At 36.0% G+C, this 72,089-nt stretch overlaps 1 long non-coding RNA gene across 1 annotated transcript; it reads left to right on the top strand.

Annotated features, from left to right (window-relative positions):
- Positions 1-65,567: 65,567 nt before the first annotated feature.
- LOC133793992 (uncharacterized) lies at positions 65,568-68,699 on the top strand. Its single transcript, XR_009875067.1, has 3 exons — positions 65,568-65,939; positions 67,323-67,389; positions 68,277-68,699. It is a non-coding gene; the product is annotated as an uncharacterized LOC133793992 (long non-coding RNA).
- Positions 68,700-72,089: the final 3,390 nt, after the last annotated feature.

Raw genomic sequence — 72,089 nt, 5'->3', positions numbered from 1 at the left:
CCAGGGTGCTCTTGATTTGGAGAGGATGTCCTGGGTGGGTCGCACATTAGCCCCTTACGTGCAAAGGTATGCTCGAGTTGCCGAGGGTATTCCCGAGACCGAGTGGAGAGGTCTCGAGAATTTTACCATGGCAGAGCTTGGGGAGACCCTTCTACACTCCACAACTTGGGTGAGTTCAAGCGTCTTACATTGGTCTTTTTTGTGTTTTGGGTTCCTTGTTTGCTCACTTTTTGCTTCCTTGTAAGCTTCTCTGGTGGCTCAACACTTCGTAGACTCAACACAGGGCCTTTCTTCCTCCAATGCTAAACGGGATCGTCTAGGTCAGAGTTCAGGAGCTCGAGGGACAACTTGCCGATGTCAACCTCAAGCTAGAGAAAGCCATGGTGAGAGCCTCTTCGTCATCAAAAAAGAAGAAGAAAGTAGAAGCTAAAGGATGAGGTGTTGCGGGAGAGGGTTACTCTCCTGGAGGCTGATTTGGCAGAGGTTGAGTATATGTTCGTAGAGCGCACCCTTTATTGAATGTGGAGGCAGAATCCTAGCTTCGACTTCTTCTTATTTGGTGACCATGTCGTTGCCAAGGTGGTCGAGTGGAATGCTCACGGCGGGAGGCCTTGAGATTTCGTTTCTACAATTTTTATCTTTCACTTCGATTTGGTTGTGTGCTTATTCGAACCTTATTATACCGGAGAGGTTTCTCCTGGTTTTTTTTTTCTTTAGGAATTTTGCCAAGTCCTGTTGTGGTTGATGCCGACTTTATCCTACAACATTATCGCAACTTTCTTCTTTTATATATATTTATGTGATCATTTGTATTCGTTTCTTTATGCTTGAGGTCCTTTTGAGCCCACTCAAAGGGGTTCGATAGGTCTCTCTTTTTTCTTTATGCTTGAGGTCCTTTTGAGCCCGCTCAAACGGGTTTGATAGGTCTATTTTTTTTCAAATAACTCGTCAATACTTTATTTGGAGCGGTAGTGATGGTCTCTTTGGTGCACCTTGATTGTATTTGTAAGGATATGTTGACCCTTTGGGTTCAAGCCATCCTTTTATATATTTTTGCGTGCGCTTGTTATTTCTTGCGAGAAGCGTCCTTCTCATCATTATGCATAGTACTATTTTTACAAGTGTCTCTTTTAGGACCCTTTTTGGCTAGACGGCTTGGTGGTCGCTCTAGGCTTATTGGTGGATGCTCTTCCTGAGGCCTTTCCTCTTCTGGAGGTATCGACCTTTATTGGTGGATGCTCTTCCTGAGGCCTTTCCCCTCTTTTAGGACCCTTTATGGCTAGACGGCTTGGTGGCTGCTCTAGGGTTATTGGTGGATGCTCTTCCTGAGGCCTTTCCTCTCGTGGAGGTATCAACCTTTATTAGGAGTCTTTTCCTGTATGACCTTTTGACCCTGTTGATGTTCATAAGGGTAGCTAATCCTCGTGAACTCAAGAGATGCCTTGCAAGGTTTTCTTCCTTATTTCCTTTTTTTATAATGGTCTCTTTCAGGACCCTTTTTTGTTGTATGTTCTGCCCCTAGTGGTTACCGAGATTTATCTCGTCGGGCACTTTGATCATTTTGCTCATGCACTTTGATAATTCCAATTGGCGATAGGTACACAAGAGTTAGATATGTGCTCACGTAAATGAGGAGTGTGACATGCCAATAAGAAACATATTCATTACAAAATAGTAGAGTACATAGGCATCTATGGCAACATTGTTCTTACTACATATCAGGGCATCTAGATTACCCCTCTAATTCATAACTACTTTTAAGGGGAGGACTCACAACTATGTTTGGGGGATATCTATAGTAACCCTATTGATTATCATACTAAAAGTGGAGCTTTACCCGATGTTCCCTCTCTGGCGCATATGCACAGCCATCGATTCTGATCTCCTCAGTAACTTTGGGGTTGAACTCACGTGGGTTTGTGATCCCATGCACTAGCATCGCCATAGGTTCTACCGGTCTCATGACTGTGCGGAGGGACGTGTTATAACATTCCCTTGCTTCTTTCTGTTCCCCTTTCATGCTCGCTACCCCTGTAGTAGTTGGGAATTTTATGGCCAAGTGGTATACCAAGGTTATCGCCTTCAATTCTCTTAAGGAGGGTCTCCCTAATACCATGTTGAAGGCCGAGGAACAACTTACTACAACAAAGTTCGTCATTACAGTGGTCTGTTTGGGTGGCTCTCCCATAGTGATGGCTAACTCGATTATGCCCAGGGGCTGTATCGAGTCTTTTGTAAACCCATATAGGGAGGTGTTGCAGGGCTTTAGGTTCCTGATGAACAACCTATCTTCTCTAAGGCTTGGCGATATAGGATGTCTACGGAGCTCCCATTGTCTACCAGAACCTGATGCACCTTCATGTTAGCCAGTTGTACACTTAATACCAAGGGGTCATTGTGCGGAAAATGCACACCCCGCACGTCTTCTTTGGTGAAGGTTAATGAGTCGTTTTACCCTTTGAAGTTTTTTGGGGGTCGTTGTTCTAAGCTTAGCATTCACGGGGGTGGACTTCGTCATGCTTCCTTGACGTATCTATTTCGACCCTTTCTCGATTCTCCTCCGAATCCTGGTCCTCTGAAGATTGTCCTCACTTCTTCTTCCACTTCTGGGGATACATCTCATGCTTGTGGCGAGGGTGGTCTACCATTTGGTCTTTCATTTTCTTTTCGGACGTATCTACCCAAGTGCCCCTGCGTATAAGTTCTTCAATTTCAACCTTTAAATGAGTGCATTCCGTCGTGGTGTGGCCAATGTCTTTATGGTATTGAGAGTATTTTCTGGGATCTCTCTTTGACCAATCTCTCTTCATTGGTGGGGGTCTCCTGAAGGGGACCTGATTCTCGTTCGCTATGAAGATATGCTCCCTAGTATGCGTTAGGTCATTGTAGAAGGTGTGGGATGTTTGCCTAGGATTGCCTCAGTGTTTGTGCTTCCTCTGGTGGTCATCTCTTGGCCCTTCATACACTCTTTTATTTTTTGCGTCATTCAATCCTTTAGGAGCTGAGGGATTGACAAGTGATGCGTTTAGGTTCTCATGGTCGTCTTCGACACAAATCTACTTTTGTTCCCATTCATGGAAATTTTCTAAGTCTGTGACCTCCTTCTTTATCATGTTATCCCACAACTTACTACCCGGGCACACACCGGTTGTAACGGCCATTTTTAACTCCCCACGAGTTAGGCTACCTACTTTGGTTGTCTCCATATTGAAACAATGGATATAGCTATTCAGGCTCTCTTCTTCTCCTTATTTCACATTAGCGAGGCTGTTGCCTGGCAAGGTTTAATCATGGACAACGTGATATTGCTGGAGAAACTCGTCGGAAAATTGTTGCCATGACCTAATGGTCCCCAACCTCAGCCTCTTGAACCACTTGTATGTAGGCCCTTTCAGCGTGTTAGCGAAACAGCGACACCTTGCTCTGTTATTGATCCTTCTCAGCTTCATCAAATCGTTCAAGACGTCCAAGTGGTACTTAGGGTCCGAGGTGCGCTCAGATGGGGTCATATTAGGTTCTTTAAAGTTAGCCGGGAGTCGTTCAAACTGGATTTCTTGCATGAAGGGTGACTCGTAGTCAAACTCTTCATTGGTAATGTGCCCCCCAGACGCAGTGACAATCTTGCTCCAAAGGCTCCTCATATCGGTGTCTAGTTCCTGTCGCCTCTTATTCAAGGAGTCCTTCAGCTCGGTAAGGTTGGCCTTTCTCTTCTCTTTACCATTCGGAGGGGCCATGGGAGTTGTATTCCTTACTTCTGACCTCCTCCCATTGAGCTTTTCGCTTAGGTCAGAGGGCGCCTACTTAGAGGTGACTTTGGCTTCGTTCTTAAGATCAGCGTCATCCTTCCGCCATTGGTCCTAGGGGTATTTCGCCAGCCTAGGTCCATCATGGTACTTTGTCTGGTGAGTGTTGCTGGTGGAAGGGGTATGCTCAACTTCCCTTGCAGAAGGTCGTTTAAAACCTCTTGCATGTTCTCTAGTGTGGTTTCCAGCCTTCGATTCTTTTTTTGTAACTCGCAAATCTCGTCCTCATAGAAGCAAGTCCTTGAGTTGGAACTCACCGAGTGCACTAGGGGACTCTTCCCTAGATCATTTGTCGAGGGACCCGGGTCTCGGTGGCTAGAGCATGGTGCTGCCGAGGGCCAAGGGTGTGGGTGTGATGGTGGCTCTGAATGAACGCCTTGGCATTTTTCCTTGCTAGAAGTGATGAAAGAACAGTGGCTTGATACATGTTCTTCCCACAGATGGCGCCAAACTGTTGACGGTGAGAACTCGTCAATGAATTAAGGTCAGAAAATTCAAAGACTTAACCAAGAACCTATATTCATAGGAAAACTTATGGAAACTCAGAGAACAACGACAGGAGAGTAACGAAAGAAAACATGTATATTTCTCTTTGAATAGCCTGGCATTACAAAAAATTCCAACACCTTAGTTTGAGAGGTGAGGGTCTATTTATAGCTTGGCTCTAATGGCCTCTGATACAAGGTGGTCCCAGGGGACAAGAAGGTACTTGGGTACACTGCCATGGTAGTGGCACAGGTCGTGGTGAAGCAGAGGATCGTGGTGTCGATGTTTGTTTGTGTTCAGAGACATGCATGTCATGCCACCACTCCTCATACTTCCACTACTTACCAGGCACAGATGTCAGAGTCACGCTTCTGTCCTCCTTAGGGTTGTACATCCCGTACTCATGGGCATGCCTTGTACCTGATGGTTCTTTTTCCTATTTCAAAAATATGCCTTTTCGCCAGACTTTCTGACATTTTGTTAAGTGCTTTAGAACTTATGGGTTGTCATGGAAGATATGGCGAGGCAAGGCGCCTTTCGCTGGTCTACATCCTGACAAGATGTGGGGTCTTGCATGGAACCTTGAGGGCAAGGTATGGCATCTCGCATAGCGAGGCTTATGGGCCTATGGTGAGGCATGCCTTTGGCCAGGGATTCTTTGGCAAACGGCATATGGCCCTATGCATGAGCGACATCACGGCAGGCAGGCGAGATGGGCCTCGCTAGGCGAGACCCTTGTGTCTAGGTAGATGGGTAAGGCAGGTGTGCGAGACACCTATGGGGCGTGAGATGCAGGGGCATGGCCGAGGTGGTGTCTGCAAGGCCCTGGTGCGAGACGCAGGGGCGTGGCCGAGGCGATGTCTACGAGGCCCTGGCACGAGACGAAGGGACGTGGCTGAGGCAGTGTCCATGAGGCCCTGGCACGAGACGTAGGGGCGTGGCCGAGGTGATGTCTATGAAGCCCTGGCAGAAGATGCAACCCAGGTCCGAGTAAAGCAAAATGGGAAAAACTTCACAACGAGCCTATAATCATATTCAAATATTTCTCATTAGAATCACATGTAAATTCTCGTGCCCAACACATATACCCCAAGTGTGCATGGCACACATGGTGCAAATTGTCCATTAATTCTAAACATGCACATTTTCACATAAAATCACAAAAGAATAATGCAAATTCTACCTATTATCCATTCATGGTTACAAAGTAAAATTTATGTGTTTGAATTATAGGCATATATTTAAACGTAAAAGTGCATTCGCATGCGACATGCATACGTGGGAGCGTTGTTAAAAAGTTACGTTTTAAAACGATAATTTCTACATGCTCATTTCTAACATCTTCAAGTAAAAATTCATCAACATATTTTTTTTACCATTATTTATTTAAGTCTCAAAGTTGATTAGAATAAATCATTTAACCACTATAAATTTCTCATAATATAATATTTTCATTTCTTTTTTTAAATTTGTTAAAAATAATAAAACTTGTAATTATTTAGAAATACTTATAAAATTTCATGTTCCTTTAGAAAATAACATTTTATTCCAAATTAATAAAATTACAAGATTAAGTGTGAGAAGTTAAAATTTAAAGTGTGGGAAAATATATTTTCACTTGTATTATTTAAGACTTAAATTATGTAAGTGTAAAACCCATTACTTTTAAACAAAATAATTATTTTAACTTAATAACATAAACTTTCAGCAACTATTTATTTTGTTTAAAAAAAATCATAAGTGAATTTAAACCCAAATATTTTCTCATCAAAATAAAAAAAACTGCACTTAATAACAATGTGAAAATTCATGGTTACATTTTTAAAATATCAATTTAACATATACATAACTCAGGGTAATAATTTATTCAATATACTCACATTATTTATTTCATTTAAAAGGCATTTTTGATTTTTAATCAAAACTTACAGAAACTATTTAATCACCCAAAAATCACAAACTTGGATTGAAAATATATTTTCTTCATAAAATATACAAAAATAAAAAACTGTCGGTATTAATTGAGTAAAAACACCATTTTAAATATGAAATAAAATACATTTTTATTTACATAAAATCAACATATCATTTGAGACATCACTTATGCATGCAAATCATTCTTTCACCAAATTTAATCACCAATTATAAACAAAATCAGCAAGCATAACTCTTCATAAATTCATCTTTAATTCATGCTTCTCCAAAACTCAAACTATAATCTGCATGTATCACTAATATATCAATTTATAAAAGATTCAAGACAACCCTTCATTTAACCAATTAACCTAGCATGCTCTTAATATGCATAAGTGACACAAAATAAAAACAACAAAACATGCATCAAACCCTATAGGTTGAAACCTCATCATCAACATTTCATGTTTCTTTTTGCATGCTTACAAAAATATTACGGAGAGCACATTAACATAAAATAGATAAAGACCACACTTAAGCCCTAGCATGCATCTATTAACATCTTTAAAGGAACCCATTTAAAATCGTACAAACAACCTATCATGTTTCTAAGATTACATTTGGCATTAAAACATAAGATGAAACTAAGCATGCTTGAGCATCACCCCTAGGCTGAAATTCTCCTAGCCAAAAACAACCAGATTTTTTCATGTCTTAAAACATCATCATATATTAGTAGATCAACAACCAAAACCCTTGCATGCTTTTACATAAAACTTTTAAACCAAACAAAACATAGCATCAAATCATAGGGAAAAATCCTAGGTGTCATAACATAAATATCACCAAATCAAACACATAAAAAGAATAGAAGTGGTTCCATTACCTCTCTTGATTGTAAAATCAATAACCCAAAGTGACCACCACCTTTAATCAAACTCTCCTAGGGATTTCAAAAATCAAAACAAAGAGAAGAAGAGAGTTCTTAGCATCAAGAAAATAATGATTTACCTTAGAGGATTCAAGCCACAAACCCAAAAACACTTACCTAAGACCTTCGAAATCCTCCTCTTCTCTTCTCTCTCTCTCTAGTTCTCGTTCTCTCCCTCTCTCTCTCTCTCTTCCCTCTTGCACGCCAGCCACACAATGAGTACCCAATACTCATTGCTCACCTACTTATTTCCCTAAAGATCTTTCAATCAAAACTAATAAAGGGAAACTAATCAAGCCTCTTCCCAAATCAAGGTAAATGAAATATTGACCCTAATCAAGAGAATTAAATAAGAAAAGAAAAAAACTCCAATTCCCTTTCCTTTTCTTGTGGCTGCTGTCCATACCCTCTCCCCCCTTTCCTTTTCTTTCTTTTTTGTTCCACAATTATTTACTCTCCAAAATAAGCCAACCCATCAAATATACAATAGTTAGTGATTCCTTTCCTTACCCATTTTAGCTAAATCATCCAATCAAATTGATTTAGGACCAAACCAATTAGGAAAAGAACAAATTCCTTTCCCACTAAGCCATACATGCCTATCTCCCATTTATCTTAATTTTATTTTATTTTTAATTATTTTAATTAAATAAAAAAACAATACAGGAAATTAATGTGTAGAAAATCTATTGCATGCACACCATGCAACCATGCGCATGCACACACCCAATTGCTAAAGTGCATCACTACCTACCATGCACCTTTGTGCATTCAATAAAATCTCATTTTATTCACAAATTAAATTAACAAATAAATAAAAAAATTAACAATTATATTTACACAATTTCTACCAAAACATTCAAACAATAATAAAAATAATTTATAACACTTAACAATTAAAAATAAAACAAAGCACAAAATTAATAAAATAAAATAAGATTTGGTATGCTACAATATACCCTCCTTAAAAGGAATTTCGTCTCGAAATTCTTTCTTACCAAATAACTCAGGGTATCGTTCTCTCATGTCTTCCTCCAATTCCCATGCTGCTTCTCGTTCCGTACTATTCTTCCAAAGGACCTTAACTAATGGAATCCTTTTGGATCTCAATTCCTTGATTCCCTTTTAGATAACACACTCGGGTTCTTCATCGTAACTCAGGTCCTGCTTCAGCCGTAACGACTCATTACTCAAAACATGAGAGGGAACTGACACGTACTTACGCAACACCAAGACGTGAAAGACATTATGCATTTCAGATAGTACTGAGGGTAGTGCTAAATGGTACGAAACTTGCCCTACTCTGTCTAAAATCTCAAATGGACATATATATCTTGGGGTCAACTTCCCTTTCTTCCCAAAACGCATAACACCTTTCATTGGTGAGACTCTCAAGAACACAAACTCGCCCACTGGAAACTCGATGTCCCTTCTCTTAAGGTCAGTGTAACTCTTTTGTCTACTTTAAGCGATAAACATCCTTTGGCAAATTTTATCAATTGCCTCGCTGGCTTCCCTAACTGTCTTGGGGCCTAATACCTGCTTCTCCCAAACTTCATCCCAGTGCAAATGGGATCTACACTTGCGCCCATAAAGCATCTCATAGGGAGCCATCCCAATAATGGATTGATAACTATTATTATAGGAGAACTCCATCAGGGGTAGGTATCGACTCCAAGATTCTAAAAAGTCCAAAGCACAACATCTCAACATGTCCTCTAGAATCTGTATAGTCCTCTCAAACTGCCCATTGATCTGGGGATGGAACGTGATACTAAACTTTCACCTTGTTCCCATAGCTTTCTGTAATCCCTTCCAAAATTTTGATGTGAACACTGACCCTCGATCAGATATTATCGACTTTGAAACCCCATGAAGTGTCATTATCTCACTCACATACAATTCTACATATTGGTCCGCCAAGTATGTGGTCTTAACTAGTAGGAAATGGGCAGACTTAGTGAGCCTATCCACTATTACCCAAGCAGAATCATGTTTCTTTGTAGTCTTGGGTAGTCCTACCACAAAATCCATTGCTATATCTTCCCATTTCAATTCCAGAAAGTAAAGGGGTTGAAGTAACCCTGCTGGCCTTTGGTGTTCCACCTTGGACAATCAAGGTGTCTGCATCTTTGGCACTGGCAAGCTTGGCTAAGGCATCAACATTGGCATTCTGCTCCATTGGGACTTGTGTAATTGAGTATCGCTTGAACTGTGTCAACAAGTCCTTCACCTTGTTTAGGTACTGCACCATCCTTAATCCCTTGGCTTGATACTCTCCCAGTACTTGGTACACCACTAGCTGGGAATCACTGAATATCTCTAGGGACTGTGCGTGCACATCCTGAGACAAGCACAATCCTGCAAATAATGCCTCGTACTCAGCCTCATTGTTTGAAGCGTTGAATCCAAATCTGAGAGCGTAGTGGATTCGATGATTCTCTAGAGTAATCAGTATGATTCCTGGGCCTGAATTTTGTTCATTGGATGCTGCATCAACATATAGCTTCCATACGGGAGTATCTCCTTCCTTCTCGGTATCTCCATTCCCCAATTGGCAGGAAAGGTTTTCAAGGTTTGTGCCTATGACAATGAAGTTTGCCAACTCTGGTCCATTTATCACCATCCTCGAATGATAAGTGATATCAAACTGTCTTAGTTCCACTACCCATTTGAGTAATCATCCCGAGACCTCTGGTTTCTGAAGAACTTGTCTCAGTAGTTGATCGGTCAAGACTCGGATCGAGTGAGCTTGGAAGTATGGAAGCAACTTCCGAGAGGCAATTTCTAAACAGTAGGCTAGCTTTTGAAGAGGGGGATACCTAGACTCAGTACCTATTAGCCTTCTGCTAATATAGTACACAGAGTGTTGTACCCTGTTATCTTCTTTCACCAAAACAACGTTGATTTCATGCTCGGTGATTGCCAAATATATGAATAGTACTTCACCATCTATTGGCTCTGCTAGGACGGGCGGTTAACCGAGATGCTCCTTCAAGGCTTGGAAGGCTTTCTTACATTCCTCAGTCCATTGGATCTTCTTACCGCCCCTCTGTAAGTTAAAGAAGGGGACACACTTGTCTGTAGACTTTGATATGAACCTACTGAGGGCAGCTACTCTCCCTGTTAAGCTTTGCACTTCTTTGATTACGGTAGGTGAGTTCATGTCGATCAATGCATTGATGTTCTCGGGGTTAGCCTCAATTCCACGTGAATTGACTATGTATCCGAGAAACTTACACGAACCAACTCCAAACGAGTACTTGAGAGGATTTAACTTCATGCGATACTTTCTAAGTATTGCAAAACATTCCTCCAAGTCTTGAACATGCCCTCCAACTTCTTTGAACTTGACCAACATGTCATCGACATATACCTCCATTCACTAAACGTTGGTAGGTGGCTCCTATGTTCTTCAAGCTGAATGGCATTACCTTATAACAGTACAATCCCTTGTCTATCTGGAAGTTTGCATGTTCCTCGTCGGGAGGGTGCATACTTATTTTATTATACCCAGAATATGCATCCATGAATGAGAGTATTTCATGTCCTGCAGTTTCATCGACCAATTGGTCTATTATGGGTAGTGGGAAGCAGTCTTTGGGGTAGGCCTTGTTCAGATTTATGAAGTACATGCATGTCCTCCAGTTCTTGTTTTTTTGGGACCAGCAACGGGTTTGATACCCAATCTGGGTAGTAGGCCTCGCTTATAAAATTGTTTTCTTTGAGTCGTTCGACCTCTTCCTTCAGGGCTTGAGATCGGTTTTTGTCAAGCAGTCTCCTTTTTTGTTGCACCGGTGGGTAGTTTTTGTCGACATTGAGGACATGGCTTATTATGGACGGAGAAATTCCAACCATGTGCTTATGTGTCTAGGCAAAGACGTCCTGGTTCTTCTTCAAAAATTCTACCAACCGTGCCTTAATTTCCACCTTTAGCTCCTTCACGGCTTTGATTACTCTAGTCGAGTCCTCCTCATCTAGTAGGACTTCGTCAAGATCTTCGACTAGTCCTATCCCCATGAGATCATCCCCAAAGTGAAGATCGATGTCATTTCCCTCGCTTTGGGAAACTTTCTATAATAACAAATCTTCGTAAAAAGGAACCTCTGGCTCTAATAAAGTGTTTATTTCAACATCAACTTCCAAGTTGACAACCTCATTGGTTCCTTCATCCCCTTCACAACAGGTTACTACCATTTTATTTACACATGGTCCTTTCTTTGCCTTGACTACTGACGCAATATAGAATTCCCGTGCCTCCCTTAGGTTACCCTGTACACATCATTGTCTTGCACAGATAGACACTGTTGCATGTAATGCCATCAAGAGGGGTCTACCGAGCACTACATTGTAAGCTGATCAGAAATATACCACCATGAACTCTTTCATCATAGTTTTGTGCGTAGGGGCATCCCTGTACAGTCCCATAATATTTACTTAACTAGCTAGATAGTAGTAGTTATTAGTAATAGTTAGTAGTATGGTTGTTACTGTGGATTTTGGTTCAAGCCGGGACTTAGTTGAACACTCGTAGCAACACTTATAGATTTTATAAGTTTAACCTACAGTTTAAGAATATTAATTATAACATAAGGTTTGATTAATATAGTTGGTTATAAAGATGGCATCTATTATACTATAAGGTTTAGATAGAACTAATAAGGTCATGACACTTGTCGTGTGCATGTTTATTAAAGAATTAAGTATTTTTTACGAATAGTTTTAATAGAACAAAGATCTAGAAGCTCTAGAACCTTCCAGCAGCTTTAAAATTGTATTATGAATCAGTCAAAGCTGTTTATCCAATTCAAAATTTAGCTGATAAAGTGTAATTACGTGTCTAATATTTCAACGTATGCCGATATATCGCAGCTATAGGGGCAATATATCGCCACACGGGAGATACGAAAAAAACTTCAACTTCTCACGATCAAGACCATGAGCCTGTAATATGCTAGTAGGGGTGATATATCGCCTACCCTAGGCGATATATCGGCTCCAGTGGCCTGTTTTCAAATTTCATAGAAACCGAGCTTGATTCATCCCTTAACCTCTTGACTAGCCTCTTAACGTTTTTGACCGAGTCTTAAGCACCTGTTGAATGAATATTCAAATATTTTTCAATTAATATTCATTATTTTTATATAAGCTAAAAGGAGATAGTTCCACTCCTTGAACTCTATAAATAAGATCTAGTACCCAGCCATTTTTCTCATTCTTCAAGTTGTGTTCAGAGCCTTCAAGCTGGTAGGGTTACTATAGAGTTATAAACACTTGGGTTTGGGATAAAATCTTTATCATCTTAAACTTTATAAACACTTGGGAAGTAAGACATAGTGTGTTTTCAATATCGAGGTGTAGTTCGGTTCTAGTACATCCAATTGTATTCTTATTGTTAAGTTCATTTCTATTTAATTCCTTAGTTTTCTTTAGTTTTCATTCAGACCCTAACTCGTTGTTTTCAATTATTGGTTAGGTATTTAAGTTCCTTGAACTTAACGTTTCTTTTCGATAAGTTTCTTCTTGTTGGTTTAGTTCTCTTCTTTATCATCTCTTTTCTTTAGAAATACTCACATTCTTATTGTTGGTTTTAGGAGTGTTCCAAATCCTGTCCTTGTTCTCAAATATCCTGGTTTTGGTAAGGAAAATAGGATAGATTTTATGTGCTTATATGTTATATTATGATATGTTCATGTTTTGATATATTTATGTTATGATATGTTTGTGTAATGATATGTGTATTTTATGATATGTATAGAATTCTTTGGGCATATGACTTGTTTAGATAACAAGCATATCATTTGTTCAGATAACAAGCCCCAAAAATTTATATGACTTGTTTATATAATAAGCCCCGTAAATTTATGGGCATATGATTGCCTAGCTAGCAAGCCCGAAGAAGTATGATGGCCATTGTAATAGATGTTTTTTTTAGAGTTATATGTTTTATAGTACATGTTCATGATATAGTCTTTTGTTTATGATTTATGTTTATATGGTCAGTAGGTTTTCCTTGCTGGGCATTAAGCTCATTCCTTAATTTTTAGTGTGATGCAGGAAACTAGATACGGAGGCGGAATGATTCTTGGAAGTTTGGCATGTGTGTTGAGGATGAACGGACTTAGTGGACTGCGTGTCGATCAAGGATGACATTTATTTTAGTCTTTTAGATTATGTGTTGATGTAATTCCGCAACGAGTATTTAGAGTTTATGTTTTATCAAACCATGTTTTTATGTTTTATGAAACAATGGGTACCCATACCACATTTTATATTTTACTTTGTAGTTTGCACAATATTTATTTGGATTTCTAATAAAGTTATTCCTTATGTATGTTTTCTTCAAAGTAGTAGCTATGTCTAGTAGATTTAATCGTCTAAGTCTTAGAATTAGTTGGGTCATTACAGTTGGTATCAGAGCAACAGTTCATCTACATAAAGTTCTCCTTGATACACATGCTCAAGCTCCTAATCTAACCGCCAATGTAAGTGTTTATGTTATAGTTATTATGTTTATATGTATAGCTAACATTTTAGCCTTATATTTTCAGTTAAGAAGGAATGGAGCATTAACTTATGAGGATATCCGAGCCATTAAGGCCTTGAAAAGAATTAGAGAGCCAAGAAATACCGTAGGAGTGCTAGAAAGAATCACACGGAGACTACTCTTATTCCACAAGGAGAAAGGCAATCTTCAGATTGCTATGCAAATCATGATGAGAGCTGCAGAGCAATATGTCCTAGTAATTAGGCTTTTAAAATATTTTCCTTCTGTAGTTTCAACTTTAAAAGAAAGATGGGAGACTATAGATGATGATGATGATGATTTACCAGTAGCCCTAAGATATTATTCTCTCATACTTTAGTTAACCTCTAAGTTGGAGTTTCAATTCACTAATGAGCAAAAATATAGAATCTTTTTTAATCTTCCCCGAGGAAATTTTGAGGCTCAAGATAATGATGATTATGAGGATATAGATGATGATATGTTAGATGAAGGGTCAGATGTAGAAGATCCCGATTTTTAGATTTAACTTAGTTATGTTAGTTTATTTGTTTGTTTATTTATTTCTTTGCATTTATGATTGTACTTAGTGAAAACCTTTTTCCAAATAAATATCATTGTTATTTTGATGACATGTATGAGGTTGATTTTCTTCTACAATCATAATAAATAAATTTGATAAATAATGACCAAGTTCGGTGAGGGTGGACACAAATCAATGGACTGGGTTTCTATATTGAGAGTTAGGGGGCCATAGTAGTGGGAACGATTTTACAGATCCCAGCCCTCCCTCAATATGGTTAACTTTGGAACAATGATGAGTTTCGAGCCTGAGAATTAAGTCATATAGGATGATTAGAAACAGACTTAGAAAATAATAAAGATGGCTTATTCTTCTAAGTATAGAAACCCACTCTAATGATAAAGAAGGCTTATATAATTTTCATAAGAAATCATAATTAATAGGTCCAAGTTATGTTTGCTTAGATTAAGTTTTGCCTTAGAGCCTATTAGGGAAAGTTCTAATATGTTTTCTCGACAATTAGAACTTTTCTGAAGATGTCACTCAGAAAGTTTGCACACACCAATGTCGATGCCTCCAGCGCAGCTCTTGAGACTAGCGAAGCCCCTCCAGTTTGTAGAAGAGGAGCGCATGATACCACGACTGTTACTAACAAAAACGTGCCGCCGCCAGTTGATATCACCGCATAAATTGTCTGGCTACGACAATAAGTGGAAAAGTTGCTACAACAACAATGACAACAGACTCAGCCGCAACCGCATCCTCAACATAGCAACAATAATGGGCAGAAGAGAAAGCATCCTAATAGTAAGCAGGCCAATGGTGACAAAAGAATGTGAGCAAGTGATAGGTGGGTTTTGTTGAATATTTGTAGTGCTCCAAATGCCAAAAGAAACATCTTGAGGAATGACGTTCAAACACCAAGTGATGCTTCAACTATGGTAAGGAAGATCATCAAAGGAGGCAGTGTCCTCAGCTCAAGCAAGAGGAGAAAATGGATAATACGATGGTTCTAGACCAAAGTCTTTGCCTTGACCCAGGGAGGAGCCCATGCTAGTAACAAAGCAGTTACAGGTCAGATTTCTATCCTTAATAGTATATGTTCTAGTATTGTTTGATTCGAGAACAACATACTCATATATCTCGTTAGGAATGATAAAGAAATTAGACAAACCTTGTAGAACTAGGTTTGGGACATAGTTGCCTTCGGGTGAAGTAGTCCTATCATCACGGATAGTACGAGGCGTACCGATCAAAATAGAGGACATAGAACTAGAAGGAGACCTGATAGAACTAGAGATCAAAGACTTCGATGTGATACTAGGCATGGACTGGCTAGCAAGGCATGGCGTAACCATCGACTGCAAATGCAAGAAAGTGACGTTCGAGACTCCTAACAGTCAGAGACTATGCTTTATGGGACAAGTTTTAGGACTACGCACATCGCTATTTCTTCTCTCAAAGTTCAGAGGATGATAGAAAAAGGATGTCAAGCATTCTTAGCCAGCATCACGGATGTGGTAAAGGAAACACCACTAAAGGTTGGAAACGTCCGTATTGTAAAGGAAATTCCAGAAATATTTCCTGACGGATTACCAAGGCTACCGCCGACTCGGGAAATTGACTTCACAATCGAGCTAGTACTGAGCACCAAGCCTATCTCCAAGGAACAATACCAAATGGCACCTACCGAACTTAAGGAGTTAAAGACGCAGCTACAAGAACTCTTAGACTTAGGTTTCATTAGACTGAGCCATTCGCCACGGCGAGCACCAGTTTTATTTGTGAAGAAAAAGGACAGAAGCATACAGATGTGCATACATTACTGCGAGCTGAATAAGGTGACGATTAAGAATAAGTACCCTCTACCCCAGATTGACGACTTGTTTGATCAACTTCGAGGAGCAACTGTATTCTCAAAGATTGATCTACGGTCCTGGTATCATTAACTCAAAGTGCGGGAAGAGGATATTCCTAAGACAACTTTTAGAATTTGTTATGGGCATTATGAGTTTTTCTTTCGATCTTACCAACGCTCCTGCCGTGTTTGTGGATTTAATGAATAAGGTCTTTAAGGACTGCTTGGATAAATTCGTCATAGTATTCATCGACAATATATTGGTGTACTCAAAGGACGAAGTCGAGCACGAAGAACATTTAAGGTTGATCTTGTTACGACTAAAGGAGCATCAACTTTCCGCCAAGTTCAAGAAGTGCAAATTTTGGCTATCGCAAGTCGCGTTCCTCAGCCATATTGTATCCAAGGACGGAGTTGCAGTAGACCCATCTAAAGTAAAGGTTGAAAAGGATTGGCCAAGACCAAAAACCATGTCACAAGTAAGAAGTTTTATGGGATTAGCAGGTTATTATCAGAGTTTTGTAGAGGGTTTTTCTAAGATAGCTACTCCGCTCACCATCCTGACCCGGAAGCAACAAAGGTTCACCTGGACTGGTAAGTGTGAAGAGAGCTTCCAATTGCTTAAAGATAAGTTGTGCTTAGCACCAGTAATTTGTGTACCGACACCCAACAACAAGTTTGTAGTCTACTGCGATGCGTCGAAGCAAGGATTGGGTTGTGTGCTAATGCAGAATGACAAGGTGATAGCTACGCCTCAAGGTAGCTGAAGGAGTACGAGCAACGCTATCCAACATATGATATGGAGTTGGCAGCGGTGGTCTTTGCATTGAAAATCTGGCGCCATTATCTTTATGGAGAACGGTGTGAGATCTATACGGACCACAAAAGCTTAAAGTATTTCTTCACACAAAAGGAGCTCAACATGAGGCAGCGCAGGTGGTTAGAGCTAATAAAGGATTATGATTGCGAAATCATATACCACCCAGGAAAGGAAAACATAGTTACTAATGCGCTAAGTAGAAAGAGTTATGGAAGTCTAGCAGCGGTATCTGGAATAGAAAATCCGCTGCAGCAGGAGCTGATCAGTGCCAGAATAAAAGTAGTCATTGGTAAGCTGGCTAACTTGTCCATCCAGTAAAGTCTGTTAAAAGAGATATGGATTTGGCAAGGGCATGATGACACATTAGTAGCATATTTGGATGAAGTTAAAGAAGGAAAGGCCACATATTTCTCAATATCAGGACAGGTGTTATTGAGATATAAGGATCAGGTATGCATGCAAAATGATCAAGGGATTAAGATAACGATTTTAGAAGAAGCGCACAATAACCCATACTCAGTTCACCCAGGGTCAACCAAGATGGCTCACGATCTTAAAGCACTGTATTAGTGGCCAGGAATGAAGAAAGATGTAGCAAAATATGTGTCTAAATGTTTAGTATGCCAGCAAGTGAAAGCAGAACATCAGTGGCTTGCAGGCTTATTATAACCACTTAGCATTCCAGAATGGAAATGGGATGACATAGCCATGGATTTTGTGATGGATTTTCCACGAACAAATAAGCAGCATGACTCGGCTTGGGTGGTAATAGATAGACTAACAAAGCTAGCTCATTTCCTGCCTGTCAAGACTATGTATACAGCATATCAGTATGCAGACATTTATGTTCAAGAAATAGTAAGACTGCATGGAATTCCTAAGAAAATAGAATCCGATAGAGGATCAGTGTTTACATCGAGATTTTGGGGAAGTTTGCAGCAAGCCATGGGTACCAAGTGGAGTCTTAGCAGGACATTTCATCCTCCGACTGATGGACATTTCGAGCGTACCATACAGATTTTAGAAGATATGTTGCACACTTGTGTACTTGATTTCAGAGGAGCATGGAGTAAGTACTTGCCACTGATAGAATTCTCCTACAACAATAGCTACCAGTCAACAATCGGGATGGTGCCTTATGAGTTACTTTATGAAACAAGGTGTCGATCGCCGCTATATTGGGACGAGGTAGGAGAAAGGAAACTTCTTGGACTCGAAGATGTTAGAGAAGCTCAGGATGCAGTAGCACTGATTAGAAAGCGTATGCTCGCTGCTCAGAGCCGTCAAGAAAAGTTATGCGAATGCCAAGCAGCGTGATGTGGAATTCAAAGTCGGAGATCAAGTCTTCTGAAAAGATATCTCCTATGAAAGGTGTGAAGCGGTTCGGGAAGAAAGGTAAGCTTAGTCCTAGGTTTATAGGTCCTTTTGAGATATTGGACAAAGTGGGAGCAGATGCATATAGATTAGCCCTACCGCCAGCTCTAGCAGATAGCCATAATGTGTTCCACATCTCGATGTTGTGTAGATATGTGTCAGACCCATCTCACGTCCTCAAGTATGATATGATAGCACTCCAAAAAGACTTAAGTTACGAGGAATGATCGTTTAGCATCCTAGATAAAGGGATGAAGGAATTATGTTCTAAGAGTATTCCGATAGTCAAGGTCCTATGGAGTAATAGTTCTCAAAGGGAGTTATAGGAAGACACGTTGGCCGGTATCCAGAATTGTTTGATAAGTAAATTTCAAGGACGAAATTCTTTTAAGTAGGGGATAATTGTAGAGTCCCAGAATATTTACATAACTAGCTAGATAGTAGTAGTTGTTAGTATTAGTTAGTAGTATGTTTGTTACTGTGGATTTTTGTTCAAGCTGGGACATAGTTGAACACTCGTAGCAACACTTAGAGATTTTATAAGTTTAACCTATAGTTTAAGAATATTAATTATAACATAAGGTTTGATTAATACTGGTTATAAAGATGTCATTTATTATACTATAAGGTTTAGATAGAACTAATAAGGTCATGACACTTGTCGTGTGCATGTTTATTAAGGAATTGAGTATTTTTTATGAATAGTTTTAATAGAAGAAAGATCTAGAAGCTCTAGAACTTTCTAGCAGCTTTAAAATTGTATTATGACTCAGTCAAAGCTATTTATCCAATTCAAAATTTAGCTGATAAAGTGCAATTACGTGTCTAATATTTCAACGTATGCCGATATATCGCCACACGAGAGATACGAAAAACATGTCAACTTCGCACGATCGAAACCACGAGCTTGTAATATGCTGGTAGGGGTGATATATCGCCTATTGTAGGCGATATATCGGCTCCAGTGGTCTGTTTTCAAATTTCGTAGAAACCGAGCTTGATTCCTCCCTTAACCTCTTGACTAGCCTCTTAACGTTTTTGACTGAGTCTTAAGCACCTGTTGAATGAATATTCAAATATTTTTCAATTAATATTCATTATTTTTATTCAAGCTAAAAGGATATAGTTTCACTCCTTGAACTCTATAAATAGGACCTAGTACCCAGCCATTTTTCTCATTCTTCAAGTTGTGTTCAGAGCCTTCAAGCTGGTAGGGTTACTATAGAGTTATAAACACTTGGGTTTAGGATAAAGGCTTTATCATCTTAAGATTTATAAACACTTGGGAAGTAAGATATAGTGTGTTTTCAATATCGAGGTGTAGTTCGGTTCTAGTACATCCAATTGTATTCTTATTCTTAAGTTCATTTCTGTTTAATTCCTTAGTTTTCTTTTGTTTTCATTCAGATCATAACTCTTTGTTTTAAATTCTTGGTTAGGTGTTTTTGTTCCTTGAACTTAAGGTTTCTTTTCGGTAAGTTTTTTCTTGGTGGTTTAGTTCTCTTCTTTATCATCTCTTTTCTTTAGAAATACTCACATTCTTATTGTTGGTCTTAGGAGTGTTCCAAATCCCGTCCTTGTTCTCAAATATCCCAGTTTTGGTAAGGAAAATAGGATAGATTTTATGTGCTTATATGTTATATTATGATATGTTCATGTCTTGATATATTTGTGTAATGATATGTGTATTTTATGATATGTATAGAATTATTTGGGCATATGACTTGTTTAGATAACAAGCATATGATTTGTTCAGATAACAAGCCCCAAGAATATAGTCCTTGGGCATATGATTTGTTAAGATAACAAGCCCCACAAATTTATATTGCTTGTTCATATAACAAGCCCCGTAAATTTATGGGCATATGATTGCCTAGCTAGCAAGCCCCAAGAAGTATGATGGCCATTGTAATACGTGTTTCTTTTAGAGTTATATGTTTTATAGTACATGTTTATGATATAGTCTTTTGTTTATGATTTATGTTTTATGTGATTAGTAGGTTTTTCTTGCTGGGCATTAGGCTCATTCCTTTATTTTTAGAGTGATGCAGGAAACTGGATACGGAGGCAGAAGGATTCTTGGAAGCATGGCATGTGTGTTGAGGATGAACGGACTGAGTGGACTACGTGTCGAGCGAGGATGACGTTTATTTTAGTCTTTTAAATTATGTTTTGATGTAATTCCGCAACGAGTATTTAGATTTTATGTTTTATCAAACCATGTTTTTATGTTTTATGAAACAATGGGTTCCCATTCCACGTTTTATATTTTATTTTGTAGTTTTCACAATATTTATTTGGAGTTCTAATAAAGTTATTCCTTATGTATGTTTTCCTCAAAGTAGTAGCTATGTCTTGTAGATTTAATGGTCTAAGTCTTAGAATTAGTTGGGTCATTACAATCCCCCACTGTGACTAGTATTCTAATAGTTCCTAGTGGTGCTAGGCATTCTCCCACGAACCCAAATATCACTTGGGAACAAGGTGTCAGGTCCTTGACCATGAGCTTCATCTTCTCGAGGGATGATTTATAGATGATATCTACTGAACTTCCCGTATCCAACAAGCATCTCTTCACTCAGGCATTGGCGATTTGAATGGTAAGGACCAGAGGGTCATTGTGGGGGTATCTCACGTTCCTGGCGTCAACCTCCATAAAAGTGAGAGCTTCGCTTTCATACATCGGATTTTTGGGAGACCACTCCTCGACTGCCATGCACAGGGAAGACTCCCCTACCCCATGTCTTAGGGTCTGTGCACATCTCTTACGAGCATTATTACTATTGCCTACTTGTGGGGCCCCCCATATATGGTATCCAATGTGAAGACCATGGCCGCTGGCTCTAGTGGTTAACTCCTTTGCCTTCGGAACTCAGGATTCCTACTTGGGGTTTCAGTCTTGACTCAGTACCTTGCGAGTTTTCCTAATTGGAGGAGAAACTCTATCTCATCCTTCAACTTTTTGCACTCGTTTGTGTCGTGCCTGTAGTCATTATGGAAACGACAAAACTTGTTCTTGTCCCTCTTTCCTTCTGAGCGTAAGGTTGATGGCTTTCGGTATGGTACCTCCCGGTATGTTGCCAAGTAAATCTCGACCTTTGACGTAGTCAAGACAGTATAGTTGGTGATCCTAGAATGGTAGGGCTGATTCTTAGGCTGTTTGTCGGTTGGTGCTGACATAGCCTTCTTTTCTCCACCCTACTCGGCCCCTGAGGTACTCCTCTTTTTACCATTGCCCCCATTGCTGCTCTGAGTTTTGCACCGTTCTTGCTTGCATTGATAGTGGTTGGATGGTTCATGCATTTTTCTTCCTTCATGATAATGTCATCTAGCTTCATGTATTTGTCTGCTTGGTTCAGGTACTCTTGCAAGGTGTTGATGGGGTTCCTATGTATGCCATCCCATAAGGGACTATGATAAATTATTCCTACCGAGATGGCAACGAACTTCTCTTCATCTCCTACTGTGGATGCTCGGTTTGCCTCCCTCATGAATCTTTGGATGTATTCCTTCAGGGATTAATATTTCCCTTGCTTGATGTCAGCTAACTGATTAGCATAAACTGGTTGAATCCATCCGGTACTGAAGACCTTGCAAAATTCCTACCTGAACTGCTTCTAGGATGTGATGGATCCAGGTTTGAATTTCCAATACAATTCTTGAGCTGAGTCAGAGATAGTGGTAGGGAATACCCTGCACCTATAATGATGTTCCACACCGAGTAACTCCATCTGATCTTCAAACTTTCCAATATGTCGTACTTGGTCCTCCTTCCTAGTGTATGTTGGATGTTTCAGGGTGTTGTATTTCGGTGATGGTTGAGCTGCTTGGATCTTGGTACTAAAAGAACTCTCACTTCAATGAGCTAGCTCAATATCAGAAGGTTTCTTTGTCAGGCCCTGAACAACCATGGTGAGTGCATCTATTTGAGCCTGCACTATTAGTGGGATCGCTGCTCTAGGTGGGGCAGACGTCCCTGGTACCCCCTCTTGAGCGTTGGTCCTCCAGTTGATGAGCTCCCTCAGATCTTGAGGTTGTGCATCTTTTCTGAGCCTATTGAACACGGTATTGGTGTTGTTCATCGGTTCTTTTCCCTTGCGAAACTGAGGGTTTAGGGGCGGTAGGTCTACCTTGCCCTTGCCGGTGCGATTTTTCCCTCGAGCCTCTCCTCCTACATGACTTTGAGACTTTGAGCAACCGTTTCCATTCCCGTCACTCCTCTCAGATGTCTAACCTTCCTCTCCTATGATGTTTTGTCTGTCCCCCTGGGAGGGGGGCCTTCAGGTTGGTAACACTCTTACTCCGAGATGAAGTGTTATTCTTCATAGTCATGGAGGAGGTAGTCTTAGACTGTGCCTCTTAATCTTGTCTCTGGGAAAGTGGCTTTGAGAGCGTCCTTGGGGTTCAACTCCTCCCCTGGGACTCCTTGTTACTACTGTCTCGCATCTCTGCTGCTTTGGCTTGAGCCTCCCTCACCACCTAAGCAGCAGCCTCAGCGTTAGCTCGGGCTAACTGGGTAGCCGCCTCTAGGCCCACAGTAGCCTCCTGGTGCCTCCGGTCAACTTTCTGCTCTCTCTAGATAATCCTCTGGACCTGCTCATCTATCTCCCGTCGTTGTCGTTCCATAGTCGCCCTCTAGAGGGAAATTTCTCCAGCATAGGCCTCCTGCCTCGCCAGAAATTGTGCCATCTCCTCCTGGTGAGCATCTTGTGGATCTTCCACATCAGGTTGATCTCCAACCTCACCTGAGGTTTGTTAACGGGATCGATGGGAACCTGAGTGGTGGAATCCCTGGAAGCTGTCTTCTTTGTCTGACTGGGTTTTGGTGGAATTGTAAAACTGATGAAAGTGTGTTTCTTGATGTCATACTCTCAATGAAAGCACCAAAATGTTGACTTGTGAAATTGGCCAACAGTCGTATGTACAATATACGACACCTTTTGAACGAAATAAATATAATATACGACAGAGTACAAATATTGTAAACAAACACACATAAATTTATAGTGGATCAACCCTATCCTGATGAATAGTAATAACCTAATCCACTCAGTCTTTAGTATTGAATCACTTGATAGACAATTACATAAATGAACTGAAAAATTTACTCGTCCCCAATTTCGACAAAGTTTCTCTCCAGAAAATATCTCTCTGAAAATCGTTCCCAGCCCCCGATCTAAAGAAAAAGCCCTCCTTTTTGAAACCCTGGGTCCTTTATTTATAGTACCCAGGGGCTGTTACATGATCAGTAATACTGGGATTGGTACACGATTGTAGGGTAGTGGGGATACGTGTCCACCTCTCCATGATTATGGGATCGTGGGTCTTTTCGTTGTTTCTCTAGATCATGGTTGACGATGCACGATTAAAACCTTTAGGAAAAAGCTAAGTCTTGGTTGGTCTATGAGACTTAGGTGCTAGGCCCGATGAACTTCTGGGTGCTAGGCCTGTTGACCTTCTGGGTGCTAGGCCTGTTGATTTCAGCTTGAACGAGCGTGAAATTTATCCAGCGAAGTGTATTAGGGAGTTTAGGCCAGCCACCCTATGAAGAATAGGGTGGGCTGAACACCCATGTGCCTTTTGAACATGTCAGACTGACCACCCCTAGGGGGCTAGGGCCAGGCCGACCCCTTAGGGGGTTTAGGCCTGGTCAACTTCCCTATAGGTCATGTACCTTATTTTTTTTATCATTGGTCTATTTTCAATACTTCGTCATTTTTCGCTGATTTGTGATGCCACGTGCCACTTTCTCATTCGCCACGTCATCCCTGGATTATTGGGGGGATAACACATAAGATTGCATAGGATTGGCTTGATACCATGCACAAACACTAACACTATAACTTATGATTCTTTTGACAACAGATTCACTGTTGGAGGGTGATGTTTTTATCTAGATCCTCAGGGTCTGGTCATAATCTTCCTCTGGTCATGTCAAGCTAGCATGTTGCTGGTAGCCTCCCGATTAATATTTGTTGCATTGTTACCTTGGTCAGAGGTGTTGGCTGCTGCCCCCGACTGAGCTCGACCTGGGTCCTCACTTAGACTGCTCTGAGAACGGTGTCTATGCACCAATGACGTGACCTCCGCTACAATGCTCAGGGCTCTCTTGTTAGGATTTATGCCCTAAGAGCATGTAAATAAGTTTTATTGATTTAACGTATAATTTTATTATATTTGAATGTTATAATTATTATTTGAATAATTTATATAAATATAAAGAAAATTTGATAGCCATTTATGATGATATGATATTGTATTAGTACGAGAGAATTAAGATCATATTCAATGAATAAAATAGTCAATAACATATTAAAGTAAGGAATATTCAATGAATGGTTACTATTACGGCTTACTAAGCATACAAGATGCAAGTAATCTAGATTAGGATTACTGATGTGGATAGACATCTTGGTAAGGGTATTGTATATAATAGAGATTATATATGACAGGACCGATATGAATTAACTATCTTTGTAAGCTTGCTGTTTGCCATAAAGATTTAATTCTTATCATAATAGATGATTATTTGTAGATCAGTCTAAATCCTGAGTAGTCATGAACTCATGTGTTGTGCTTATTGGATCTTTTGATTCACTCGTTAAGGTTTCTTAATATAATGAGGCTAAGGACTTTTATTTTGGAGATTCAATATCATGAATGGCTGTGAACATGATTTACAATAATGGAATCCGTACTTTCCTAACAGATCGAATATTGGTTCCCTTAAGGGGTAATTCTTGAACTGAATAGTTATTGAGCCCAAATCTATAATTTGATTATAGATTAATTATTCGCTAGTGAATTAATGGTACTTAAGGAACAAGAGGTAATTAGGAGGGTAAAATGGTAATTTTGACCAGTTATAATTAATGAACCAAAAAATGGGGGACAGAACTACATTAATTGATTATATCGATGATATCAAAGAAAACTCTATAAATATATTTCTATAAATACTTAGAGTGCAATTCCATATTTATAGTAGAGTAATCATCGAATTAATAAATTAGATTATTAGATTAAAGAATTTGATTAATAATCTGGTTTATTGGAGCTTTGTATTATGGTCCATGGTCCCAGATCACCTCTGTCCTACACTTTCAAGGGTAAAGATGTCATACAAAAGATTTGTAGAGAGACAGACTAAATTGCAAAGGAAATAATTTTCTGGGACAAGGAAATAATTATGTAACAATTATGTGTAATTGATTAATTGTGAATTAATTAATTATTTAACTATATAGTTTTTATTTTGAAAAACTATATGTTAAAATAAATACTAATCATGTTTGGATTAATATAGAGAGAGATTAATAATTATCTTTGTTTCCCAAAAATTTAGCATGATGACGTTGCACAAACATAAGGCATGTGAAGGACACATGACGAGACATTTATAGAGGACTGGTCGACTCATGACCAAATAGGAGAAGAAAACATGCTATCAAGTAAATTCAGAACTTATACTGAGCAACAGGAAAAGAAGTTGACAAATGACATGCAACCAGAGTTACTCGGTAAAATACCATTAAAGCTCATAGTTAGTTTAATATACAGATATTGTGAGAAATATTCTATTTATAAATTGTATTATTTACCTATTATTTTATGTTTGCTTGTTGCACAAGTTCGCACGCCCCATGTCCCATCTATCTACATTCTTGAGTCTATAAATAGAGGACTCAAGAATTAATTTTGTTTTTACGCTGTAATTCCTTACTTTTAGAAGAATTCAAAGAATCTAGTTGTATTATCTATGTTTCTGTATCATCTCTCTTAGCTTGTGAAACTTGGCTGACTCTAGTCATTTGATCGAGGGTTTTGAGAACTTACATAAATACGAATTTAAAGTGGAAGTAGGTCATTACCGATTAGTGGGCCGAATCACTATAAATCTGTGTGTTGTTTGTTATTCTTAAGTTCAAATCTTATTTTATATCGTAAATTTGACTCAGTGTTGTTGACCAAATATCAAACACAGGGTTTGCAGGCAGGTCAGATGTCTGAGAATCCTTAGAACCCACCCCCTCAGCCGGGAGTTGCTAAAGAGGAGCATCAAGTGGAACTAGATGAAGAAAGTCAATAATTGGATATTGAAACCTTGTGAGTAGCCATGGCAATGTTACAGGATGAGTTGGCCACATTGAAGCCTAACCAGGAGAATGTTGCTGAGACCATGACCATGCAACAAATGGAAATTGATAGACAAAGGCGAAAGCTCAATGATAGGCAAGTCAAGATGGATCAGCTTCAGAGGGATGCAATTGTGGCTTGAAGGCGGCCATACAACTAGCACAAGGAGTTTGACCTACACAGAACCCTCAATTAGAACCATCACGACATCCTCAACAGCTAGAGCAGCACCGGGCTGTTCAACCTGACAAGCAGCCCCAGAATTCTGGCATACATACCGAGCAGCGTCAGTCTCCTCAGTTCGGTCGAGTTAGCGAACAACCACCTCTATAGAGTAGGTACAAGCAATGTCCCTGAAGCCTAAGACGTCCTATAAGTGAAGAGCATGTCTTACCTCAAAGTAGACCGGAGAATGTTCCCTTAGGAAATAGGAGGCAGCTATCTACAGTCAGGGATTCCCCACGACAAAATAATGTTTTGGGACCTAGCAACCAATGCAAACCTCATAGGCCCCCTCCGGTATATCGAGACAGTTTTGGACGAAGAGAAGGTGATAGTGCATAGAGTAGGTTGCAGTTTAGAGATGGGCATGATTACAATGAAGGGGAATCCGGATACAACAAAATCCAAGAAGAAACGCTGGTCGACCTGATGAGCAAAGGTTTGAGAAGCAAGACACTCCACCTCCTCCACCAATGAACCCCACATCATTGTAATCACTTGGCCTACACAGTCTATCAACTATCCTACTAGAACCAAAAGAGTGTGTAGCACTAAAATCAATCAAAACAATATAAGAGGTTCTAGCACTAGAAATGTAAAGTCCCAGAATGTTTACTTAGCCTAGCTAGATGATAGTTAGTAGTAGGTTGTAGTATTTTAGATTTCGTGGATTTTGGTTCAAACCGGGACTTAGTAGGACACTCGTAGTAATAGTTATGGATTTTATAAGTTTAACCTATAGTTTAGAAATATTAATTATAACATAAGGTTTGATTAATATTTTTGGTCATAGAAATATTTTAATTATAACCTAAGGTTTAGATAGTATTTTAAGAGCATGAAACTTGTCACAATCTTGTGTATATGAGGATTTAAGCATTTTAAATGGATAATTCAAAAATAGAAGTATCTAGAAGCTCTAGAACCTTCCAAAACCTTCTAGAACCTACTAGAACCATGTATTACTCAGTCAAAGTTGATTAATCAACTCTAATTATCCTAATTTTGTGCAAAAACGCGTTTAAAATATCTACATATGCCGACATATCGCAACTTTAGAGGCGATATATCGCCAAACGAGAGATACGGAAAACACGTTGACTTCGCACGAAAAAAACCACGAACACTTAGGATATAGGGTCAGGCTATATATCGCCTAGGGTGCGCGATATATCGACCCTATGTGTAGTTTTTCAAACTTCGAGGAATCTGAGCTTGATTAATCCCTTAACCTCTTGCTTGCCTCTGAACGTTTTTGACCGAGTCCTAAGCATCTGTTGACTGAATATTCAAATATTTTTCATTTAATATTCATTATTTTATTCAAGCCAAAAAGAAGATATTTTCATTCCTTGAACTCTATAAATAGGACCTAGTACGTAGCCATTTTCTTCATTCTTCAAGCTGTGTTCAAAGCCTTCAAGCTGCTAGGATATCAATAAAGAGATACACTTGGGTTTTGGGGATATAAGCTTTATCATCTTAAGCTTTATAAAAACTTGGGTAGTGAGATAAAGTGTGATTTTGAAATTGAGGTGTAGATCGGTTCTAGTTCATCCAAGGTAATATTTTTCATAAGTTCTATTCTTTATGATTCCTTAGTTTTCCTTAAGTTTCTTTCAGATCCTAACTTCTGTGTATGGTTTTGTGGTTAGGTGTTTAAGGTTCTTCTCGGCAAGTTTCTTCTTTGATGGTTTAGTTTTCTTTTCATCTCTTTTCTTTAGAAACTCATCATTCTTACTTTTGGTTTTAGGAGTGTTCTAATCCCGCTCTAGTTCTCAAATATCCCAGTTTTGGTAAGGAAAATAGGATAGCTTTTATATGCTTATATCTTATGATATGTTTATGTTATGATATATATATATATATATGAATATGTCTTGTAGTCCTTGGGGCTTATAGTTGCTTAGCTAGCAAACCTTAATGCTTTTATGTCGCTTGAGGCTTATAGTTGCTTAGCTAGCAAACCCCAATGTTTTTATATTGCTTGGGGGCTTATAGTTGCTTAGATAGAAAACCCCAAGATTACCATGATCATAGGTTAGAGTCATGATATATTTTTTATAGTGTTTACAATATGGTCTTATGTTTATGATTTATGTTATATGTTGTTAGTAGATTTTCCTTGTTGGCCATTAGGCTCACTCCTTTATTTTTAGTGTGGCGCAGGAAAATAGGTACGGAAAATTCTTGGTGGCTTGGCTTGTGTGTTGAGGACGAATGGAATGAATGGGCTGCGTGTCGATCGAGGATGACGTTTATTTTAGTCTTTTGAATTATGTTACCTTTGTAATTCCGCATTTAGTTTTTGAACGATTGATTTAAAGCTATGTTCTTATGTGTGGGCACCCATACCACATTTTATATTTTATTTTGTAATTTTCACAACATTTATTTTGGAGTTTTAATAAAGTTATGATTATTTCTTATGTATGTTTTCTTCAAAGTCGTAGCTATGTCTAGTAGTTTTAATGGTCCAAGGTCTTAGAAATAGTTGGGTCATTACAAGAAAGTTAATCTGTCCTTAGTGAGGGACTAGCCTCTGCCTTTGCCTGCGTCAATGTGAACACTCAAGATGAAGTTACGTTGTTCGCCTTCCTGTTAGGGCTTTATGCCCTAATTAAAACCCAATTTCTTTGTAATCTCATTTTATTATCAATAAAAGAATAGAGAATATTTTTGACTTGGTTAATCACTTTTCACACATGTTTTATTTTCATGATTATTAGTTTAATATAAACTTTTATTAAATCCCGACCATTTAGCTAATCATATTTATAGTGACGTAATCATAGTGGAATATAAATATGATTATATGTTCAAACTTAAGTTAGTCCTAAGATTTGTTAGTGCACAGGATTTACACTGACTTGCTAATCTACGATATGATCTACTTACACATTGTAGTGATATGTTCTTTCCAGAACATTAGCAAAGTAGATAAGATCGGATGTATTTGTTACATCAAACTGGACTGATATTTATAGTAGACATGATAAGTAAACATACCATTTTTATCTATTCTAGTCATATCATATAGTTGACCATAGGTCAATTCAATCTCAATTCTGAGTGGTTAGTATTCTAACTGAATGTATTATTTTAGTTATTTTACTTGTTTGTTACTAGCTTACCCTACGGACTAGCCCATACTTACATCTGGGAAACTCGGTAGTATAATTGAGTGGGAGTGTTAATCATAGATGTTACACCCAGATTTCGAGATGAGAAGTTATGACCCCGAAAACTGGGCTCGTCAGGTGTGAGCTCGAAATACATGCGGTTATCATATGGTCCAACTGTTGAACGTCTCTGATGAAAACAATGATCTCGAGGATGTGTAGCCTCAAGATTTCTCTGAGCTCGCAATGGCGTGACACTTACATGTATTGTTCACCGATTGCCTTCAGGCGAGATAGCTCGAGCTCGGATGCGACAGCCTCGTCAGCATCTACTTTTCCTAAGCATAGCGTGAAGTTGGATGGCGAGCTCGTGATTGACTCAATTTTGACATACTCAATGCCAATTGCTGATCTCGAAGATTTGATGAATCATCTGGGATAACCCATTACTTGTGAACATGTTTATTGTTGTGCAAATCCCAATATTTAATGGATATCATTTAATCTGTTAACTGTTCCCGATCTTCATGGGATGTTTTCATGTATGTAGGAGATAATTCATTTAATATCATTATTTCAATTAATTTACAGAATATATTCCCGAAATATGTGGGAATGAATTCTGCAACATTCTCTATAAATAGAGAAGGAATCACCATTTGTAAGGGACCGAATTCTGATTTCTTGAGAGAAAACTCTGGGCAACTCTTCTCTGAAAAGTTTCCAGAAAACTCCCAAGTCTTAATAACACAGACTCGTGGACTAGGCAAAGTTAACTGTTGAACCACGTAAAAATCCTCTTGTTTTCTTTGTGGTTCATTTGCACCAATATTTCACTTGTTTAATTGCTCTACTATTTAGGTTGACGAAAAATGGCGTCAACAATAGATAGGAATATTTATAGCTTCTGATGATGAAGTAAAACAATGGTTTCCTTTTAGTTTAGTTCGAGGTGCTAAATGATAGATAACTCATTTCAGTAGTTAATATTAGTTTACTGAAATATCATTTACAAGGAACTAAGTGTTTTAAGGTTAAAATACAATTAGGGGTAAAACAATATTATAGTCCCATCTCATTGTAGACCGTCTATAGAGGATTGAGTGATAATTATGGTTGTAATAATGGATAACTAATAACGTATTTATATTTCTTATAGAGCATTCTATGAATTCAAGAGTGCAATTCCGAGTCTTTAGTGGAGTCATGAGGAATTAATAAGTTAGTAAAGTTATTTGTTAAATTTATCATTACTACAAAAATTGCATGAGAAGTCGGTTAAAAACCGACCTATAAACATTCAGAAGTCGGTTTGGAACCGACCTCCCATGCAATGACTTACCATGTAAACACATTGTAAGTCGGTTGGCGCCAAACCGACTTATGATGTACAACATGGTAGGTCGGTTGTACAACCGACTTATGTGTACAACAAGGTAGGTCAGTTGTACAACCGACTGACTTATGGTGTACAACATGGAAGGTCGATTGTACAACCGACTTATAGTGTACAGCATGGTAGATCGGTTGTTCAGCTGATTTGTGGCATTTTGCATCACAACTCAGTTTATGTACAACCGACTTATGGTGTTCTGTTTTTTTTTTCATATTAACTTGCATGTTTTTCACATTAACTTTTAGGACAATCACACTATTGAAATCAAGCACCATATAAAATAGAACCAATATAAAATTATTAAAATTACAAATAAAAAAATACACTTAATATCACCAATATATATCAATAATTTACAATCTTTAAATCTGTGAAAAATCAAACTCAAATATGTACAAATTTACAATATATATACAAATATAGAACACTCATACCTATACAAATTTTGTTAGAGAATATATATTATTGCTCAATGGAATTATGGAAAAACCAAATACAACTCTATGCAAAAATACAATGGACAAGATAATATTGATTTAATAAATATTACAACTCAATTCCTCAAAATACAAGTAAATAGAAAGATGTAGAAGAAGAAGATTACAAACTCAATGCTATAATAATACAAGTAAATATGAAGAACAAAAGAATGAAAACACAAACAAACTCTCACACTCAACCAAAGTGTAGAGTAGTGGGGATCACCAACTTGAACAAGGTTCAAGACCTTTGTCCAAAAGCTTATTTCCCCCTATTCTCTAAGCACTAAGGGATCTCTCAAGGAAATAGCTCTCTGGAATTATCAAGGCTTTTGGTGTATTTTTCAGCCAAGTGCTTTGTGGATGAAAAATGGTGTTGTCTTACAAGTGAGCATTAGGCTCCTATTTATAGAGTTTGAGATACCCCTTTGAATTTCAAATTCCACCAACCCTCATGGCTGTTACCAATGTTTAATTGGATGTTTATGGAATTAAAATGGAGATTTGGGAGTTATTTGGGATGTTAGAACCGTTCAATTTGGAAAAAACTGAAAATTCACATAGGTTGTTAGCCTCACTGTCCACGGCCAGGACTTTTCAGTGGCCGCGGCCACTGGCTTCTGTCCCCCAGGCCGCGGCCACAGGCCATTTTTAGCACAAAAAAGTCATTTTTCCAAAACGTTCCAAAACGTCCCAAATCCTTTCCTACATGATTTTGTAACCTCCAAACACCTATTGGGAGTTAAAAACATGTCTCCAACAGTCATATATCATCATGACTTTATGAAATCCAATCTCAAATGTGTAACATATAATATACACATTATTGGGTAATATTTGGGAGTTACAAATTTGTAACTGATTTTGTAACTCCAAAATATGTCACATTTGGGCACACACATTAGTCCAATTTTGTGACTCTCAATAATATGTTACAAGGTGTGACAAATCACATTTGTGTGACAAATCACATTTTGTCACATTATTTAATCTAATATTATATTATATGAAATAATATAACAAATTTGCATACATAATACATTGTACAAATATATAAAACTTAGATTAAAAGATTGATGGCCATAATAAATACTCAAACTCCAACCATAAAAAGCAAAGCAATGAACTTCATGACCACCACAGGCAGTCCCATAGACACCACAGATGCCAACATCATTCATTATTATGCCATTGACAACTCTCATACCTAAAAAAACAGAAAAATTAATGATCAATACACAATGCAGTAGTCTTGTCACTTAAATTTCATAAAGATCTAAACTTAAGCAAAACACATTGCACAGAAATAGAAAAATCCCAAGTAGTTAGTACCTTCTAAGAACCACATATCTCCATTTATTATAGATACTTTAACAATTTAGCATTGAGAACCAAAGACAACTAACAAAAAACACTACCAAATTAAGTGTTTTTTTTTAAACGAATATCCATTTTGAGACTTAGTTCATCTCTAAACCAAAACTGTGAAACTAGAAAACTAAAAGCATTCACATATTATTGAAGGTTAGAACATTATTAATAATGGCATAGTAGATATTCAATATATTTATATTAAGTGCATTTGCTACCTAAAAGACTATAGCAAATAGACTTCCTTGCATGGGTCTTTAATAGTTTCATGGACTATGGCACAAACTACAATAAAATCATATTATATATGACATATCTACATGCATTATCATTATTTACAAGATGTAAAAATAATTGATCATCAACTAAAACACTTGCTTGAATTTTTTGCAATAACAAATTAATACAAGGACATATCATATATGGCATCAAATAAAAGTGTCACATATTCAAATAAAGTTCATCATATGCCTCAAATTATTGGTTAATAAAGTTATTTCTTCTAATCAATAATTTATAGATCTGATACTGAATGTGAGCGATTTATTTATTCTAAAAAAAGAAGACATATTATTTAAATTAAGCTATGTCACAAGATTAAGAGCTGCAACAAATTTAATCACAACATTATAGCAATTTAATAATCCCTGCAATACTTAATGGATAAATGAATCAATCAATCAAATGTATATACATCAGGCCTTCATATGATTATATATATGAATCAAGTGTACTAGCTTAAGTGTTTTCTTCTATATATGCAGGTTTTTTTATATGAAATTATGAAATTAAGGTTTACTACCATATGAAATTGCTTTGCATAAATCCACTCTCTTAACAAATTCTAGAACCCAGCGAAAGCACATAGAGCAGAGACACTTTGGTCATGGTGAGGCATAAGTAAATTTCCTAAAGGGATTTTTCATTTCTTAAATCTTAGAGAAGACCATAAACAATGGTAATACATAAAAACATAAATAGAGGGAGGGAGGGAGAAGAAAACCCCGCATCGAGTGTATTGAATTTCTCAACTTAACTATATTACACTAATTTAAGTGAATAATAATACTCGACTTTCAAAATATACATATACAGATATTTATATGTAATGACATTGTTTCAAGAGGTTCTTCCATTCATAAATCGCAAAAAAAAAAAAAAACAATAAAAAAATGGTAGTACATATGAATATAAACACAAATATATACAGAGAGAGAAATATGAAGACCTCACTAGTGTAAACAACGTAGCTATTGAGGTAGTTTTCGTCGACTCAATACTGCAAATCCCCAATCCAAGGGTTCTGAAAGTCATTGTTATCACCATTAGAGAAACCTATGATGCGATTTTTTTTAAAACCTAGATACACCTGCTAATACCCAAAACCCAGAACAACCCATTACTCAAAATCATAGATAAACCATAGTCAAACAAAAATAGAAACTTTATCAATAAAAAAATATTCAAAAACTAATTTGCATTAGATTGCTTCGTAACCCAAACCCACCATCACCTGTGAAAAGCTCGAACCATCGCTGCTAAGAAGTCGAGACACCGTTGCCAGTCTCGCACCCATGCTTTGTACCACAATTTCGTTGTCGCTGGAGAGCAAAAGGAGAAGAGAGAAGTCATAAGGTAGCAGAGAGAGATAGAGAATCAAAGAGAAGAGGTTGAGGGGAATCGGGAAACAAAGAAAAAGGAGAAAAACTGAGAGAAAAAGAAGGATTCTCTCTCTTTTGGCGCTTCATGTTTGCCCTCCGCGCCTCTTTTTTTCATTTGGTTTAATCACATTTTTTTAATAATGTATTAATAAATTATATATATACATGTATTGCTTAATATATTTTAAAATTCCAATAATGTAAAAACAAATTAGAGTATCTTTAATAATATATTTTTATAATGACATGATAGGTCTGTTACTACACAACTGACCTACCATGTCACATGAGAAATCATTTCTCATACAACCAACCTACCATGTCATTTAAAAAATTATGAAATAGATACTGTAAATTATTTTATAAAGTTTTTTTATTTTAAATTATAAATACTATTAAATTCAAATATTTTCTTATTTATAAAAATTAAATTAAATTTTTTTAATTTTAATAACTAATTCATTTATTTACATTTCAAAATTTTGAATATATGTAATATTAATAAGTATATATTTTTTACACTAATTTCATACCCAAATAAATTATATATACATATATATTGTTTAAATAAATTAATATACATTAAAATTCCAATAATGTAAAACAAATTAGAGTATCTTTAATAGTATATTTTTATAATGACATGGTAGGTCTGTTCCTACATAACTGACCTATCATGCCACATGAGAAGTCATTTCCCACAACTGACCTACCATGTCATATGAGAAGTCATTTCTCACAACCGACTTACCATGTCACATGAGAAATCATTTCCTACACAACCGACCTACCATGTCATATAGAAAATTATTAAATAGATACTCTAAATTAGTTTATAAAGCTTTTTATTTAAATTATTAATACTATTTAATTAAAATATTTTATTAATTTATAAAATTAAATTAAAATTTTTAATTACAAAAAATTATTTAATTTATTCATTTATTTATATTTAAAAAAAATTAAATATTTAATATTGATAAATTTATAATTTTTTTATATACTTATTTCATACCTAAAATAAATTATATGTATTGTTTATATAAATTAATATATTTTAAAATTCAAATAACGTAAAAACAAATTAGAATATCTTTAATAATATATTTATATAATGACAGGTAGGTCGGTTCTCATAAAACCAACCTACCATGTAATTTGAAAAATTATTTAAGAAACTTTTTATCAAGTTTTATTTATTTATTTTGAATTGTAAATACTATTAAATTAAAATATTCTTTTATTTATAAAATATAATTATAATGTAATATTAATAAATTTAAATTTTATGAATATATATTTTAAAATTCAAATAATGAAAAATAAATAATAATGTGACATGATAACTTGGTTCATATAGTACCGACCTACCATGTCATCAAGGTAGGACATGGTAGGTCGGTCTACATAAGACTGACCTACCATGACAACATGGTAGGTCGGTTTTGCATGAACCGACCTATTATGTCTTCTACAAGCATGGGAGGTCGGTTCTCACGCAACCGACCTCCAATGCTTACCTTGGACATACATGATAGGTCAGTTCTGTGTAAACTGACTTATGAACATGTGTTAAGTCAGTTTAAGGAGAACCGACCTCTCATGTCCGATGGCTGATGTCCAAATTGTAGTAGTGTATGATACATTATTAGAGCTTGATTCCATAGGTCCGTAGTACCCACTGTACCTAGATAAAATCATCTAGATAGTGTAAATTAATTGATTTAATTATCAATTAGAATTGTCAAAGTTGACCAGATCAATTTTGGATAGTTTCACAGAGTTATGCAATTTAGAGAAGAAAATAAATTTTAGGGCAGATTTATTAATTAAGACAAATTGGTGTCTAAATTAATAAATAAGTTTAAATCAAGGTTCAAATTATAAATAATTAATTTAAAAAATTATTTAAAAAATTATTTAATTAATTAATCAATTGAAAAATAACAGGGGGCTTGATTTTATGTCCAACGAGCTTATAATAGAATGGGAAATTTCACGGGCCTAAAGCTTATGATAATTTTGACCTAATGGCTGATATTACCTATTATTTTATTGATTTTTTAATTAAAAAGTAAACTAATTGAGCCTATAAAATGAATGCTAAGTGAGAGTTGAGAACAGATGATTAGAAGATCTAGATTTGATACTTTAGGGTTTTAGACTCTCTATACAACAAAAGTCCTTTTCTAAGACTCTATATTAGTTTTTCTTATTTTCTCTTTGTATCTATCTCATGTGTTGAGAATTGCCCACTCTAGTCTAGGTGATTCTAAGGATACTTTAGAAAGCTGTGAAGAAATTTGAAGATCGATTCAGTTTCTTGGTGATACCCTGCGACAGAAAGGATACAGGGGTTAAGGAAATTGAAGAAAAGATTTATTCATTTCGCTGCATATAATGTAAGTGTTCTTATCATTATCTTTGTTTAAATTCAATTATAGAAACATGTTCTAGGTTTTCTTATATTAATTTGTTTAATATATGATTTACATAAAAATAAATAAGATCATGTATAAGTATTTCCAACACTTCATTGGTTCTTCCTTTCTTACTCTTGGGCAATCTTTCTTTAAGTGTACCACTATCCCACACAGGATGAGGGTCTTTGACCGACACTCTCCCACATGACGCTTCTTACATCCGGCGCACTCTAGGTAAGTCCTCCAGCCCTCACTGTCGTCCTGGCGGCCTATCTTTATTCCACATGGCCTCCTGTTGGGGCGTGGAGCTAAAAAGTCATCATGGGCCTTCCTTTTTTGGTCACTGGGGCCTCCGCCCCTACCCGAACACATAAATGGAGGTCCCATCCTCCTGGTATCTCTCCTATCTGCGTTCTCGCACCAGATTTTGTTCTCTATGCCCTCTATAGTAAGGGCTTTCTTTACCACCTATGCATATGTTGTCACTCCCAGCACGATGGTAATGCGAACATCCCAGGCTATCATAGGTTGTAGCCCCTGAAGGAATATTTCTTTCCTTGTCCCATTAGTGGGTACCAAGTCTATAGTGAACTTGGCTAATCTATCAAACCTTAGAGCATACTTTGTCAGTGACATGTTTCCCTGCAGAAGCTTACTGAATTCCTCTACCTTTGCAGCCATAACTGAATCATTGTAGTACTTTTCATTGAATACCGTTCTGAACTCCTGAAACATGTATCACTTCCCACCAAGTTCCTGGTCCGGGATATTACTTCCCACCAAATTCGGGTATTCTCTCGAAACATGTATGTGGCACAGGCCACCCACTCATTACCAACTACCCTTATGAAATCCAGGATAGCAGTGACCATACTCATCCACTGTTCGGCCTTGGCCACATCTACCCTGCCCCCAAGAACTAGAAGGTGTTGCATTCTGAACCTTTCATAGAGAAGTTCCCATCTATTCCCAGCATGTAACTATTGTACTACTGTTGGCACCCACACAAGTGGCGCCTCTGGCTGAACATTCCCTGTAGGAACTTGTTGCTATCTCAGGAGGCGGATCTCTTCTTCCTACCTCTATAATCTGGCTTGCATATCAGCAAGCAATTGCTGCCAATTCTACGGAGTTGGCAGAGGGGTTTTACCCTGATTATCATTCTCTACCTGAATTCCTTGGTCGGCTTGCAGATCTGACTGCCCCGAAAGCATACTTCCAAGCTTATACCTTGCTGCAATAGTCAATTTGGCCAGTTAGGTAGTAATAATTATACCTCTTGCCGTCCTAAGGTCCAAGACCAAACAAACAAGCATTCACACTCAACAATCATGCTGATAAGCATATTAGTTCATATTCATACTCAAACATGGTGCTAATAAGCACTTTTTGACATTGATGAGCAGACAAGGATGCTAATAAGCATTTTCTGGCATTTATAAACAAATAACAATGTTAATAAGCATTTCTTTAACATTTCACAGTATTAACAGTGCTAATAAGTATGTCCTGGACTGCATATACATATAACAACGCTAATAAGTGTTTCTTTAACATTCACAAGCAATATCAGTGCTAATAAGCATGTCTTTATCAATCATTCAACTGTCAATGGCCAGACCTTATCATAATATCTCATGCTCCCTAATAAGGCAGGCAGATAAGGAATTTATATCCTATTTAAGCGCTTAAACACATAACCACATAAATAGTTACCAAACCCTGAGTCGAGCATGTCTTTAGTGGCGAGTGTACATGCCCAGCCAGTCTTAAGGAACACTTAACCTTGGCATGCTTTGATACCCAGTTGTAAAGCCCTGGATAACCAAGATTGTTACATTGTATGTTTTAAATAGTGTAAGACTCTCTAAACGAGTCTATTTTCCATAAACATGTAACTAAACGTGATTAATAGTGTTGGGTTACAATTTTGGTCAAAAGGAATAACCATTTCATTAAAATGTTTATGTTCATACATGGGATCCCAAAATTACATTTAATAAGCTAATTACAATTCAAAAGTTACAACCAGCTGACCTATGCGAAAAAATAGGGTTTCACCCAAGTTCCTCTGAGAAACCCCGGACGTGGTGGTCAATCTGCCACATATGTACATGTCGCGACCGAAGCTCTCCAAATTATGTCTGGTCCAACTTCCCTTTTCCCTTACCTGCACTACAAAGCACCCGTGAGTCGAGGCTCAGCAAGAAAACTTAAACATGCTCATAAGCAGTTAACAACATATCATAATAAGCATGCCTAGCAGTGATAACCTTACTCATGCATGCATTCTATTCAAATAAGTGACTAGAGTGTCACACCGGGGCCTGTTTCCCTAAATATGTGACCATAGAGTCACCCAGGGCCGTTGCCCTAAATAAATGACATATAAGTCACACTGGGGCCCACCGCTATATCCTCTGTATAACCAACCTTAGAACTGGCCCAGCGTACCTGGCGCTTTATATAACGTCCCTAAGGTAGGGTACGTCTGCCACATACTCGTAATTCTAGGGTTTACGAGTATGTAAGGCACTTGACCAAAAGAATTAAATAAAATGATACGAAGAAATACAAAAAAATTTAAAACTTTTTTATAAACTTATTAGTAGAAATTATTACACGTATGAATACTTTAAATTTAAGGCAGCCATATGAAAACTCTAAACTATTATTGCATTGCTACTGAGTCTGTGCTCCACAAGTTGCTCAACAGCTAAAGCCACACCTGGAAAAATGTTGGAAAATAACATAATGAGCTAACGCTCAGTAAGAAAATCTCATGCATACACATACACATGAATGTCGTGAGTTTGAAGTGCACGCATACTAATATGCTGACTTATATACTTATGCATTTCATTTATTGCTCATGCACTTTCAAACTTTACTTTTATGCTCTTTCTTTTAGTTTCACATTTTTATGGGCCCGATTTCACTTGTGCACACTATTTGATTCAGCCAATGCCTGCAGGGCTTGTTACACATATCATATAGAATCCCATGGGTTCTCCTCCGGCTAGCCATCATCGCAGCTAGGCTCATCATAACACTCATTTCATCGTTGCCATAGCTGCCATACTTATTACACATATGGAGGAGAAAGACGGAAACATGGCAAACATATCTGAATGGTCAACTCTGACCTAGCCCACACTAGTGGGCAGCCACTATAAGTCTTATAGACCTCCGTCTTCTTCATTACACTTACTTAATTGCTTCATCGAAACAGTGGCACCCTTTTTAACATCTTATTATCACTTTGCTTAAGCCTTGTGTCATTAAAATGTTTAACTTTACATAAGACTTTTCAAGGCATTTCATAAGTTTTCTCATATTCATATGCATGGTCTTATATCACATAATAATGTATCATATAACTGTACATGCCACGCATACATGCTGATGCTGAAATGCCAATGTTCATGTTCATGATTCATGTTGATGGTATTCAATCAAGGCATTGTATCACATCTCATATAACTCAAAACATCTTTAGTCATAATACATGAAGCTTTGGGTTGGTGGCGTTGTTATACCTTAACGTAGAGCTATGGCTCAGGTCTAAGGTTTCCAGCCTAAAAACTTAAACGCTTCATATATCATAACATATAACAAATCATGAACATAGAGTAATCCACATATCCATCAACATAAGAACACATACTTGCACATAATTCATATCATTCTTAACCAAGTAAGACATCTTTCACATATCACAGAATTCATCAATTACATATCACACAACACCCTTATGGTGTTCATATAACCATTCTTCACATACTTATCATATGCATCATCATCATACCATACTTAACTCATCAGATGTACACAATCAATGTAGTCATGCATCTTACACTTAAGCACAAAAGGTGAGATTTACTTACCTTAGGTCCTTAGCTTATTTTAAAACGGCTCACCAAGAGTCAATCAATCAAATCCATACAAATCCTATTCAAGGCACATAATTTATTAAATTCTATCAAATCCGTAAATATACACTATTGATAGTGTATATTAGCAATACCAGAAACTATATAAATGATAATAATAATTATAATCCTAACAACAATAATAATTATCGTCTATAAATAAACTTATTTCAATATTGATAACAAAATACTTCAATAACAATACGTATATGAATGTATATATTCCAATAGTCATTTTATAAAAGAAATCATATTTTTAACATAAAATTGTAATAATCAATATAATGATAATAATATAAATATTCATATTATTATTAATTAGTCATAATATCAATTCCAGTGATATAATAAATATACTTTCTCCAAAATTCACTGGTCTTACAAATATCAATAACTGTAAGAAACTAATATTTGATATTATTTTAATATTCAAATATTAACATATAAGAATAATTGTTAAATAATACGTTTACTATAAATCACACTTTTCATAGATATATATATATACACATGAAACTGTATTCTTGATTAACTTAACAAAACAATAACAATAATAATTAAAATTAATTAATCATAATAATTTCCATATTAATGGAAAATCAATTAAATGTGTATTTTTATAATTTATTTATTATCTAATATTTTCTATAAAATTGGACAGCACAACGGCTATAAAGTGGACAATTCCAAAATCAAAACCTGTATAAAAAATATATATAATCCCAGACAGCCAGTATAATTACAGAAAAATATTCCATATATCAATAATATATAATTATATACTATAAATACACATAATAACAATTACTCTAATCAATCACAATTAAATCACAATATATAGGTCAAAGAAATTATACCAAAGTGATCGGGTTCCACAACAAGTCAAACGATGATTTTCTGAGACTCAAAACGTACTTCAAAACCTCGAACACTAAGTTTCGACCGTCGGTCTACGGTGGATCGCGGTGGCTCGTGGTGGGCCCACCACCCAACTATGGTAGATGTAGGAACAAGTTATTGGGTTTTGAAGCCCACAACACGAGGAACACGATGGTGGTGACGGATCGGCGAACGGATGCCCGAGGTGGCCGAATTGCAACTTTGAAGTCGCGGGGTGGCCGAACTTAAATCGACCAGTTGAGGTGTTTAATCGGCGAGTGAGCTCTAGATTCCCGCGTAGGTCGATAGTTCGGAGGCCTCTAAATCCAACGGTCCGGCGCGTGGCTAAAAGTGGTGGCCGGAAAGTACTCCTGCGTCGTCGGCAACAGTAACACGCAGAGAGAGAGAAAGAGAGAGAGAGAGAGAGAGAGTTTCTGAGGAGAGAGAGAGAGGGGCTCGGGTAAAAAGAAAGGCTGAAGCCTTTTCTTTTCTTTTCTTTTTTTTTTTAATTTATTTTTAAAAATTACACTTGGACCCAAAATACTAAAATTCTTTTCAAATAAGCCCTTTAGCAAAACTTTCTTAATTTTATAAAAATCCCCAATTAAAATTATATGACATTTGGGTCCAATACTTGACTACTCAAGTTTCTCTCTCTTTAATCTCATTAAAAACATAAAATCATATTTTAAACACTATTTTTCCATTACTATTTCTTAAATTTGTAAACTTGTACATTTTATGTATTAAAACTCTGATTTATAATAAAAAATGTATAATGAAAATGTTGGATATTACACTTTAGCTTTCCAATGACCATAGGGTTGGTCAATCGTATATCACGCTCCTGATTAGGCCTAACCATATCAACCAGTGCTCAGTGTGCCATCGTCATCCTTGACTTATAAGTCAATGCTTTTCAATCCAATAATGCAAACAACCATACATCATTTAAAATTAAACATATACAAAGTATTCACGCATGATTAATCAAGTAATCACATGCATAATCATAATCATGCTCATTTATAGGGGCCCGAGACCTAATCAATTATATACTTAACAACCGAGCCAAGCCCTAATCACATATATCAGGTATTGGATGCAGTTTTCTTACCTCTGGTATAAGCGTAAGCCAATTAACAATGACCCTCGAGCATGATCACTTCCCGAGCCCTAGTGGTACCCTAGTAGCAACCATAATTAGCGATATTCATCAATATCAAATAAATATAGACTTCCAGGCCGAGTTCTAGTCTCCGGGACCTCGAATTCTACTAAACCGGGTAGTAGAACACTTCCCGAGCACTTAGGTTTGAGTTCCTGCCATCAAAAACCTACTTTGATCAATTATCCAAATTTGATCTACAACGAACCTCACTGCACGTTGCGGCTCCCCACAAGTCATAGAGCCTAGCCCTCAATTTCACTAGACATGGGCCACGGTGCAGTCCATGAAGTGCTGCGGCGCGATGGCATTTCAAGGAACCGCCTTGGCCTCTGGGTTCAAGAGGGCCGCAGTGCCCAAAGAATAGGACTGCGCTGCTACCCCACGAGCCCTATTTTTTAAACACCTTCGCCGAGCCAATTCCCTCATAATTTACCCCAAAGCAATACCAAACCCATAATTGAGTCCCAAAACCTCAACACTACACTCAGAGTAGCACATATACCCAAGAACTTAACCAAAAACCTCTTCACAAGTCAAACTTAAATCCTTGAGTTCAAAACTCAAAACACTCTTAAAAACCATACCATAATTTAATTAAACAAGGTTTTAGAGCTTACCTCAACTATGAATTATGACGTCCTAGCTTTACCTAATCTAGTCCTAGCCTTAAGCCTTCAATTCAATGTTAATTCCTCCCAAAATTCTACGACTTGAACAAAGCAAGTGGAAAAGGAAGCGGAAACCAGGAGAGAGATAGAGAGAGAAAGAGCTAAGTGTTCAATGTGTTTTCTGGTTACTTCTAGGGTTCTAGTTACCAAGTCTATCCCAGGGCATGAAAAGACTATAATGCCCCTAGGTCCAAACTTTCCTCTCAAAGCCCACTAAGGGCAAATTCATCTCTTACCACACTTCTCGCTAATCACACTTAACCCATCATAATTCCTGTTACTTCCAATATCCTTAATAATTATGAAATAATTTCCCATTACTCGATATATCCCACTAATGTACTAAATTACCGAAATACCCCTAGGCTCACCCCGAGATGGTATTTGACCCCGTTATGACTACACCGCTAACTTGCTCCCTAGTATCGCCTCATGCCGAATAACCCAACTATATCCACATAATAATTTGGTCTTAATCATATAGCACATATATATATATATCTATTCATGTATGCCCTCAACGGGCCAAAATTACAAAAATGCCCTTCTAATAAGAAACAGACCCACATGCATGCTTAATACACCTAAACATGCCATTATAGTCATATTATAATATATCTCACATAATTCATGTACTCATGAACATAATCACGTAATACACAATGAAATCAATTATTGCCCTCCTGACCCCCTAATCGAGGCACTAAGCCTTATTAGGGAAAATGGGACGTTACAGAAGCGATACTTTATATAAGTCTTTTCAGAAGTTTAATTAAGCAGTAAACTATAAGACTTTATCAAGAAAGAAATAATCTCATGTGCTGAGTACATCTAGAGAGTTCTAAATCAACCTTTGAATCCTACATGCCCACACACATCCTTTTCTGTTTGAGGATTGGCTTGGAAGGATAAGGTGTGAGCTTTCAAAACGGATTGGAAGATCGTTGATTTAACGAAAAGATTCAAGGACACTTGATAGGGTACGAGAGGTAATATTTATTCCTTTTATGTGTTATTTAATATATCTTTATATGTATGATCTTGGTTGGTATTAATAATTTAATAAATGATCTTATTCTGTTGCGTATTCTTATTTTTCTAATTTAATACCAACACCACTTTCTAGGAGGACCCTGAGGTTGGAGTACCAAACATTGGCCATCCCCAATCAGCTTACATGCCAACAGGTTGGCGTCAGTTATTATCACTCACTAGTCTTTTTCCTCAGCATGGACGAAGGAGAGCTTCAGGTATTGGTCCCTATGGATGATAGAAGCTTTAGATCTCTTACAGATATCTGAACAAAAAAATAATGCAATTAGAATGGAGAATATTGTGAAGTAGACATATATCTATAAAATCCTTAAGGAAAAGACACTTACGAGGTTGTTTGAAGTAACGATAGTCGCAGGTCGCTAACTCGTTCGACATGAATATAAGTCCATGTTGTCGCTTAGGTGTTTGGGGAGATCGATGATGCTGGAAATCATGGGAAACTAGGTGAGGTAGTAGAACCCATCATTTTTCGTGTCAGGATTGGCCTTGAGGTAGAAAAAAGAGGATATCCTCTGGGGTGGGGTCTTCTCACTCATTTTTAAGAAATAAATATTTTAGCCCTGCAAGGAGGCAGTGTGTGTTACGGGGGGGGGGGGGGGGGGGGCTAGAATAGAGCTATTTTTACGTAGTTTAGAAACTCAAAAAAGCACGAGATCAGTGGAATGAAGGGCCCCACCTTCAGATGTTCAGCACTCGAGGCCACAAATGTAACGACCTAACTAATTCTAAGACCTCGGACCATTAAAAGCTACTAAGACATAGCTACTATTTTGGAATACATACATAAAATATTTAGCTTTATTAAACATCCAAAATGCGGTACAGAATAGAAAATATTGTATGAGATCCCATTGTTAAAAAAACATAAAGAAAACATAATTTTCAATTAATTGTTTAAAAATTAAGTGCGGAAATACATAAGAACATAAATTAAAAGACTTGAAACAACGTCATCCTCGATCTTCAAACAGTCCATTCAATCAATTCATCCCCAATACACATGCCAAGCTACCATGAATCCATCCCGCCTTCCAAGTTTATTTTCCTGCACCATCTAAAATAAAAGGAATGAGCCTAATGCCCAGCAAGGAAAATCTACTAAAAACATATATCATAAATCATAAGACTATATCATAAAACACATACTATAAAACATATGACGTAAAATCGTATACCATATAGGACTACAATATTAATGGCCATTAACTCATTACAGTAGCATGTGATAAAACAATCTAGGTCCTCAGTCTACTAATCAAGGTAGGTTAGATCACAAATAGTATATGATAACCCATCTAGGTCCTCAGTCTACTAATCGAGGTAGGGTAAATCATAATTCTAAACCACGATAATGATAAAAATCTTGGGGTTTGCTATCTAAGCAACTATAAGCCCCAAGTGACTAAAAACATAATCATACATATATACATAGCACATAACATGTCATAGCATATAAACATATCATAACACATATAATCTAACCTATTTTCCTTACAAAAAACTGGGATATTGGAGACAAGAATGAGATTGGAAAACTCCTAAAATCAACAATAAGAACCATGTGTTTCTAAAGAAATGGAGATGAAAAAGAGATCTAAACCATCAAGATAGAAACTTATCAAAGAACCTTAAGTTTCAAGAACTTAAATACCTAACCAAGAAGACATAAAATCAAGTTAGGATCTGAAAGAAAATAAAAGAACTATGATGGACTAAATCTAAGGATAGGAATACCTTGAATAGACTAGAAATTTGATCTACACCTCGATACCGAAATGTCACTCTATCTTACTTCCCAATTGTTTATAAAACTTAGATTGAAAAGCTTTTAAATCCCAAACCCTAGTGTTTTCTCTATAGAATAAACTTAGCATCTTGGAACCTCTGAAGAATGCTTGAATAATGAATGAAATGGCTGAGTACTAGGTCTTATTTATATAGTTCAATGAGTGAAACAAACCCATTTTAAAATGAATATATTTGAATTTTTGGTTCAACAGATGCCCAGAACTCGGTCAAAAATGTTCATGAGCAAGTCCAAGTGGTTGAGGGTTGTTTCTAATTTAAATCCACAATGTTTCAAAAAAATGGCTCTAGGAGCCGATATATCGCCTACCATAGGCGATATATCGCCCTTACCTATGCCCTGAGCTTCCGTGGTTTCGTTCGTATGAAGTCGACGTGTTTTTCGTATCTTCCGTAGGCGACATATCGACCCCTATAGCTGCGATATATCGGCATTTGATGATATTTTAAACACGTTTTTACACACTTTCAGCATATTTGAAGTTTGTTATAACAACTTTGACTAAGTAAAATGTGATCCTAACAGCTGCTGGAAGGTTCTAGAGCTTCTAGATCTATCTTTTATTAAATTATTCATCTAAAAATTCTTAAATCCTCAATAGACATGCTTGTGACAAGTGTCACGATCTTAATTATTCTATCTAAACCTTAGGTTATAATAAATAATTTTTCTAGGACCAGCAATATTAATGAAACCTTATGTTAAAATTAATATTTCTAAACTAAATCTGTAACTATTTTTATGAGTTTCCAACTAAATCCTGGCTTGAACCAATAACCACAAAAACTAAAATACTACTGCTACTATTGTTGTTGCTGCTGCTGCTCCTACTGCTACTGCTACTACTGCTTGGCCTCGTAGAAGCTATTTGTGGTTACCTCGACCTCCCTTTCCACCACTGGCCTGGAGTGGGAAATAGAAGTCTCTACAGCCTTGTGACCCTAAGAAGATGAAGCAGCTACGTTCATTAGACTTATTTGAATGCTAATGTGATTTAGCTCGCCTGGGCATAAAATAATAGTAACTATTAGTAGGTGACCTATGGATATAGCTTTGGGATAACAGTTAAAAGTATCAAGTGAATTTGTCTTACTTAATAACCAGAGGAGGGTCTCTGGAAAACTAGACCTAACATTTGAATGAATCCAATCCTACGAGTTGGAAATCCGATAAGGAAGAAGTCTACGAACAAGAAATCCTACGAACTGATTCAGGTGTGGAACCTGTGTACGTGGATCCACGTGATGCATGTCGTATGTCGTACCAAATTTAATTATGTTTATTTTTTATTACTCACTAAATTATTAGTAAAGTGGTAGTAAGGATCGAACCCACGTGGACTACTATTCAATGTATTATTTAAATGACAAAAAGTAATTAAAAAATAAGGGGTTTTTGAAAACAAATATAAAAATGGCAATAAAAATAATTAAGAATAAAGTTAATAGTTAAAATAGTTAAGAGGTCATTCTCCACCACTAAATACATATATAAGCATTTTAATAATAACATTGATCTATATTCTCAATTAAACTAGTAATCCCACATATCACACTTAAGCAGTCAATTATCTCAATTTCCCTATTATAATTAATTAAAGCTAAGCACTCTTAAGTAACCATTTTACAAAGAAATAAACTCAATAAGCATGTGATCTATTTAACCCAAGAAAAGCATTACATTATGTGGAAACAGGTTAATCTAGGCAATAAATTCATTAAGCATGCAATTCATAACCTAGGTTCTATTCTTCATCACAATTAAAATACCTGTCACAATACCTTAATTGCAATTTATCACTCTATTTAGAATCCTAAACTATTATATGAATACAATCCTAAGATGATAGTAGAATAATGAAAAACTCTAATTAGTTGGCCACCAAACAAAATCTCACAAGATTCATAGCATTCAATTAGAAAAATAGAAGCAATTTAATACAAGGGAATATAAGATCAATGAAAATTATTAAAACTAAGAAATCATATTTAGAGCTTTCGAATCACCCTTAAAAATAATCACAACAATACATAAGAACTAAATTTACTAAAAGAAAAAGAGTTGAAGAGAATGTCTCTCTAAGAGAGAGAGAATGTACAGACCTCTATTAATAATAGTCTCATAATAACTAAAACTATTGAGAATAATATTTCAATTTCCCATAAAGTTTCAGCTCCAACTCTAACTCAAACTCAGATTTCAGTATTTTATTTTCTTCATAAAAATATTAAATTTCCTATAAAACCAAATAAATTAAATATTTCCAAATAAAAAATATATTAAATTAAAGCCATAGAAATATTAATTCAAACTAAGCTTATTTTTATATTAATAAATGTTTATTTTTACTCTTAAAATTCTTTTTTACCCAAAAATCACAAAATACCAAAACCAAAATCAAAATGAAAATCATTAAAATAACAAAAACTAACAATTTCTAAGCCTAAGGAAATAAAAAATTTATGATCAAAATTTAACTTATCACCACACGTTCACCTAATTCACGCGCCCTAATCTCGGAAAGGTACTTTCACCTCATAAATCACGTGTTAGATGTCTGGTTTTGGAAAGTGGTTTAAATAAAAAACAATCCAAGAAACATGGCCTCTAAGCTACCCAATTTTTGGGGTTAGAAACCAAGAAATTTAGCCTAAATTTTTCTTGATTGATACCCTAAAATCCCAGAAAATATGCCTATTTAGTTACTTTCTCAGTATCCTTATCTTACCAAAACCTAAACCCTCCTTGTAAAACTCTAAAATACAAGCGTAAACCCTTGATAGAACCAATACGTAAAAAAATAACGTTTCAAAATCATTAGAAAAAACATATATCGCAAAAATATATATGAAAATTTGAAGCAAAGGATGAAAAGTTACTTACGGTTTTGATCGAGAGGTCAAAATCAATAGATTGAAGGGATTGGAACGATGAAACCAGAAAGAAATTGCCACAAAATTTATAAAAAAGCTCTAGAGAAATGAGAGAGAATAGGAAATTTTGGAAAAGGATGCAAATGTGGTAAGGATTGACTAAGAATTCTTATATATAGGCTAAGCCCCAGGGTGATCTGGAGTCGTTTGATCGAGGAAATTTTAGATCAAAAGGCTGAATTTAAATAGATGAAACAGGGGAAAAAAGGTGACAATATAACTATCACTGTACTCGAAACCCAAACAAACACCTATAGAAATTAGACACGTGTCTCATACTTGAGAGGGAAGGTGGGCACATTTCCCATGATGAAATTAGAATATCCTATACTGTATTTTTCAAAAGTAGGAGTGACATCACACACGAGCAGAGGCTTGGGGGACAAATGTTGTACCTAAAAACACGAGTTGAAGTGTCTTGCTTGTGGTACAGCTGGCAAGCAGCTAATAAAGATTCTTCAGTTCTGAGAACACAATACAAGTTCCCATATGAGTAGCTCGAGTAAGACCTAGCAAAGATTAGATATCAAGGAGATCCCCTACCCGAGTCGACTAGATATTAAAGAGGTCTCCTAGCAAAATCCTTAGATCGCATAAAATCACATCTCGAGCATCTCAGTGTTCAGGTCGTTGTAGACTATAAACCTCTAGCTCATAAGAGGTGCATTCAGCTCACTATACTTGCTTGAATCCTTAAAGACACTGGGACGTTATATGCATTATTAACATGTTCTAACTGTCATAAACCTTGCCTGATAAACGTATAATATCATGCAGTTAATGTCTTTATTGCATTTATTGGTATGTTTGAGAAGTTACTCAAGCTTGTACGTTACTCAAGTGTAAAACGGTCAGCTAAAGTTGTCCATTGAACCCCTATAAATAGATGGGGAATGGACTGGAAAAGGGACCAAACTTTTGTATGCCAAAACTCTACTAAAATTTTCAAAAACAATTTTCTCATAGATCAAGCAATAATATAGACTCGAGGACTAGGTGGATTTTAACCACTAAACCACGTAAATTCATTGTGTTTTTCTTATGCAGTTTATATTGAGCCTAATGCCTTATTGTCAAACTTCTTAGTTAACTGTTGGCAAAAAATTGCGTTAACAACAAGCAATTTCTAGTAACAGCCTAATAGATTCTAAATGGGCAATTTGAGGAAATGGTTCATCAAAGTTTGTCCCCTCAATTTGTGTGTACCCCTGAGCAATAATTCTAGCTTCGTTTCTTATAGTGGTTGCAAATTCATCGGACTTATTTTTTAAAATCCACTTTGTGCCTATTACATTGGTGTGGTAAGGCCAAGAAACTAAGGCCCATACTTCATTCATGGTGAACTACTCTATTTCCTTTTGCATAGCCTTAATCCAGTATTTGTCTTTTAAGGCTTCCTTAATATTCTTTAGTTCAAACAAAGAAGTAAAACACACAAACAAAACCAAATTAACATATCTTATTCTGGTAACAATCCCTTCATCAACCTTACCTAGAATAAGAACTGATGGATGATTTTTCTTCACCTTTGAGGAGGGCCCCTTACAAATAAGGTCAGTATCATTGGCTGTGGATTGAGATTGTCCCTATACTTCTGTTTTCTCTTCAGTTGTGGGAGAAACATCATCAGTTGCAGAGGCAACTTTTTCAGATGCAGGGACACTCTCTGCGGTTTCTAGAACACTTTCCTCACTTGATTCATCACTATCACTAAAAAGAAGATCAAATTCATCATCAATAAGTCGAACAATTTCTGAAACATTTGATAGATCTTCATGATCTTTTAAATCATCAACAACAACATTAATTGACTCCTTTATAGTTTCAGTTCTTGTGTTATACACACGATAAACTCTATTATTCATCGAGTATCCAAGAAAAATACCAATGTCACTTTTAGCATTAAGCTTCCCAAGGTTCTCAAGATTCTTGAGAATGTAGCATAAACAACCAAATACAGGGAAATGACTTACATTGGGTTTCTTACCTTTCCAAATCTCTTATGGAGTTTTGGAAGTACCTGGCCGAAGGTAAACTCAATTGATGGTGTAGTACGCTATATTAACAGCTTCAACCCATAACCACTTGAAAAACTTCTTACCATTGAGCATTACTCTTTCCATTTCTTCAAGTGTATGATTCTTTTTTTCAACAACCCCATTCTATTAAGGAGCTCTTGGAGCTAAAAATTCATGGTTAATTCCAAGAGTTTTAAAAAAATCATCATAAGAAGCATTCTCAAATTCTTTACCATGATCACTCCTTATTCTCACTATTTTTCCAGTGTTATAATTTTTCTCAACTGTTAATTTAAAACACAAATCTTAAAAGGCATTGAAGGTATTAGATTTTTCTCTTAAAAAATCAATCCAAGTAAGCCAAGAAAAATCATCAACACACACGTACAAAAAAATATTTTTTTTTCCACTAATGCTTTCAACCTGTATTGGACCCATAAGATCTATATACCACAATTCAAGAACTTTGGAAGTTTGAACATTTGTCACACTTCTGTGGGATTTTCTTAATTTCTTTCCCAACTTACATGTTTCACATTTATTCTTAGCATTTCTACCCAACTTTGGTAGACCAAGAACTAGACACGCACTAGAAGTTTCTCTCAGATTTTTGTAATTGATATGACCTAGTATTTTATGCCATAGATTAGTGGAATTTTGAACAACAAAAATTACAAGTTTATTTTTGAATTATTAGGCTATATCAGTTAATCAAGAAATCTAACCCTCTCAAAACACAATTTCCACTAGAGTCATTTACAACACATTCATCATGAGAAAAATTAACGATGAGCTCTTGTTCACAAATCTGACTTACACTAATTATAATAAAATTATACTTTAAAAAATTCTAAACCTCATAAAGTCATACCTTCACCCTAGAACCAAAACATGAAATCTCGAACCTTCACTCTAATGCCTTTCTCCAACAACGACACCAAGAGTTTTCATACTTGAGTAGATTTCGGCTATATATTGTCTTGGTACGGTTTAGTGTTTCGGCTATGGGGTGTATAATGGCTATATTATTTTGAGGCTTAATAGAAAAATAGAAGAATAAATGAATTCCCAAGCACTATAAAGACTATAGTGGTTCGGCTATGGTGTGTATATGGGAAAAAATATGAGAGATTTTGGGAGCTATGGATTTTAAAAATGGAGAGGATTCTTGAAAGCTTGGAGTGTGTGAAAAATGAAGAACTCTAATGCTCTATTTTTAGGCTCTAGGTCTCAACTCCTGTAGAGTCCAAGAACTTTACTTAGCTAGTTAGATAGTAGTAGCAATAGTAATAGTTGTAGTATTTTTATGACTGTGGATTTTGGTTCAGACCGGGATTTAGTTGGACACTCGTAGTAACACTTGTAGATTTTATAAGTTTAACCTATAGTTTAAGAATATTAATTATAACCTAAGGTCTAATTAATATAATTGATTATGAAGGTGATATTTATAATATAAGGTTTAGATAAACCCAACAAGGAAATGACACTTGTCAGGTGTATGTTTAATGAATAATTAAGTATTTTGAGGAATAAATTTATTAAGAGTAATATTTGAATATCCTACGGTCTGTCAGCAGCTTTGAAATTGTTAGAGGACTTAGTCAAGGTTGTTTACTCAATTCAAATTAGGCGGAAAAAGTGAAATTACGTGTATAATATTTCAGCGTATGCCGATATATCGCAGCACTAGGGGGTGATATATCGCCATACGGGGATATGAAAAACACGTAACTTCGCACGACCACCTTGACGAGCCTCGGGCATATTAGCCCAAGCGATATATCGCCTACTAGGGGCGATATATCAGCTGTAGTGCCAGATATTTGAACGTTTTTTAAACTGAGCTTATTTTATTCCTTAACCTCTTGATAAGTCCAGAATCTTTTTGACCGAGGCATTATTTTATTCAAGCCAAATAAAGATCTTTTCATTCTTGAACTCTATAAATAGGACCTAGTGCCTAGCCATTTCTTCATTCACCAAGCTGAGTTCAGAGCCTACAAGCTGCTAGGAGTACTTTAGAGTGTAAACACTCGGGAAGTAAGGTTCACAGTATATTTCGATTCGAGGTGTAGTTCGGTTATAGAATCATTCGAGGTATTAATTATTCTAGTTCCTTTCTGTGTTATTCTTATAGTTTTTCTACTCAAAATCCTAACTCGTATTCTTTATTCTTGGTTAGGAATCTAAGATCTTGAACGTAAGATTGTTGTTGGTAAGTATCCTTTCGATGGTGTAGTTCATTCTTTTCATCCTTTTTCTTTAGTATACTGACCTTTCTATTATGGTTTTTAGGAGTGTTCCAAAGTCCCGATACTGTTCTCATATCCCGGTATATTGGTAAGGAAAATAGGACAGGATTTCAAATGTTATATGATATGTTATATGTTATCTTATGTTATGTTGTGTTATGAAATGTTATATTGTGTATGTTGATAGACTTGGGCATATGACTTGTATAGCTAACAAGCTCCAATAAATTTATGGGCATATGACTTGTATAGCTAACAAGCCCCAATAAATTTATGGGCATATGACTTGCTTAGCTAGCAAGCCCCACAAATCTAATGGGCATATGACTTGATTAGTTAACAAGCCCCAAGTAGTATAATGGTCATTGTAGTAGTATATGACATATGTTTATGATATGTTTTTCGCATATGTTATGATATAATTTTATGTATATGATTTATGTTGTAGTAGATTTTCCTTGCTGGGCATTAGGCTCACTCCTTTATGTTTTATATATGCAGGAAAATAGATTGGCGGCAGAAAAAGGTTTTTGGCAGTTTGGGGATGTGTATTGAGGCAGGATGGAATCGATGGACTGAGCGTTCGATTTGAGGATGAATTCTTTAAGTCTTTAAATTATGATTTCTATGTATTATTTTCTGCATTTGATTTTGCAACCCATTTATTTAAGTTATGTTTTGCTTTATTTTCAAAACAATGGGATCCCATATCTAAGTAAAATCTTTATGTATTCAAACATTTTCTTTTCAAAATAAAGTTATGATGTTTTCGCATGTACGTTTTCTTATGATTAGTATAGTAGTTATTAATGGTCCAAGTTCTAGAATAGTTGGGTCGTTACAGTTGGTATCAGAGAAACGGTTCATCCGCATGAAGTTCTCCTTGATACACACACTTAAAGCTCCAAATCTGACTGCCAAGTAAGTGTTTAAGTTATAGTTATTATGTTTATATGTATAGATAGCGATTTTAGTCTTTATGTTTCAGTTAAGAATGAATGGAGCATTAATCTATGAGGATATCTGAGCCATTAAGGCTTTGAAGAGAATTAGAGAACTAAGAAACACCATAGGAGTGCTAGAAAGAATCACTCGGAGGCTGGTTTTGTTCCACAGAGAAATAGATCATCTCTAAGAATCTAAGAAAATCATGATGAGAGCAACAGAGCAATATGTTTTAGTAATTAGATTATTTAGAGACTATCATACTGTAATAGCAGCCTTAGAGGAAATATGGTAAACAATGGATGATGAAGATGAACTGCTAGTAGCAATGAGATATTATTTTCTCTTAATTAGGTTCACTTCAAAAATGGAGTTTCAGTTTACAAATGAGCAAAAGCATAGGATTTTTATGAACCTTCCTCGAGGGCATTTTGAGGCACATGATAATGAAGACTATGAAGAGTTATATGATGATATGCTAGATGAAGGATCGGATATAGAAGATCCCGATTTTTAGAATAGTTAATTTCATTGTTTGTTTTATTTATTATTTGTTTTATGGTTGTAATTAGTGAAAACTCTTTTCCAAATTAATATCATGTTATTTTGTTATCATGTATGAGTTTGATTTTTTTTTCGCAATCATAATAAATAATAAATAAAATAAATAATGACTAAGTTTGGTGAGGGTGGATACAAATCAATGAACCAAGTTTCTATATTGAGAGTTAGGGGGCCATAGTAATAGGAATGATTTTACTGATCCCAGCCCTCTCTCAATATGGTTAACTTTGGAACAAAGATGAGTTTCGAGCCTGAGAATTAAGTCATATAGGGTGATTAGAAACAGACTTAGGAAATGAAGATGGCTTGTTTTTCTAAGTATAGAAACCCACTCTAATAATGAAGAAGACTTATATAATTTTCATAAGAAGTCATAATCAATAGGTCCGAGTTTTGTCTGTTTAGTATAAGTTTTTGCCTTAGAGCCTATTAGGTAAAGTTCTAACATGTTTCTTTCAACTGTTAGAACTCTAATACGATGTCACTCCGAAGATCTGCACGCACCAATGGAAACACCTCCAACGCTGCTCCAGTGAACAATGAAGCCCCTCCAGTTCACAGAAGGGGAGTGCATGCTACTGCCAGCTGCAACACGCCGACATCGCCAGCTAACAACACCACGGACATCGCCAGACTGCGACAACAAGTCGAGGAACATTTGCAGCAACAGCGACAACAAGCTCAGCCCCAGACTCAGCCTCCACCGCAGACTCAGCCTCCACCGCAGCCACAACAAATGGCCATAGCACCCCAACAAGTTAGTCCATATGGGGGGATGGCCAGTGGCAAACTATGCGCCATATCCAATACAACACTTGGAGCCAGTTTATGAGAGGTTTCGCAAGCAGCATGCTCCAAAATTCAAAGGGACTACAGACCCCTTTGAGGTAGAAGAATGGATAAGGAATGTAGAGCCAATTCCGATGCACATGAATCTCAGTAACGCGGACCGTATATCCTGCGTCTCGTCTTTGCTCAAGAAGGATGCCAGAATATGGTGGGACTTGGTCCAGCAATCGCATGATGTTGCCACCATGACATGGACTCGATTTGTGGAGCTGTTCCACAAAAAGTACTACAATTCAGTTGTCATTACTTCAAAGGTCGAGGAATTCGCTAGTCTAAAGCAAGGCAATTTGACGGTAGCAGAGTATGCTCGGTAGTTCGACCGCCTAGATAAGTTCGCACCGGAAATGGTTCCAACCAACTATCTGAGGGTGTCTAAGTTTGTTAGAGGACTTCGATTGAAGATCGAGATAGGGGTTAAGCTAGCAAACCCGGGGAATACTACGTATGCCGACGTTCTAGAGACGACAATAGAAGTAGAGAGGCTGCAGGCTAATGTAAATAAAGAAGAAGCCACTAAGCTCGAGCCTAAACAGCAGGGTCAACCTCAGACCAGTCGGAACAACAACCATAATAGCAACAATAAGTCCGACAACAACAGTAACGGTCAGAAAAGAAGGCATCCTGATAATAAGCATTCTGACAGCGATAAGAGGGCATAGACAAATAATGGGGGAAATAAGCCGGGTTATGTGGAATACCAGCCATGTGCTAAGTGTCAGAAGAAACATCCTGGTGAATGCCGTGCAAACACCAAGGAATGTTATAACTGTGGTCAGGAAGGACACCGGAAAAGAGATTGTCCTCAGCACAAGCCAGAAGGGAAGAAAGACGACAAGATGGTTCCTCCTAGGGTTTTTGCCTTAACCCAAGGAGAGGCTGATGCTAGCAATAAGGTGGTCATAGGTTAGGTTTCTATCCTCAATAATATATGCTCTGTATTATTTGATTTGGGAGCCACTCATTCGTATATCTCGTTAGGAATGATAGAAAAACTAGACAAACCTTGTGAAAGATTTAGAACTAGGTTTGTAACCGAGTTGCCTTCAGGCAAAGTATTTCTATCATCACGGATAGTACGAGGCGTACCAATCAAGATTGAGGACGTAGAACTAGAAGGAGACCTGCTAGAACTGGAGATCAAGGACTTTGACGTGACACTAGGCATGGACTGGCTAGCACGGCATGGCGCAACCATCGATCGCAAACGCAAAAAGGTGATATTCGAGAATCCTGACGGCCAGAGATTATGTTTCATGGGACAATTTTCAGGATTACGCACCCTACTAATATCATCTCTCAAGGCTCAAAGAATGATAGAAAAAGGGTGTCAAGCATTTTTAGTCAGCATCACAGATATAGTAAAGGAAGCACCACTTAAGATTAGAGATGCCTGCATTGTACGAAAATTCCCAGAAGTATTTCCTAATGACTTGCAAGGATTTCCGCCGACTAGGGAAATTGACTACACGATAGAATTAGTACCGGGCACCGAGCCTATCTCCAAGGCACCGTACCGGATGGCACCTACAGAACTCAAGGAGTTAAAGACGCAGCTACAAGAACTCCTAGACTTCGGTTTTATTAGGTCGAGCTATTCGCCATGGGGAGCACCAGTGCTATTCGTGAAGAAAAAAGACAGAAGCATGCGGATGTGTATAGACTATCGCGAGCTGAACAAGGTAACGATTAAGAATAAGTACCCGCTACCTCGAATTGACGACTTGTTTGATCAACTCTGAGGCGCAACTGTATTCTCAAAGATTGATTTATGATCCAGGTATCATCAACTCAAGGTGAGGGGAGAAGATATTCCTAAGACAGCCTTTAGAACTCGTTATGGACATTACGAGCTCTTAGTTATGTCTTTTGGTCTTACCAACGCACCAGCCGCGTTTATGGACTTGATGAATAGGGTCTTCAAGGACTACTTAGATAAATTCGTCATAGTGTTCATCGACGACATCTTAGTATACTCTAAGGATGAAGTAGAGTACGACGAACATTTGAGGTTGATTTTGTCACGACTGAAGGAGCATCAACTCTACGCCAAGTTCAAGAAATGCGAGTTTTGGCTTTCGCAAGTGGCGTTCCTCGGGCACATTATATCAGAAGATGGAGTAGCAGTAGACCCATGAAAGGTAGAGGCTGTGAAGGAGTGGCCAAGACCAAAGAACGCATCTGAAGTAAGAAGCTTTCTGGGGTTAGCAGGTTATTATAGAAGGTTCGTAGAGGGCTTTTCTATGATAGCCACTCCACTCACCAACCTTACCCGGAAACAACAAAGATTCAACTGGAATGATAGATGTGAAGAAAGTTTCCAGTTGCTTAAGGATAAACTTTGCTCAGCACCAGTACTTTGTGTACCGACACCCAACGATAAGTTTGTAGTCTACTGGGATGCATCGAAGCAAGGGTTGGGTTGCGTGCTGATGTATAATGACAAGGTGATAGCCTACGCCTCACGAAAGTTTAAGGAGTACGAGCAACGCTATCCAACACATGATATGGAGTTGGCAGCGGTGGTCTTTGCATTGAAAATCTGGCGCCTTTATCTTTACGAAGAACGGTGCGAGGTTTATACAGACCACAAAAGTTTAAAGTACTTTTTCACTCAAAAGGAGCTCAATATGAGGCAGCGTAGGTGGTTAGAGCTAGTAAAGGATTACGACTGCAAAATCCTATACCACCCAGGAAAGGCAAATGTAGTTGCCGATGCGCTAAGTAGGAAGAATTATGGAAGTTTAGCAGCCCTAGTAGATAGTCACAACGTGTTCCACATCTCGATGCTACGCAAGTATGTGTCAGACTCATCTCACATCCTCAAGTACGATGCAATAGCACTCCAGAAAGACTTAAGTTACAAGGAACGACCAATTAGCATCCTGGATAGAGGGGTGAAGCAGTTACGGTCCAAGAGTATTCCTATAGTTAAAGTCCTATGGAGTAATAGTTTGGAACAGGAGGCAACGTGGAAGTTGGAGGAGGACATGCAAGGCCGATATCCAGAGTTATTTGGTAAGTAAATTTCGAGGAAGAAATTCTTTTAAGTAGGGGAGAATTGTAGAGTCCAAAGACTTTACTTAGCTAGTTAGATAGTAGTAGCAATAGTAATGGTTGTAGTATTTTTATGACTATGGATTTTGGTTCAGACCGGGATTTAGTTGGACACTCGTAGTAACACTTGTAGATTTTATAAGTTTAACCTATAGTTTAAGAATTTAATTATAACCTAAGGTCTAATTAATATAACTGATTATGAAGGTGAAATTTATAATATAAGGTTTAGATAAACCCAATAAGGAAATGACACTTGTCATGTGTATGTTTAATGAATAATTAAGTATTTTGAGGAATAAATTTACTAAGAGTAATATTTGAATATCCTAGGGTCCGCCAGCAGCTTTGAAATCGTTAGAGGACTTAGTCAAGGCTGCTTACTCAATTCAAATTAGGCTGAAAAAGTGCAATTACATGTATAATATTTCAACGTATGCCGATATATCGCCATACGGGGATACGAAAAACACGTAACTTCGCACGGCCACCTCGACGAGCCTCGGGCATATTAGCCCAAGAAATATATCGCCTACTAGGGGTGATATATCGGCTGTAGTGCTAGATATTTGAACATTTTTGAAACCGAGCTTATTTTATTCCTTAACCTCTTGATAAGTCCAGAATCTTTTTGACCGAGTCTTCAGCCTCTGCTGAACGATTATTCAAAGATTTTTCAATTAAAAAGCCATTATTTTATTCAAGCTAAATAAAGATCTTTTCATTCTTGAACTCTATAATTAGGACCTAGTACCTAGCCATTTCTTCATTCATCAAGCTTAGTTCAGAGCCTACAAGCTGCTAGGAGTACTTTAGAGTGTAAACACTCGGGAAGTAAGGTTCATAGTATATTTCGGTTCGAGGTGTAGTTCGGTTATAGAAGCATTCAAGGTATTCCTTATTCTAGTTCCTTTCTGTGTTATTCTTATAGTTTTTCTACTCGAAATCCTAACTCGTATTCTTTATTCTTGGTTAGGAATCTAAGATCTTGAACGTAAGATTGTTGTTGGTAAGTATCCTTTCGATGGTGTAGTTCATTCTTTTCATCCTTTTTCTTTAGTATACTCAGCTTTCTATTATGGTTTTTAGGAGTGTTCCAAAGTCTCGATACTGTTCTCATATCCCGGTATATTGGTAAGGAAAATAGGATAGGATTTTATATGTTATATGTTATCTTATGTTATGTTGTGTTGTGTTATGAAATGTTATATTATGTATGTTGATAGACTTGGGCATATGACTTGTATAACTAACAAGCCCCAATAAATTTATGGGCATATGACTTGCTTAACTAGCAAGCCCCACAAATCTAATGGGCATATGACTTGATTAGTTAACAAGCCCCAAGTAGTATAATGGCCATTGTAGTAGTATATGACATATGTTTATGATATGTTTTTAGCATATGTTATGATATAATTTTATGTATATGATTTATGTTGTAGTAGATTTTCCTTGCTGGGCATTAGGCTCACTCCTTTATGTTTTATATATGCAGGAAAATAGATTGGCAGCGGAAATAGGTTCTTGACAGCTTGGGGATATGTATTGAGGCAGGATGGAATCGATGGACTGAGCGTTCGATTTGAGGATGAAGTCTTTAAGTCTTTAAATTATGATTTCTATGTATTATTTTTCGCATTTGATTTTGTAACCCATTTATTTAAGTTATGTTTTGTTTTATTTTCAAAACAATGGGAGCCCATATCCTAAGTAAAATCTTTATGTATTCAAACCTTTTTTTTTCATAATAAAGTTATGATGTTTTCGCATGTACGTTTTCTTATGATTAGTATAGTAGTTATTAATGGTCCATGTTCTAGAATAGTTGGGTCGTTACAACTCCCATCCTTAATTTTTTTCCACTATCCTTCAACAAGATTTTAAAATATGAATCTCCCTCCCCCTTGGTAGTTTCAGCCAGTCCCTTTCCTTTTCCTAGTCATGTGCTACAACTCTTCTCTTAATGCCACATAGCCTCTTATGTAACAAAATGGAGTCAAAGTCTCTGTTTGTTTCCTCCTTAGTCTCCCATGCATACACCGAAGCCTTTTCAAATTCAAATTGTGTTTACAAGCTTTAACTAACCACTAGATTCTCTCCTTAGTATTTTATTCCCTTAAGCATATCTTTCTGGTCTCCACTAAGTAAGTCTTCATTGACACATAGTCACTTAATTCAAGCCCAACATTCAAATTGAGTCAAAAACCATTCCTGCTTATGTGGTACACACCTATGGCTAAGTAATTCTCCACTTGGTTCTTCAATTTAACTCTATTACTTAATTTAATTTATTCATAAAAAATCCACCTATTAATTCTATAGGGAATTTTGGCCATACTAGCAAAATTTAAATAATTTATGACTTATTTTTATGCCACATGTATACCTTTTAGGCCACAAATAACATGTATGCATAATTTAATTTAAAAACCTAAAAACTATATACTAATTTAATCATATGCTAAAATCCCATAAATTACTAGCTATAATAATTATAATTATATCTAATTCATAAGATCGTACCTTTAAATATATAATTTAAACTCAAAGCAATTTTTTTTAAAATTCCACCACTCAAGTCATATCTATAAACTAATAAAACTTAACCGAAGGTCATAATTAAGGAGCTTATAAGAAGATAATAACCTTGGTTATTAAAACATTTCCTTTTCAATTCAGTGTTGCTATTGTTAAGAAATTGATTCTTAGCACACACTTTAAGCCACTGCTTGTACATCTTCTCATAGATATCCCTTAGAGACTCTTCATCTAGGTTAGATTCATTAGAGCCACTATCCCCATTTGAAACAACAACTTGAGACACATTATTCAAGAAAAAAAGAATATTAGATAACAATGGCAACCCATTCCGAACATTTGTTAAGGAAACATTGCAAACTTCCTCATCGTCATCATTACTTGCTGAGTCATTATCATTCCAAGTAGTTACCATTCTTTATTTTGTTTTTCTTGAGAGTGTTGGCATACTCAGACTGGATATGATCATAACCATCACAATCCCTGCACTGAATACAACATTTTTTGTTAGTATATAAAGGTTTAAATGAGAAATTACCTTTAGAGGGTTTAAATGAACTCTTCTTGTTACCAATCTTTTTCATGTCCATTTTAGAATTTTTTTGAAAACAAGGAAAGTTCATCATCATCCTCTTCTGATTCAACTTCTTCTTCTTTCACAACCTTGAGGGCACCAGATTTTTTTTTTCAACTTTCCCTTTCTGGTATATTTGTTGAGTTAATTCATACATTAAAAGAAAACCCATCAATTCCTCTACTTTCAGAGTTTAAAATATTTTTACCTCTTCCAATGTTGTTATCTTTCCATTGAACCGATCAAGAAGGACTCGTATAATTTATCTCACCAGTATGGATTCAGACAACTTTTCACCTAACACAAAAAACTCATTTGCAATGTCAGAAAATCTTTCATAGAATTTAGTGAGAGTTTCATCATCAGCATTGCTAATCTAGATCGTTTTACATCCTCAATTCCTTCAAATTGAACTTGGATAATATCTTAAGCTTCCTTAACGGACTCACATGATGAAATTATTTTAATGAGTCATTCACCTACTCCATTAAAGATAGCATGTAAGGCTTTGTTATTATAGCTAGATAACTTATCATCCTCACTGGTCCAATCGAGTTCAGATTTTACCTTTTTCTTACCAGTAGTAGCATCATCCTAAGATGGTGGACTCCATCCAGTCAAAATGGATCTTAAAGATTTTTCATCTTGTGACATAATTAAGGCCATAGTCCTCACCTTCCAATAAGGATAATTGGAGTAATTTTGCAATAGATCGTGTGATTGACCCTCCTTTTGCAAAGAAAGACATGGTACTAAAGCACACCACATGTAATATAAAACGTAAACACACACGAGATCTTTTTACTCAAGAGGTTACTCTTTTAAAAGCAATCTGGTTCTGATACCAATTGAAATCTCTATTTTAGTATTACCAAGTAATTAAAATGATAACTTTTTAATAAAGCAGAATGATAAAAAAATGTTGTCGCAATTGGAACAGATGAACGAGCAATACATATTGATGCTCTTACAATTTTCAAAATAGAATATTATAGTGTAAAAATAACACAGGATTTTTCCATGGTTTGATTTCCCTAGTCCATGTGATCACATTTAAAGATAAAATGTGATTAGTAAGATTATCAAATGTACAATAATTTATTTGACTTATGTACAAAAAGACTCCCTCTTTAATTGAGCTGCAATAACCTTGTAGCAATCTTCAATCCATGTTTTCTGCAATCACCTTCTAGCTTGAACTATCTTCAACTGATGGTGATGTACCTTCTCCATAAAACAATGATTTCTTCCTCCCAAAGAAAGACTTGGAGAATTCTTATGCCGAAAGACTTCACAGTTCCTTTATCCCTAAGGAAAATCTAAGAACCTAGAAAACACAAAGTGCAATAGCCAAATATAAAATCAGACTGAGGTGCAATACTTAGTCTTACAAAATAGTGAAGCTTAACAAGCTTTACACTTTTCTCCAGAAATACAAAAATGATATTCCAGAAGTGATCGAAAATATGCCTTTGATTTTCTCATTTTATAGGCTAAGAATAGATCATTCACAGCTATCAAATTGATCTAGAAAGCAAAGACAATAAAAAAATAGACAATGTACAAAAATCTGTCAAGATTTGCTTAAGAAACTCAATTAGTTGACTCAACAAATCTGTAACGTACTTAGTTCATTTTTGAACTAGATACATTTCTAATGAACAAATTTCCTGCATTGATTAGATAAATATGGGAGATATTCAAATCAAACAATCAGCTAGAAATAAGATATTTACAAATCTTTTCTTATAAAATATCACACGATTTCATGCTCTTCTTAAAAAGGAATCTTTTTAAATTAAAAAAAAAATGAATTAAGATTATTCTTTAATTCTAAAAGATATATGGGCTACATAAGAACATGGTGAGCATGAAATAAAATTATGACTTTTCCAAAAATATTCAAAGGACAAAATATAATTTAATTTCAAGAAACCTCTTTCTTTAATTAAAAATAAGTTTTTCCTTTTCATATGGATAACCAGAGGTTATATTTTATATTAAGAATATAAGAGAAATACCTAGTCAAAAGAACACACAAGATAAGTATAAAAAACTAAAAATGTGTTCAATGGTTGCTACAATAGAATGCAATTCTGTTGGGGCAATCTGAACCATTATTGAAAGCTTAAATATTTTTTATTTAAAGAATATCAATTTAAGGGTTTTGCATTCGTAATGTACCAAACTTTTGGGATTACTTCAATAGTTTTTATTGAAGGATATTATATCCCAAATATTGACTTATGATTATTGGTTTTGATTCATTACAAATTTTAGAAGTTATCTTAGCCGAAATTATGAAAGCTCGGTATATGACAGAACAAAAAACCTTATCGAGAACAATCTCGAAAAAATGGAGCATGGATAATTAATTATGGCAAAATAATTATGGGCTTAGGAATAATTGTAAAATAATGTGAGATTATTTAACTTATTGGAATTCTTGGAAAAAGAATTTAAACTACCTTTTTTAAAAGAAAATTGCTTATGACGCATGTTGGTGGCTTTAATTAAAAAATAATTCCACAAATAAGTTATGGCTATAAAGAATATGTTGAATAATTATTTATTAGTGTCACACACGATTTAAAATTTATGCGCTAAGTTTATTATTTAACTTAAACTAAAAAGATTGTGGTTGTGGTTATGGTAAAATTTTAGCATACCGAGCTTAATTAGAGTAATTCCCTATGTTAAATTTATATGACATACTATGAGAATTATTAAATGTATTTGGATACATTTAAATGAAGTTTAGTGTCACAATTTTTGATCTTGTTAAATTATCCTAAGGCTTCTTTTTAATTATTTCAACAAAGGGGTTAGGAGTTTGTGTTAGTTTAAAACCATCTAGGCTAGTAGTTTGTGTTTAATTTAAGAGGTAAAATTTAAATGATGGGAGGAAAACCACTTATGGGTGACTGAGATTATAGTTCCCAATGGGAGTTTAAATATTTGAGGTTTGGATTGCTAAATTTGTAGGTTGCTCAAGTGTGATTTGACATGGGTCAAAGTCCAGCACTGGGTGCAACTTGTGTTGCTTGACTAAGTTTTTTCAGTGCTCACGCTTTTGGTGGGCAATGTTGCTTGATAGTGGCAACGTCTCTTTCCGTTTTTTTTTAAATAGCCAATAATCAATGTGATGTGGTATTATAGTGGGAAACTTTTGAAGTTGTCTACCATTGGACCATTTATTAAGTTAAAGTTGCTAAAGGTGATGTGGATGAAGAAAATAAAAAAAAATTAGGATGATTTGATAACTTTTATTAAGAATTTTTTGCAGCCAATGAAGTTGTCACCATTGGAGATGCTCTTACACAATGCATTCTCTCTCCCTTTCATTTTATTTCAAATTTATTCAGAAAAATCAGAGCATCTCTCACCACTTGCTCTCTCCATTTTGTGCTCCTCTCTCTCTCTCCCTCTCTAGAAAGAGAGCTTTCATTGAAGCTCTCAAGCCAAAACTCTACCATTTCTAGGCAAGTGCTTGCATATTCGGATTTTCTTTTCTTTCTCATCTATGCTAGGCCAAGCCTTGGCTCTTGGTCCCTTCCTCCCTCTGAGTTTATACTCACTTAATTACCTCTATTTCAAGCTCTTGAGGATGAGGAAATTCATGCAAGCTTAGAGTGGTGCATGCAAAATGCTTGAAGATCAAAGAGAAATGTGAGTACTCTAGAGTTTGGAAACCCAACTTTTTGTAAATATTCCTCCTAGAATTTTGAATCTAATATGACTTTAGGCTTATGGTTGAGGTTCTTGAAAGTGTCATCAAAGTGCTAGAAGTGATCACATAGCAAAGAACTTGTCCACAAGCCTAGAAATCCATCGAAGGTCAATTTTGTGATTTTGGGGCTAGAATTTGTGTATAAGTTAAAATCTGATTTTACATGTAAGTTCTTTATGGATTTTGGCTGTGGACATTATAGTTATATAGATGCATGCATAAAGGGTAGGAGGTGTTAGGGTTAAGTAATCCAAAGTTCGTTTAGGTTGTGGATAATTTTCAATTTTGACAGATTTAGGGCTTGACTTCCAATGGGTCAAGCATAGCCAAAACAAATCTTTTTTGGGATTTTCATAATTCTATGATATTATTTATAATCTTTAGATATTCTTAGTGGGTTGAAACACTAAAAAATATTTAGAAATAAATAAGTTATGGCTGTTTGAAAATTTGTGTGTAAAACTATTTTGTCACTGGCAGATTCGAACAACGTTTTTAAAAAAATTATTTCTATAAGAAAAACTTGTTATTTCGACTTAAGATTTACATGAATGTTATTAACATATTAAATTTATGTTCAAGAAATTTTCACTCGAAAATAATGAATAGGTCAGTACCTATGAGTTTTCAAAGTTTAGTGTAAATTTGGAATTCATGACAGTTTTAACAATTATGAAGTTTTTGACCTTTTGGACAATCAAACGATTTTTTAAAATTTGGTTACTATTTTATATTAAAATAGACATAAAAATGGAATTTTTTATGAAGTTTTTACCCTTAAATTTGAAATTATGTACTCATGAGAATTTCTGAACAGTAGTTAGTCTTAGGGTCCAAATCCCTAAAAGTCTCAAAAGAGTTTTCTTTAAACATAAATAAAATAAGGGAAGTTTCTATAATAAATTGAGTCTTTCAATATCAATATAATGGTGTTATATTTTATAAAAAGTAACCAAACCTGTTAATTCATAATTAAAGGAAAGGGTAATATAGTTGTTACCTTATTTAGTATAATAGTTGGGTACACTATTTTGGTAAGTTATGTAGGACTTAAAAAGTTGCTGGTTAGTTTTAAAACAAGTTTAAGTTTCAATTATTGAAGTGTTTGTGGTATGCCATGAGACTTAAGACTTATGCCTTAGAATAAGTAATCCCGACATGCTAGAGTAGTCACGTTTTATTCCTAAAGGCTCGTTAGAGAGTTTCAATAAACGTGTGGGATTTGATAATATTTTGTAGTGGTTTAGTGATAAACCTAAATTCCCAAATAATTAAATTATGTATAATTGCAATAATTAATCCAAGTATGCTATTGAAAACAGTAACGACAAACAGGGGAATGGGTTGACCAACAGAATAAGGAGACTTGGAATATTAAAAGACTTTGAGGTAAGTCAACCATTGATTTATGTGGCTACAATATGAAATAACTAGTGATATGTTTGCTAGATAATAGGACACAAATGCATGCATACACAATTGTTGTAGAAAGTCTAAGAGACAGTTATCCTAGTGGATGATAGTTGTAAACAAGGTTCCAACTGAGCTTCTTGTTATAGTATGTGGTTGTGTGCCTTTAATGTCAGCTCTATTGTGACTAGCAATTCTTGGAGCCTGTGTGGATCTGTATGATAAATATACTTACATTTCCCGAAGCCTGTGTGACTTTGTGTGATAAATATATCGTCATTGCCCAAAGGTTGTGTGGATATGTGTGATATATATAAAGGCAATGCCCCACGCTTGTGTGGATTTGCGTGATAAATATACCGGCAATGCATGAAACCTGTATGGATCTGTGTGATAAACATATCGCTGATGCTTGTGGCCGACATGGATTAGTTGTGCGTAATAAATTCACTAGAGTGATCTAGTGTACTTGATAACAATAGGATGTCTCGATTCCTTAAAACAGTTCGTCTGTTCGGTGTTCATCTCGTGAGGTGTCACTATAGAATCTTATTAGACTGGTGTAATAGCACTTACACTCATGGCAACACCTTATTCAAGTAACTATTATAGTTTCCCATGTTATTATAATATTGAATTCTGAATGGTAACCCTATGTATGACATAATATGTATTGGTATGTTATGCTATGATGAGCTTTGTTATGCTTTGTATATTTTGGAACTTGTTATAGTATGGTTACACTTGTTGGTGGGTTGGTCATCGAACTGGTTATTGGTGTGAATATTGTTAGTTAATTCTAAGGTTTCATATTGATGGGTTGGATTGGCTATTGCTAATATTTGTTAAGTTTGTGCATGTTGTAGCCGAGGACACTTGGGCATCCTTTATTTTGTTTTATTAAGGTTCAATTTTTCCAGAACTCTCAACCAGTTTGGTTAATTGGTATGTTTTCCTTGTTCCAATGATTACGATCATTGGTTTATTTCTTCTCTGGCTCGTTAGTTATTTACATGCTTGTAAAGTTGATTTACTAAGTGTTATCACTTACCTAGTTGTTTTATGTTGTGAGTAAGTGGAAAGACAGGACAGAGCAATGAGAGTTAGAGTCTGCTTTACCAAAGTATACTTATGGCCTGAACGTGGGAAGTAAGAGACTTTTGAATTGTTTTGTTAAATCTTTACGAATTAATGGCTTACTCTGAACTTTTATTTTGTTATGCTGGTTTTAATATTTTAAGTATACACACACTTCTATAAGTTATATATATACATATATGGATTTCTAATGAACTTTTTATTAAGAATTTATGGCTTTACACTTTTTAAATCAATAATGAATAACATGAATAATTCAATATTACAAACCATAGATGCTGATCAAGAATCATATTCAAAGTATAAATATAAATCTTGATAGTTAAATAACCATATTAAAAGTATGAATGCAGATCCTGATATTTAAAGATTAAGTGATTAAATTATTATAACATGAATTTATTAACATTTAATCATCAATACTAACAATTATAAACACAATTAAAAATTAGGGTTTTAGAGAAATACAATCTCAGAATTGAATAATTGAATCTTCAAACTTAGGGAACATCTAAAGACTTATACGCGAGGAGTATCGATGTCCAAAATCTTTATTCCAAGCCTTCCCAATGTTGTCTGAAGCTTCTATTAGAGTTTATGCCCTAAAAGCATGTAAAAAGACATTTTATTGATTTAAATAAAAATTACAATTTTATTATATTTCAATGTTATAATTATTGTTTAAATAATTTGTATAAATATCTGAAAATTTCATATTCATTTATAAGGATATGATCTTGTATTAATACGAGAGAATTAGTCAGTAACATATTAAAGTAAGGAATCTTTAATGAATGGTTGCTAGTACAGTTTACTAAGCATACATGATGTAAGCAATCTAGTTTCGTATTACTTATATGGATAGACATCTTAGTAAATGTGTTGTATATAATAGAGATTATATATGACAAAACTGATATAAATGAACTATCTTTATAAACTTACCAATTTCCATAAAGATATAATCTTTATCTTAATATATGATCATTTGTAGATCAGTCAAAATCCTGAGTAATCATGAACTTATGTTTGTGCTTATTGGATCTTTTCATTCATTCATTAAGGTCTCTTGATATAATGATGCAAGTGACTTTTGTTTTGGAGATTCAATATCATTAATGGTTGGGAAAATGATTTTACAATATTGGAATTCATGCTTTTCTAACTGATCGAATATTTGTTCCCTTAAGGGTTAAATCTGGAACTGAATAGTTATTGAGCTCAAATCTATAATTTGATTATAGATTAATTATTCCCTAGTGAATTGATGGCACTTAAGGAATAAGATGTAATTAGAAGGTTAAAACAATAATTTTGATCAGCTCTAATTAATGAACCAATAAATGGAAGACAAAACTACATTTATTGATTATATCAATGGACTACAAGAGAAAACTCTGTAAATTTAATTCTATAAATACTTTGAGTGCAATTCTATATTTATAGCGGAGTAATCATGAAACTAATATATGAGATTATTGAATTAAAGAGTTTAATTGATAATATGATTGTATTATAGGCCCATGGTCCCCAGGTCGCCTCTGTCCTACACTGTCAAGAGTGAGAATGTCACAAGGAAGATTAATAGAGAAAAGACTAAATTGCCATGAAATTTATTTTTCCACTGCAAGGAAATAATTATGTGATAATTATGAGCAATTGATTAATTGTGAATTAATTATATAGTTTTTATTTGGAAAACTTTATATTAGTTAAAATAAATATTAATCATGCTTAGATTAATATTTGGGAGAGTTTAATTATTATCTTCTTATAAGATAATTATTTAAAACTGATAGTTTTTATGATAAAGTTAATTTTGAATTATCTGATATTTATTGTGGGATAAATATCTTGTCTTAAAATTAATTAAACAAACAAATAAGAAAATTAGGGATAGAAAATAGTGGCACATGGCACTCACTGTTTCTGGCAGTGAGCGGTGCCACGCATCCTATCCTTGGCATTTGAATTTTGAATTCAAAATTAATTTGTTTATTTAATTATTATTTTTTAAATATGAATTAAATTAAATAATTAAAATAGGTTGTAACTGATCAGTTTAATTTTAATTAAATAAAGATTAATTAAAACAGTTTAATTTTATATATAAACCTGAAGAAAAAAATGATTATTTTCTAAGTCAGTTATTTTCAGGTTATCAGACTCTCTCAAAAGAAAGAAACGATAGAATTATCTAAACCTGAAATTCAAAATGTTTCCAAAGCCTCTCTAGATATCATGTGCTGAGTACATCTAGAGAGCCTAAATCAACCTGTGAATCCTACGTGTCCACACACGTCCTTGTGTGTTGGAGGAACGAGTTGGAAGGCTAAGGTGTGAGATCTCATAAGGATAGGAAGATCTTTGATTTTACTAAAAGACCCAAGGACACTTGATAGGCTACGAGAGGTAATCTCTATTCCTTATATGTGTTATTTAGCATATCTATATATGTATGATCATGGTTGGTATTAATGATTTTTTGAAAACTCCTCCCTATACATTCCGTTGCGCATTTTGATATTTTTTTTATTTAATACCAACAGCTTCACCAAGATAGAATGAGATTTTGGATTCAGCAAACCTTTGATTCTCACACAATTCAAGAAATTCTTGGTGAGTTTCTTAGAGAAAACTTATGATCTTTGAGAGCTAGAGAGAGGGAGAGTTGTCAAGTGTGATCAAGGCTTTACAACTCCAATAACCCTTATTTATAGTATAGGCATCATTATTAAATCTAACCAATAGGATTGAAGTTTTGAACACATCATTTGGTGCTAAGACCATGTAACCGTACGAACATGCTAGGCGAAACATCTCCTAGTGACAGGGGATATGTCTATTATTATGGTTTCTCAAAAAAATTTAGCCCTAGCAATGCGTCACCTTCTGGATGGCAACGCGTGACCTCTAGACCTAACCCACATTCTCAAAATGTGTCTTAAACACCTCCAAATGCTATTACTTTAGACCCATTAAATTCAATTATAGATGCCTACAAAAAAAATCTCATATTTTCACTTCAACTTAAGTGAAAATCGTTAAGTGTTTTACACCACTTTGTTTAAGAGTACTTAACCATTAAATGTTTAACCAATGTCAACAATTTTTAAATGAAAAGCCTTTATTTTGGTATTTTATATTTTATGTATTAGTAGGATGTTACAACCCTAATGACTACAGGTCGGGCCATTAAACCTTAGTCAATCATTGTTGATGATAGAAGCCCAATAAGCCCAATTCTAAGGGTAGAAGAGCATGTAATATTGTAATGCCCTGGATAGCCAAGACCATTGCACTGCGTATTTAAATAGTGTTGGACTTGCTAATTAAGTCGTTTGGATACAAGCGTGTTACTAAGGATAATTAATGGATTATGGTTAAAATATCTTGATCATAGGAATAGTTGTTTTTCATTAAAACATGTGAGTCTGTACATGGGATCCCAAAAATAAGTGTTTACAAGGCATTTACAACTCTCAAAATAATTACAACTTAAGCCAACCAAAGTGATAAAATTAATTTTGGCTCTAGTCTCTGTTGATCCCTCGGCCATGGCGGTCAAGTAGCTGCTGATG

This window comes from Humulus lupulus, chromosome 8 (genome assembly GCF_963169125.1).
Source record: "Humulus lupulus chromosome 8, drHumLupu1.1, whole genome shotgun sequence".
NCBI classification, from domain to species: Eukaryota; Viridiplantae; Streptophyta; class Magnoliopsida; order Rosales; family Cannabaceae; genus Humulus; species Humulus lupulus.
Note: the sequence above shows the minus strand (reverse complement) of the source record. Positions and strands in the feature narration are given on the sequence as shown.